This window comes from Ylistrum balloti, unplaced genomic scaffold, assembly GCF_031769215.1.
Source record: "Ylistrum balloti isolate Yb309-2 unplaced genomic scaffold, AGI_CSIRO_Ybal_v1 Utg370796, whole genome shotgun sequence".
In the NCBI taxonomy this organism is placed as follows: domain Eukaryota; kingdom Metazoa; phylum Mollusca; class Bivalvia; order Pectinida; family Pectinidae; genus Ylistrum; species Ylistrum balloti.
The window spans coordinates 83346-155434 of NW_026782464.1; the positions used below are offsets into that span (position 1 = coordinate 83346).

Here is a 72089-nt window from a genome sequence, read left to right on the forward strand (position 1 = left end):
TTAACTCGAAATTTCGAGTTAGTAATCCGAAATTTTGAGATAGCAACTCGAAATTTTGAGTTAGTAAGTTGTTATCTCGAAATTTCGGTTTCGACTTACTAACTCAAAATTCCGTATTACTAACTCAAAATTTCGAGTTGCTATCTCAAAATTCAAGTTGCTATCTCGAAATTTCGAGATAAAATAAAAGACAACGTGGCCGGAATACGCTTCAGTACGATTGTTTATGTTAGATCTAAATAACCATTAAATATGATCAGTGACTATAGTATAGAGGGATAAGAAACAGCTTATATCACATAGTAACGCTTTTGTGAAAAAAAATCTCGTTAACCTGCCTTGCTGTGTTTATAAACCATTTGTCTCCAAAAGTACACAACTAATCTTCTCAACAGAAACAGTATTAGAAAGCTTGATCATTTTTAATTGTGTTAAGTTTTATAAGAAGTAATTTCTGTCAACTTTTGATATTTTAAAAACAAAATACAGGTTTAAGCTATTTACGACTGAAATATCATCCTATATTGTATACCACTTTCTGTCCGAAATATGAAGAAAACCATTTTTAGACTGATGGCTTTAAATACTGAGTAATTTTCCGTTTGTGATATTTCACTTTTATCTATTAGTGTTACTTTTGTTACGAAAATGAACCTTACTTCTCACTGGCCATCAGTATGGCTCTGGTCTACTTGTCAGACCGGTGGGTGCAAAGTCCACAATAATTACTTAATACAGGCACAAATAAATAATGTTTCAATAACATGATTAAGAAGAGGGGACTTCACGGCTCCGTGAACAAATACAAAATGAACAAATACAAAAGCGAATGGAGAAATCACCACTAGGCCTAGTTTCTTATCCCTCTGTATTAAAGGTCCCTGTCATGATCGGATGGTTGGTTACAGGAATTTCATCTCCGTGACTCCCCCGTCTCAATCCCTGTCTTGATGTATATAAAGGTAAATCTATATAAAAGTCTTGCTCCCGCTGTGACTTCAACTAGCGATCTAGCTCTCCAACAAAGTGAAACAGAAAACGAAAACTAAAAAGGTTATGACCTTCACTTCCATGTTATTCTTAAACTTGTGATATTTTCAGCTTTGTAATTTAATGCAGTAATGTTAAATCTAAAACTATTACGTTTCTGAAGTTGGGATTCATAAAACTGTCTTGAAAACAAAGTTTTGCTGCTGCTGTTGCTGCTGCTGTGGTCCAGAAATGTTTGTCGTCAAAGGGTGTTGAAAACCGAATCCTTGCTGCTGGGGATAACATCATTTCCTAAGTAAGATGGCTGTCCTTTTGGATGTTTTTGTCTTATATGAAGTTTCAAATCATAGACCTATACATATTTTTATGAGGTATTTCTAAGAGATACCGTGGGTTACGTCCCCTTAACGCTTATGGAGTCGTAGGCACGAGAGCCCATAGGTAGGATGGATCCAGTCATGGATGAGTGATTTTATCAAATATTCGTCCATGTTCAAAATCACAACAAAAACACTTTCAATGATAATTATAAAAGTCAGAATGTTATAATCCAGTTCAACAGTATCTTTTGCATAAAAACTTAACAAATTCTTATATGAGTGCATATAGTCAGCTCTTTCGAAGGATGCGCAACTGAGAGCCCCTGTGGTTTACTGGACTGGTGTGAACTATAGCTATTTCTTTCGTGGACTCAGTGATTTCTCATCGTCTGACTCTGTGTCCTATATGATTTAACACATTAATACACTCAACATAAGAAGAAATAATCTGATTTGGTCAGGGTCGTATGATTAAGACACCCCTGGATTTGGTTAAACAAATTAAACTGCGAGAAGATGGCCATACTTCTATCCATTTCCAGTACATAGTGAAAAGAAAATCTTGAATTCATTGAACTCGTACATTTTATTTCTCATTAAGATTTATGACTTACATTTATAAACAGCAGTTAATAAATCAATTATTTTTTTGTGATCTATTTCCTTGGTTTTTACAAAAGCAATCCATGTTCTTAATTTTCAAGCAACAAGTCCGTGGTTTTTTTATTTTTGTTTTTGCAAGTCCAATGTAATGATTTACAATGTACAGAATGCGATACTAGCACACCAACATAATTAAATCTTATTTTAGTCAAGTCTTGTATGTCAACTATGTCAGGTAACTTCAGAAACGTGTAGAGGGGTTTAAGTCAAGTTTTTGTCAAGTGGTACATAGTCCATTTTTGGGGTGGCGTAGACAAACGTCTCAAATATGAGCTGTGCACAGATGATGGCAATATTTTGAGAAAATAATTACTATGCGTTCACTATGCTATATAAATACCCATGGTATACAATGCAGTGTTAATTTAGAATATTTTACTGGAGTTACTCAGTATTTTCCTGTATATTCATATGGGTATATCTACAATTGTGTGTGCACTTTACTATTAAAGTGGGATATGGAATAGATTTCGAATGAGAAGATGTTCTGTAAAACACTGTACAACAGTTGTCATTACGGCTATTACCCAAGGATCACTTCCTCTGGTTCTAAATAAATATTTGCTGGATCTTCCTCCCAGATTTTCTTAGGTTTATTATAAATTTAGAACTTGTAATATAAGATTAGTTGTAGAAATCGTCGGATGGAATAATGTACATCATGATACAGAGAATAGACTTTGTGACCTTTGTAATATTCACGAAACTGGAGATGAGTTTCATTATTTATTTAATTGTAGTGACCAACAAATATTAGTTAATAGAAAGAAAGAAATATAGATATTATTTCGAAAGACCCAGTACATTTAAATTTATCACTTTATTTAATTATGTTACTAATGATGAATTGATATCACGTAAAATTTATTAAGATAATTAATGATCGGCTAAACTCGGAAAAACTACATTTGTACTAATGTGATGTAGATGTGGTATTGCATATGTCCTAAATTACTTAAATTCTCTACACTATTCTGTTTACGAGAATAAATTCTTTGTCATTGTCATTGATATTTTATTGAAACGGGGCTGGTTATACAAATTAGTTATAGAAACATGGAGAGTGACTGTGGAACAATTGAAAAACAAACAAACCAAGTAGAAAACAAAGCATTAGCCGTGACTTGTACTTGGTCACGACTGTGCGGGGTTTTCCCTGAAAATCTAATAGCTCTTACATCTATCATTGTATGATATAGACGTCTTGCCACTACCTCCTTAAAATTCTCGGAAGTATATGAAAACATTCTGAACCCAGATAAAACGAAATAAATAATGCATGTCTGTGATATAATCATGGCCGCATCGTACACTTCTCGATAAAATGCTTATACATGCAAGTATCAACGTCAACATAGTATATACATTGTACATGTAAGTATCAACGTCAACATAGTATATACATTGTACATGTAAGTATCAACGTCAACATTTAAATAAACTCCAGTGATTGTCGATATTCACATACTGTGAACGTACTGTGAACTATGTTTTAGCTTTGTCGCTATGTGGATATGTGTTTATACTTTAACATTCCATTCCTTAATTACGTATGAAATCCATTATTTTGAAGATATCAAATATACTTTGATCTGAAAACAATGTAACTATTTAGTATATATAAACAACATTCCGTCTTAATTTCATCGATACACGTAACATAGATACCATATTTACCCGTACAGCTATGGGCCGTTGGAAATTTCCGCGACTGAAATTATGAATTCCATCTATATATATCTATGTTTATCAAACACCACTTAAAACAACGTAAAATACTCGTTCATTATTAATATAATGGATTAACCAGACATTTCCAAAACCAGGAGACAACAATAATTTCTTAACTTGGCAGCGCCAGTTACAGTTCCCGATATGGTTACATACAGCCATTTACTTGTAAATTGACTCCAGGACAAAACGATTACATCTAATTATTCTCTAACATTTAAAAAAAATCGACATTTCCTAATGGTGTGCAAAGGCTGGCGTCCAATTCCGAGTATACTATAAGCAATGGTGATTTTTTTTTTCTACAGCGTATTAAATGCACTCCCTTGATCTCGTGATAACAAATGTTACCAACCAATTTCAACAACAATAGACTTAGTATTGATTCAAATAACAAGTTTTGTGTTTTGTACTGTGTGCAAGACCCACCACCAAAAAGGAGATATTCATGGATATGGCACAACGAAGAGCGACTGGCTTACATAATTTTAGCACGAATTCTCGACCCAAAGTACTGACAATAATACATAATATATACAAACCGTGGACCGAAAATTAGTGCCAGCTCCACGTGGACTGGCTATATTTCTGATAAATATCAAAAGTTCAAATGTTAAGTTACATGTAGATTATCTGCATTGGCCCGGAGCCTAAACACAAATCTTTTAATGTTATCTTTGCTTCATTCATGCAAAAAAAATATCCAATATAAATATCTTTTTCTTACTTTCTATCCCATCTTCGTGACTCTAGTAAAATAAATGATATTTTCTTTTAAAAAATACCCGCCATACTCGTCAAAGTGTAGGGGATATCAGATAACGAAGGAGTAAGGACAATGTATATTCTTCAGGTAAACGAACTTTATTCCTTTTTCTAATTTCGTCAAAACATTGGAAATGCAAGTGGATGGTAAGTATTTAGAAAAAAAGTTTTTTTTTTTTTTTTTATTTCAAACAATCAAAATAAATTGAATACAGACATGAAACAAATGTTTCTCTAGAATCTTACCATGCGAGAACACAAATACATAGATCTTACATGACTTCCAGGGATGTGACGTGTATTTTATTAAACGAAACTATTTTTTTTTAATTTCAGCTAGCCTTTGGTGAGATGAGGAAAAAATGTGACTCATGAAAAATGGAAAGATATTTGATGTCACGTTATAGATTATTGATACAAATATTGTAGAAATCGAACATTTAAATACTAAACTGGAAGTCATTTCGGTCATAGCGTCACGCTACCCAAATTTAACATTGTTTAATGAAAATTGGTAAAATGTTCTACCAAGTGTTTGAATCCTGTATTTTTTCTTCGTATTTCACAAAAGATATCATTAGCTTTCTTTTTCTGATTTGGCTACACGTCAGCAGTGCGCTTGTCTATAAATAAAACGTAGTACGGCATGCCAGGTTTCGCAATGCGTTTCAGCAGATAGGGGTGCCCAAAATGGAACGCCTTTTATATTCTGTTTGTATACAGAAATAATTGATAAATATTGGATATCTTTTTCTGTAGTTTATAAAAGTTCATGGTCTTTCTCATTAATATCAGTCACTTTTCTATCAAAAATGTTGATTTCAACAATATCTTTCATTGCTTAAAAACGTGGTAGGTTATTTGTGTTGTCTCATAACATCATTTCTCGGGATTTTTCTTATTTTTTAAAGTAATTTCGTTTTTGAAATTTTAATGGAGCAACAATGAAAACATGGGCTGAAAAAAATCCCATTTTTTAAAAAATTTATTTTAACTTATTTTTTGACAAGTTTTTACATATTACACAATGCACAATATACAAGCGAAACCACACAAAAACATACACCCACACTTTCACACTTGTGTGCTCTTACTTGAATATGTCTTACACATATACATACATCATCATCATCATCATCATCATATTCATCATCATGCACATGTATCTACTACTTACTGCACACAAACTCACTCATCAACACTCACACCCATATATACTCACATAGCAAACTTACATGTACTTAACAAAATACACACACACACACACACACACACACACACATACAATATCATATCACTTACACTTATCAAAGATATTTTCTCACACACACATACTCACTCATGAATACATTTATATATATATAAAAAGAAACATTATACATCCTAAACAAAAAAAGAGAGAGGGAGAGAGGAGTAAGAGAGAGAGAGAGAGAGAGAGAGAGAGCGAGAGAGGGAAAGAGAGAGAGAAATGGGAGGGTTATAATCATTATCAAATAAAAATAGCACTAATTTTGTGGAAATTCGATAAATTTAAAGTCAGTTTGGTAAAGTCAAGGCCATGGCCATTGGGAACAGACTTGTTAGCATACATTCCAATTATTCTCAAAATTTGTTTTCATAATAGTGTTTTTGCTGGAAATGTTGTACTTTTGAACATGGAAATGATCCTTAATCTTATTTATAAGAGCATTTAAATTAAGAGATTTTTGTAGACATCTTGACATATAAACATAGTGTTTAATGAGAATTAAAATTTCGTTATCTACAGTGATAGCATTAGGATGGATAATTCCAAATAAATATGTTTCTTTGTTTATCCAAAAAGGAATCAGAAGAACATCAAGAAGAGATTCAAATCTCTCCAATAGAGTCTGTACCTCTATGCACTCACATAGACAGTAAACGATAGTTTCTCTTTCCATATTACATAGTGTACATAAAGGGCTAGGTATTATATTAATATTGAAAAGAAAGGAGTTCGTAACCAGAATGTGATGTATAATCCTTACTTGAAACCAATGTAGCTTAGAACATTTGTAATAGTAAACGGAATTATTAATATATATTTCCAATTCTGATCATCAAAGTCAAACTCATCACTCCATTTTCGAATACCAGGAGGGGTTGGAGCTGGCTTAATAATAGCATTGTAGAAGTCTTTGGCACCTTTTTGACCATAATACTGTAAATAGTTGGTATTGATTAAAAATTTATGAAGAAACTCATCAAAGGAGAAAAATGTCAAATGATCAGAATTTTTAATTAGGTCATTGATGGTATATATACCAGCATTAAACCATACTGGATAGAAGACATATCTATTGCACACTTGAATGTCATTATTGTACCATAAAGTGGTTTTTAAAATTGACTCGGGCATACTTTGGCCTCATAGGAAAGGAATTATTCAATCTAACCCATTTTTAAAAAACATCTTTCCAGAATCCAGTTTAACTATTTTTTTTGTCAAAATTCATTCTAGGAATCTCACTAAGGTTGACCGAAAATTCAATACCGAAAAAAGTAAACCTATTATTGGTTCAATTCTGGAAGGAAAGAGTCATCACTATATTTTTTGCTTGCTATCCAAATTACCTGTGTTTTATTTGTGTTAATATGTAAACCTGACATTCTAGCAAAAAAAGTTAGTTCAATAATTGATTCTTTGAGTGAGTTCTCTGAGCCATCAAGTATAAGACCAGTGTCATCTACATACTGTATATGATGAATAGATACATTATCAACTTGTATACCATGTATATTGTTATTTGTCCTGATTTTTGCTGCTAAAATTTCAACACACAAAATAAAAATGTACGGGGAGATAGGGTCGCCTTGACGACAACCGCGATGGATGTCAACAGAAGCAGAAATATTACCTCCTTGATTAATTGAGGAGTAAATATTAATATGAAAAATTTTAATACATTTCCTAATATCCCGCCCAAAATTGAAATAATCAAGAACTTTATCAATAAAATCCCATGAAAAAGAATCAAAAGCTTTTTCAAAATCGACCATAAGGAGCATTCCTGGAATATCTAAATCTTCAGCCTACGCCATTACGTCATGAAGAGTACGAATATAGCGCCCAGATAAGAAACTTGTCTGATCCTCATTTATAAGCTTTCCTAGAATTGATTTTATCCTATGAGAAATTATTCCAAAAGCTATTTTGTAGGAAATGTTTAATAAAGAGATAGGTCTCCAGTTTTTTAAGAAATGACGTGGTTTATCTCCCTTTGGAATACAGGTTATTATGCCATGTCTCTGAGTGATAGAAAGCTGAACAACAGAAAAACTATAATTTATTGAACGGACAACAAATACTCCTATAAATTTCCAAAAGGTCTTAAAAAATTCAGGGGTGAAACCGTCTGATCCAGGACTCTTATTATTGTTCATATCTTTCAAAACTTTACCTGCCTCTTCTATAGTGATCAAACCTTCCAGATTCTTAGACTCTTAATTTTGGTACTCCACAACCCTGAAGATGATAATTTAAATCGACAGCATCAACTTCTCTAAATCTGTATAAATTTTCATAGAATAATCTAACTTCATTTAAAATATCCCCCTGGTTTGTAATCACGTCACCATTATCTTTTTGTAATTTTGGAATTATTTTAGAAGTGAAATTTCGATTTTCCTAATTCAAGAAACAGGAAGTAGGCTTTTCCCCTTCTTCGATCCATTTTGCTCTTGATCTGATTAAACATCCCTTTACCTTTCTCAATCGTAAAGATTCTAGTCATAGCGGGAAATACTTGTCCTTTGAGATATATACAGAGTTACTGTTCTTGGCGAGTGAGCAGTTTCTTGTGCATGAAAGCCCGAGTTTGTTGAGTTTTCCGTCCGTTGTTCGCTATCGATGAAAAATTAACTCTATTACTTTCGGCGAATTATAGTTGAAGTATTCATGAAAATTTCTAATTCAAAAGCAAACGGAATTTCACCGTCAAAAAAGGTTATCGTGAAGTCAGGAGATAGTCCGTGACTGTATACCGAGAGTACGCCTTGCAGGGGTTCCCCTGGTTTCGCGTTTATAACTTTTCTTTTTCTCAGCCAATCGCATATTACTTTTAAAATGACGTAGGACGATTATCCATCATCTTATTATACCAACCAATGAAGTCGCTTGAATAAAGCAAATGTCGTCATTTCGATCTAATTTAGATTGGTTCGGGAAATTCCTAGCGGAGGCATTTAGATAAAAAATGACCTCTGGTAATTTCTTTGCCCCACCCGGTATTTGTCACGACAAATCCAGAGCTTTGCATGCTAAAATATGAGCGCATATGAGTTTTGAATAATTTCTTGATATAAAAACAGTACACTTACTTCACAATAAACGAGAAAGAACTTAGGAATAACATGAAACTTTGTCGATTGGTTCCGTCCGGGCGACGGGGCTAGCGGAGGCATTTAGATAAAAAATGACCTCTGTTACATTCACATGCTAAAATATGAGCGCATATGAGTTTTGAATAATTTCTTGATATAAAAACAGTACACTTACTTCACAATAAACGAGAAAGAACTTAGGAATAACATGAAACTTTGTCTCCGTCCGGGCGACGGGCTCCTATCATGCTTAGCGTTGTAGTCAAGAACGACAACTCAATACCGCTTCAAGTTCGCGGGAGTGTTAATATTTCACGATATGTCTTGTTTTCTATTATCTAATTCTTCCTGGTCTGGGTTTAAGCTAGCTTCTAGACTTTCTATCAACTTCTTTAAATATTCCTCTTGGCTATTCTGTTGTCTTTTTTATATGAAGCATAAGATATTGATTTGCCCCTAATTTTCATTAATAAAGTTTCCCAAAACAATTGATCATTAATCAGAAACTGAATCTCACTATCAGGAATATCTGTAATAGCACTAATATTATAGACAGGCAAACAATATTGTGACTTAACATTCTCTATACATTTTTTGACTACATCTAAATATTCAGGATCACACAACAAAGAATTATTAAGTTTCCATAGACCCCTCCCTCTTTGAAATTCATTTAACTGTAAAGCTGTAACTGTAGCTGAATGGTCAGATCTATAACTAGATTCAATAATTGATTTTTTAACACTAGATAACAGACACTCTGAAACAAGGAAGAAGTCCAGTCTGGCCTGTTTTACAGAATTATTTCTTCTCCATGTATATCTTTTGGTATCTGGGTGTAGTTCTGTATAAATATCAATAAGATTATATGTATCTTTAATTTCTAAAACACTATCCCTAGCAGCTGCATTGTTTATATTTCTATATGTATTATCGTAGTCTAAATCTGGACTCAATACCAAATTGAAATCACCACAAACTATTACTTTTTCATTTCTGAAACTGTCTATGGCATCTGAGACTTGATTATAAAAATCAGGATTATCGTGATTTGGTCCATAAATAGTAATTAAATTTCCATTTGAATCACGCTTTTCTTTGTAAACTTTGCTTTCGAAATTGTTATTTAAAAAAATTGCGACCCCACGTGAATTAGATGAAAAAGAACCGAAAAAAAACTATCATAACCCCACTCATTTCTGATACAATTTTCCTTTTATTATTCATGAATAGTTAATATTCACATTGTATTGCAAAAATAAAAAATCTGTATCAAATATTTGAAAAGTGTTCCATTTTGGGTAGCCTCGCGTTAGGTCTATTTCTGTGTTCTCAATAATAATGATGATAATAATTGGCATTTTTATTCTTGATGACATATTGAGCAGTATGCTAGTATTAAATATGGTCAAGAAGATAACATAAAATATTTCCTTTTTTTTTCGTCACAATACAAACTGCATTTCATCATCTAGACCTGGCGTCATAATGGACTAAGAATTACACTTATGTAATATGCCATAACATTACATCGGTATATTCACTAAATAAGAACGAAATTATTTGATCAACTAAATGTTTTCCAGAATAGAACAACTGATTATGGCCGGTGAAATGATGTCACGAATGCTGTAATGGATAAGTTAAAATCGTGCCCCCTTAACATTCTTTGTTAACCCTTACTAAATGGACTAGACACCTGGGCTTTATAAATAGTCTCATGTGTGCACTCCCGATAGTTTTTTTTTTTTTCGTAATAGTAAAGTGATTTATTTTTATTAATAATACTAGTTTCAATCATTGTAGGAAATTTTATAATTTCCTTGGTACGCGGTTTGGTATAAAATTACAACAAGGAAGAAAACAAAAATAAAATCTTTAATTTTAGTGAGCGGCGATTTTTCGCAGAGTTACACAGAAAAATAATTACTGGTCCCTATTGACCACATCTCGCACACTTCCGGTTTAACAACGAGATTTCGGCATTCCGAATAAACATGTCTGCCATTAAGTCACTGAATCCAAAAGCTGAAGTTGCTAGGGCTGCTCAGGCCTTAGCAGTAAACATTAGTGCCGCAAAGGGGCTTCAAGATGTGCTTAAAACGAATCTCGGTCCGAAAGGAACACTCAAAATGTAAGTATGACGGGAAAACAAATCTAACTGACATGCCTTGCACAGAAGTTTCTGGAACACGTGGGTATCATGCTTCTCAACGTTCGACATGTCGGAACAGAACTGTCTCGAATCTGATATAATGAAATATTACAACGGAAAAAAATATTGTAAGCGTTATTCATATACACATAGTATAGTTTTCATTCGTGTACAAACTAGATAATCTTACGAGCTCGGAACCAATTATCAATTTCTTGCATGCTTGGACCGAAAACTCCTGAACAACAGACACCCTAATAATCACCATGGCGTTGTAATGATAAATTCCGTATGTTTCATCAACGCTGTCCATCACTACGTGTGATACTGATGTACATGTAGATAATGACTTACAAAAAAAAAACGAAAATATTTTGAAAATATCAATATTTTCAGGGTTTTCCATAAGAGGCGGTCGCCGGCCAATTTGACCGGCTACTTTGATCATTTGGCCGCCTACACCAATCCAGTTCCATTATAATGTTCTGTACACGACTACACGTACACGGCAGGCCAGCCTCCTACTTTCACTACACAGCCTACTACTAACAAAATTATGGAAAACCCTGATTTTTATATTTAACGTTATTCATTTTTTAACAATCATGAAATAAACTATCAGTTTACATTGATAAGTAGATCCTTTTGGTCTGGATTGAATGTATGCAATCTGTGTTATTAAGTTTCTTTTTTAGGAAATCGGAGTTCCTTGATTTGACGACGGACATTTTTTCATGTCATTATCAGGCAGAATCAGAATTGTGCATTTTATACTGTCATGATAAGCTCACCTGGTCCAAATAACTGTTTAATGCTTAATAACATGAACTGAAGTTGTGCTTTAACATCTTGATTGATTTTCAGGTTGGTTTCTGGATCTGGTGATATCAAACTAACCAAGGATGGAAATGTTCTTCTCCATGAAATGGTAAAAATATCACTTAATATTAATAGTGGATCACAGTTCTAAATTTGATGAAACAAATTAAGTTGTTGAGTCACAAAACTGAAGTAGAATACTTTCAATTGGTTATTTTGTTGTTAAATCATGTTCGTGAAGTTGACAATTGTACATGATAAACCAGTTGGATAAAAAATGTATTATCAACATAGTAATTTGACTACAAAGGTGATGGATCAGATTTTATAACTTTGTTTCCCTATCAGCAATATATACTGTATTAAATGCTTTGAGGTATCACAATAAGTTAAGTAGACTGAATTTCATTAATCTTTTAAGTCAAGTAGTACAAGTTAGTAAGCTAGCCCTCACAAGCATTAGACAATACCAAATAATGACATCTTTTGAGACCAGAAAAGGTTCTTAAACTATTGCTGATGATAGAACGTTTTCCGGTTGATATTTATTTAGAAAATTTTCCTTTGTCAGAAAAATGGTAATGCCACCAAAACATATATTGTACCATCAAATTATTTCTTAAGTTATAAAGGAACTTTGAAAAACAAATAAAAGGAAGGTCAACTTAAAACTGTACATTATGCCAATAAGCTCTTGTTTGGGATTCCATTCTGGATAAAAAAAGTGTGCTCTCCAAATTTTTGAATCCAGGCGTTAGGTGTTAATTATGAATTCTTATGTATATCATTATTTCTTACTGTTTGGTTCTTTTTTGCAGCAAATCCAGCATCCAACAGCTTCCCTGATCGCTCGTGTGGCCACTGCTCAGGATGATATTACTGGTGATGGAACAACATCCAATGTTCTGATCATCGGAGAATTGTTGAAACAGGCAGATCTCTATGTGTCTGAGGTACATGCTAGTTCAGCATTCATGACTGGTCTAGATTTGGATATGAACATTAGTCTTGTTTTCAATTGTTTCTGTAGATAAGTTATTTTAGTGAGCAACAGTTTTGCAAAGGTTCATTAATTACATACATGTAGGTGTAGAGGTGACATGACAATGATGGGGAAAACGATAGAAATAGTTACTGTCTAATAACTTTCACTCATTATAATGTTGGTGTGCCAACATCATACCCTCTGTAGAAGGATAATCATGTCTTTTATTGCTAATCATTTCCCAATGTTCAAATTTATGGTCTGTCACATTGAACTGTTATGCTCAGATTCATTCCTATTTTGATCTGAAAGGCTAAAGGCATCTCCTATAGAACAATTCATTGTGATCAGTCACAATTTCCTCAAAGTTGCAGCTTATGTAATTTATACTATATATTACTATTTCTGTAGAGATCTCCTTGTAAATAATATGCTAAACAAGTTGAATCAAACTATTAATTCCTTGGAATTATACAAACCAAGTTGAATATTTGTTGATTTTATTTAGATAACATTGCACATAAAGAAGTTCAAGAGTTTTTGTATAGTATCAGAATAAACAAAGCAGAAGAACAAGAATTAAGATTACTAATGAAAACTTTTTTTTTTTTGTATTTTCTAGGGACTCCACCCAAGGATTATTGCAGAAGGATTTGAATTGGCAAGAGATAAGGCTCTTAAGGTTTGTATACAGAACAATAAAAGAATTATTTCAATTGGAAATTAAGTGGATAAATTGTTCTTTAAGTTGTCTATTTCTTTAAGAAATTCATCAGAAAAGACACTAGTAAAAAGTGATTTACTTATGTTATGGTTTCAGGTCCTAGATGACGTGAAGGTTAAACGGGAAGTTGATCGTGATATGCTGATACAGGTAGCACGGACTTCACTCCGTACCAAGGTGTATAATGACCTTGCTGACCTCCTAACAGAGGTAGGTTTGGCTTGTATTGTGATCATTATGGCCTTTTGATTAAGGAGAGCACAAAGGTTGGATTTACTGAACAATTTCCTGATGATTCTAAACTGGGAGAATTGTTTGGTCATGTCGTTGTCTATGAAAAATTGTTCTAAATTTAATCAGTTTTAATATCTGTTAAAATTGTGAAGACAAAAGTTCTTATCAGACTTTTTAATGACAATTTTTGAATCCAACAAAAATAAATTCTCTAAAGTTTAATACTGTTTAACTTATAAGATAATTGACTGTTCAAAACAATAACCGCAGATTTATACAGGATAGAGAATAAAACAGCCTTCCATATTGTACTAGCGTTGCTGACTATGACATGTTCATGTGCCATGATGCTGTTTTCTAGGAAACCATGTTTGTTTCACAGTCAGTTATCTGCTCTGTGCAGAAATGCACATTAGCCATTATATATCTGATGAATAAATCATTATAAATGACCTTGAATCCTTGATTAAATAAAATAATGCCATTGATCAAAATTTGTTTTATATCTTAATGACAAAGGTTGAATTGTCCTCAGCATTGCAAGTTTGATATCAAAATACTGTTCGTTTTTGATACATTTGAGGCACCTCTAGCATCATGGTTGTTGAATGTACACCACTGACTGAAATTTAATTCAATTGAAGATCAAAGTTTCATTATTAGGTCACGTATTGCAATCCCCTTTTGTCTTGCATCATTAATTTGTTTTAATTCAAACTTGGTTAGAAGCCTTAGCATGGGACAGTAGTTAATGTATGAACAATTTACATTTGCATTATGTGTACAATATGGTTTAAGTTATATTACGTTTTTATAATGAAATCATGTCTATGACATGTTAGAAGTGGCATTGTGATTTAGGTGACTGTTAAGACCCTTGGGTCTTTTATTATTGGTAGTTTGAAAAAATAACTGTCGAAATGACACTCTGATGTGGTGATAGGGCTTATTGCAAGATAAAGATTCCATGTGGATTTGTATCCAACAGACCTACTTCTGTCAGTAATCAAACATGTTATACCAACCTCTCACTTCAGCTTTAACAATATATTATTTTTGATGATTGCAGCATGTTGTGGATGCTGTTCTGGCTATCCAGAAACCCAACCAAGCCATCGACCTCCACATGGTTGAGATCATGGAGATGCAACATAAGACCGACATGGACACCACGTAAGGCATCTTTATTTCTGATTTAAAAATCAAAAACAGATAAAGAAAATGTCAGATTTGTTTTTGATTTGCTTTGGCATAACATTTAAATGTCTCCTAACTACAAACAAGAATGTTGTTCCAAAAAGAATCATTGAAGAAGTTAAGTCATCAAAAGTGTTTAAATGTATGTAAACAATGCAGTACTCACCTTTTAAGTGAATTTCAAAATTGAATCCCATATAAGATGTTATTTTTTAAATTAGATAAGTGTGAAAATTTGTGTGATTGGATCTTCAGGTTGGTGAGAGGTATTGTAATGGACCACGGTGCTCGACATCCAGACATGAAGAAACGCTCCGAGGATTGCTTCATCCTCACCTGTAATGTGTCATTGGAGTATGAAAAAACGTAAGTTATGAAGGAAATATGAAAGTGGAAGATCTGCTGTCAAGGACAAAATGTTTTACTAATGTCTCCATCATGATTAGGGGGACAAAATATGTTAGAATTAAATCACATCCATTTATCATTCTGACACATTTTCCATTTTAGAGACTTTTTTTCAGCCTATTTATTGCCACTTTTTGATAAAATATTTGGAAGTTACTTTAAAATTTTGGATTTTGACATTTTACTGTGGCTTCTGGTGATGTTCTACACAGTTAGTGACAACTCTTTTTTGTCTCCAGTGAAGTCAACTCAACATTCTTCTACAAAACTGCTGAAGAACGTGAGAAATTGGTAAAAGCTGAGAGGGAGTTCATTGATGAGAGAGTCCGCAAGATCATTGCTCTGAAAAAACAGGTCTGTGCAGAAAACAACTGTGGATTCATCGTAATCAACCAGAAGGTGTGTACATTTTTTATTTGTTTGTTATTTCTAAAAATTAATAACATTTTTTCTAAGATGAAAAGAAACACAGCTAGCATTTGATCATAACACTCATCTTGCTAATTGTTTACATATACTGTTAACCCAACATTTGCAAATTTATTTTCATGAATTATGCAATTAAAAAATGATTATAGAAAATTGCTGCAAATGAAAGCAGATGCGATAACAACTAGTTTAACATAGTAGAGACAATGTGGAAATTGTTCAAGTTAGTTAACAAGAAGAAAGTTGGTTTCCATTATTTGAACAGTAATTGAATTCTTGGACTGCTTCCAGGGTATTGATCCCTTGTCATTGGACATGATGGCTAAGGAAGGAATTGTCGGACTGAGGCGAGCGAAGAGGAGGAACATGGAACGGTGAGGTTTCTAAATATTTAGAACGACCACTATGAAGATGCTCATATGGTAAAAGTTCCATTTTGGGATCAAGAAGATCTAAATGTATTTTTTGAAAGAAAGTAAAATCTCATTACAACTAGACAGAATAATACTCAGAGATTTAACATTTTTATCCATACTCGTTTTCTATTTAGACCAAAGTGTAACACAGAGACATGCTAAAATGAAAGACAATCTGGAATTTGATTTAAGCTGATCACACTACAAATTACGTTTTTTCTGTAAAATTTTGTTTAAAAAATGTTTTAATGAAATAAACTGAAGTTAAAGTTCACCTTGTTACATTGCATTTTGCAATAATATATCAATGATTGACGAAGGTATGTAGATATGTGTGCAGTATATCATATTTGATGGATAGCTGTAATTCTGAGTAAAAGCTTCAAACATTCTCCGAACACACTGATTTTTACACATTCATATTGGAACAGACTTTCCCTGGCCTGTGGAGGTATTGCTATGAACTCTGTGGATGACTTAACACCAGATTGTCTTGGATACGCTGGTCTTGTTTATGAACAAGTCTTGGTAAGTGCAATGTTTTCAAGCTTCACATGATGTGACAGGGCTCTTGATCTGCCAGATTTGAGGCCAATATTCGGCCCCATTCCCAATGCAAAATAGTATCTTTTTTCCCAATTTAGACCCTAAGTTTTCCCAATTCTAAGGAAAACACCATTATTTTTCCCAATTCTAAGGGCCCCGGGCCCCAGTCCCAAAATGGGGTGTGAGAACCCTGTGTGATACCAATGCATTAAACTTGATAATGGAGAATCAGAGAAATTTCTTTGTAGCTTTCAGACTTTTCTCTAACTCTGACACCAGATCAGTGTTTGATATAGGACCAGGACAAACTGGTTTTCCTCAAATTTCTTCTAGCTTTGACACATGATCAGGTGGTTGATGTTTGGCCAGAGAACTCCGATTTTCCACTCAGAGTTATCTCCACCTGTGACTTGTGACCAGGTTTTTGATGTAAGGCAAAAGCACACTAAATTTCCAATCAGTTTCCTTCAAATCTGACACCTGACCAGGTATTTGATGTGGGGCAAGATCACACTGGTTTTCAGAGTCTCCTCCAACTCTGACACCTGATTCGATGATGTAGGGTCTGAGTACAGTTAATCTTACTTGAATAGATGTCATATATAAAGCTGAGATCATGTCTCCATTGCTGCATACAAGTCCAGTTGTCTGAGCTACCAAACTGTCTCAGTAAAACCAAGTAAGAACAAAACTGTACATAAAGGTGGAGTAAAACAGTATTTTTTCTACCAGAATGTCTGTTGCTGCTGATATTTCCACAGAATTGTGTGTCCTTCCATTGCTTTTGAAGTATTTGTTAACTTAGTTGATTGCTATTACAGGGAGAAGACAAATACACCTTTGTTGAAGAGTGCAAGAATCCGTCTTCTGTGACTTTGGTCCTTAAAGGACCTAATAAACACACTTTGACCCAGATCAAGGATGCTGTCAGAGACGGGCTCCGGGCTGTCAAAAATGCCATTGAGGATGGTTAGTTATGTTTGACATAACAGAAATTTTCAAGATGTATCTTTTTCGTAATACATCCAGAGAAATTTTGAGCTTCTAAGCAAAAGAGGTCTTCTGTTTAGCTTGATCGGTAGAGTGCAAGACTAGTAAGCCTGAAGTCTCATAATCATGTTGCATGATGTACTATACAGCAATAGGTTGTCAGTGCTTCTGATGTTACTACATTGATTGTGTTTCTATGTTAACAGCTTGTGTAATCCCAGGAGCAGGAGCCTTTGAGATTGCAGCTTACCAGGAATTGATGAAGTACAAGAGTGAAGTGAAGGGACGAGCTCGTTTAGGTATTACATAACTACTAGCAGTCATGATTATCAAAAGTCAAGGATATTCGATTATTTGTTACATCTAGTGTTTAAGTTCATTTAAACTACATGCAAATGTCTGAAGGTCAGATAGTCCAGTGGTCATATGGCAATCATGAATACCTAAAATAAAATATGTAATGATCAGTTTCACTTACTCTTCAGTCCAGTGTCACCTGCTAGTAAGATGAATCTTCAATAATAAATCATTTTCAGCTTATTTAAGCCAAATAAGGCCGAACTTATTCTTAAGTGGATTTAAATAATGATGGGTCATGTTCTGTCATATTTGATCATTTCTGTGCACTTCATATTTAGTATACAATGTTATTGCTATTCAAGATTAAGATATGTGGAAGTTTGAAAACTTGATAATATTATGGATAATGAAAGGGAAGATCTCAAACTCCCTCCCTTCCCTCTTGTGTATATTTACTCCAAAGTTAAATTTTTTCTTTCAGATAATTTTTTTATAAAAGTGAATATGCTTTTAATCTGCAATACATTGTTTTTTAACAGGTGTTCAAGCCTTTGCTGATGCTCTTCTGATCATTGTAAAAGTCTTGGCAGTCAACTCAGGCCTTGACCCTCAGGAGTCTATTGTTAAACTTCAGGAGGAATATACTGACCCAAGTCAGGCTGTAGGACTGGACATAAAAACAGGTATAAATGATATATTGAAGCTATTAAACGTCCATTAAAACAGGTATTAATGATAAATGTGCACCATCTTTAATGTAATTTTTCTATTTTTGAAACGGGAATTGTTCACAAGCAGAATTCCTATTATAAAAATTTGGAGGCTTGAATTAGAATTTGAGAAATTTTCAGCAGTCCAATATTGAGATTTTTATTTGTATAATTTACATGATATTGGTGTTTTCATTATTTGTAGGTGAAGCCTTGATACCAATGGACTCTGGTATTGTCGACAACTACAGAGTAAAGAAACAGCTCCTACACTCCTGGTGAGATTTAAAACATTTACCTCTTCATTTTATTTATCTCAAAATCAATATTGTGACTCAAAGATAGGGAGAAGATTATTTAGTATGCACTAGAAAATGGCATTTGTTTGGAATAATAATTGTGTCTAATAAATGTTATTTCAGCTCCAAAATTTTGACCCTATGTAAATAAATTTTCCATTGGGAAGAAATAAAACTTTATTCATTCGACTGTATTCATCTACAATGTACTTACCAACCAAAATAGATAAGTCGATGATCTATAATGCAAATTTACAGCCACCTTGACTTTAGTTTTTATTTATCATGTCCTTCAAATGCTATTCAAATCTCTCGCAAATTTTTGTACATAAATCTTGTTGACATTCTTGTTATTCCATAGTTCACTTACTTTTACTTCTGTTTACACACATTTTTAATTTATACATAACTTATCAAAAACAAATCTTCTAGGCATATATTTCTTTCAGATTCAAACCTCTTCAGAACTCTATACATTTAAACGACATCCCCTGATTGCCGACTGTAGAAGTTCACATAATTGTTTCATTTAAATGTACAGCTTTGGGTTAGAGGTCAACCAGGTGTGCCACACCGGATATGATTATAAATCCCTAATGCTATGTTTGAGTTTGAAAGGTGTTAAAATATTTACAATAACATTCCTAGTCATATGACTTCCATAAGCAAAATGGTGGCTATCGGTTGCTGACATAGAGAGCTTTGTCCTTATCTCTGATAGCTCATCATTTGCGAATTTGAAGTAATTCGTCCAATTATTTATACACGAATATGTCTGCAGAGATGAATTTGAGAAATCTAGAATTTGAGAAATCTCAGAGATTTACAGTAGCAGGAATCCAGGACCAGGAAAAAATGTAACCCATAAGTCATTGTCACATGCATTGGTTGTTAGTAAGGTCCCTCTGGTTTGGCTTCCTCTCTCTTCCTCAAAAACAAAACCAAAACAAACAAATCCAACAGAAAAAAAGTTCCAGCCAAACTTTAAAAGTTATATTTGATTTTGAATGATCATATATATGTGTCATCATAATTAATGATGTTTATTATTTTATGGTATTATTTTGTTTTGCAGTACTGTGATAGCAACCAACCTGTTATTGGTGGATGAGATCATGAGAGCAGGCATGACATCATTAAAGGGATCTTAGCACTAGTCATCTACATCATCCTCTTTTTCTGTGTGCCCACCTGTGTTTGTCTCATATGCTTCTTAATTTATATAACCAAATAAAGATATTGTCAAAGATTCTGATTTAAAATGACTTGAAATATAGATTTATGACTGTAACAACTAGAAATGTTCCAGGTTTAGACAACATAAATTAAAACATGTCTTGGTAAGCTACCTTTTATCTGAAATAGTAAAAATAATGTTTTAAAAAATGCCTGTTTAAGATCAACAAAAAGGATGTCTAATAGACTAGTCTGAAGAAATATTAAAGAAATGTTTTCGATAGGTGTTTTTTTCCCCAAACAATCCTTTTTTTTTTTCAAATAATCCAATAGGTTAACTGATAACAAAAATGAAATTATCGATTTTGGAATTCTCCTGTGCAGATCTGTCAACATATGAACAAATAGTAACTATTTAAAAGAAATCCTTCTTGTGTTGAAGTGCTTAATATTGAACAAAGGTATTGAATATTATTAACCTTATATAAAAGGTATTGAACAATATAAAGAAGCAATATCACCTTGATGCTGTCATGTGTGTTTGTAATAAAACATTTGCTTTCATTTATATACTTTTTGTCTCTTGTTTGACACCACTAAATTACATATTGTATTTATCCTTGTATAAGCCCCTCCCCTAATATTAAAGTTTACAATTTAAATTTGAGCTTATTTGTAACTTAATTTGAGCTTACTATTTAAGAAGAGGGCTAATTTGTGGAGGAATACTGTATATAACAAACTTCGGCATGAGAGAGTTTCCATTAACCTTTTCAAACAGAAATGTTTTTTTTTTTAATTGTAATTCTTGCCTGGAAAGTCTTGGGGATATGGCAACAATGTCATGAAACGGCTCCCAATTTAAATGTCTAGTTTTCAAGATGAATACAAAAGTGGAAGTTTTTCATAAAGTGTTCCTAAAAACGTCTCCGGAGTGTGCTGACGAAATTATGATCTTTGTTTTCTTTGACACTACAAACAATATACGGGCGTAGCTAGCCCAGTAGAAATGTGTAAGCCTAGGCGAGGGGTCTGGGGGTTGCCAAGGCCCCCAGCTTGTCCAGGGCAGAGCCCTGGTAGGGGGATCAGGGGGGCGAAGGCCTCGAACGGAAAATAAATTTTGTGATTTCAAAGATGTTTTGAATCGTTTTCTGAGACAGTTTTTTAAAATTTATTTAACAACAAACTTCAACTTACAAAATAAAAGCAAACTTTCTGTTCTTTTGATTCGCGAAAATGTCCATGACAATTTCCGTATCTTGGTTATATGTACCTTCGGTCTTTTGTCACTTTTAGTGTGGTCACTCGATTCGACTTTATTTTATTTTAAAAAATTGTCGATCGACGTCTGTAATCCAGAAGCCTTCTTCAGTTTGAAAATTTGCACTTTAACAACATTTTAATTGGAAACGTTGAAATGATAGTAAGAAGTAGAATAGTATGACGTGTATAAAGTTCCGGAAAGCAATGCAATAGGCCTAGTTATTTAACAATTTTCTATTTATATTTTTTTATTTATCAAAAATATTAGATATTTATTTTCAACCTTAGTTTTGTAATTTGTCCGACATACTCTATACACGGATTTTTTGTATGTGTAGGCCCGGGCTTTATCTTTCTATGGAAGCTACGCCCCTGATATATAAGGTAATGCATTGGACGTACCTGAAATTTTCTCATTTAGAGGAAACAAAACTTAAAAATCTGCGGGAGATGTTCACCTTAGACACCTCTGTGACAACCAGAGTAAACAGTTGGTATATTGAAGTCTAACTTATCATCGAATCATTTGCCAAATTAATTGTGTTTGACATAACTGTCTTATACTATTGTATATTCCTTTTCTAAAAAGCTCAGCAGGCTGCTTTGCCAGCACGAGTTTTCAATCAAATTCGGTGAAGCAACTTCGCCAATTTACATTTAGTTCGCCAAACTTCATTTTCTGCGTAACTGTGTGCAGGCATTAGAACATAGTCGAGACCTTGCGTGCACAACATATAAACAATTTGGCAAGGTACCTTGCCAATTAATGACAGATACCAGTGGCGAGTTAAGTGCCAGTATAGGTATATTACATTTCTTAATAACAATCGCACAAAATGGCAGGTGAGGATAATCCTATGCCGAAAATATATAAAACAGACGGCGCATTAATTAGCGATGCTTTGCGACAGGTGCGATAAAAGAAGGATCCAACTACAGGTTCCTGGAAGGATACGGGCGGACATTGTTCAAATCTACAACATTATGAGCTGTATCGATATTGTGGAGAAATTGTTCAGTATAGCTCCTGTTTAACTTTACCGTGGGACATTTGAGAAAAAAAAAAATAGCGGACCACGGTCAAGGCTAAGTACCACAATGAACATATTTAATAACATAAATGTAAATATTTGGAACAGTCTACCGGAAGAAGTGATATCTGCAAAAAATCAAAGCTCCTTCAAATCGCAGCTAAACAAACACTTGAAGTTTTCACCTACATTTTAAATTGTTACCCAATCTGACAAGGGTACATCCCAGAAGCCTAAATGACTTATACTGGTGTTCATATGACGTAATTGACATAATTAGAACATGAACACTGTTCAGTCCACAAAAGCTGATAACACCGTCTTTGGCTTTCACATGATCAGAACTATGCTCCGGCATTTCCTTATGATGCACTAATAGGAAGAACTCCATAAGTAACAAGTGTGTAAATAGATATAAGCGATTAACGAACTAAGTTTCCCAAGGAAAGGAAATTTTTGTTCTCTCAAAAGATATAAGGGTGCTATAATGTAATTCAGTCATATGGAATGTACAATTTAAATTAGAAAGTTCTAATGAGTACTATTTTTGTGGATTTCAAGCATTTAGAACTTGGAAGTTTGGAATTGGATTGAAATTTCGTGTGTACCTTCCATGTCCAAAGATGTTCAATATCAAACGTAGATTTTCCACTCATTCAAGTTAATTGGATGAATTTCCTTGCTTAAAAAGAAGGCATGCAATATTTGTGTAAAGAGGAAAGCATTGCTGCAGCAATGTTGGATGCATTGGCAGGTAAGTTGGTGAAAAGTTGAGAACATGATTATTTGATCTTTGTTTACCCCTCATCCTCATCATGGCAAGATGGTCCACCCAATACAATGTAAAAACTTGAACTTGTTGGATTTTCGAAATATTTTCAATAAGATCTTTAACCTATTTAACTTGCAGGTCAATGACATGGAGTTAAAATACCCTTCATAATGTCAAACTGATTTTGCATCCCAAATAGTGGACGAGGATGGCCTGAAAAAGGTCTCCCCAAGGGCAATGCCTTGAACTAAATTCCAAAACTATTTTTAAAAAGCAAAATTTAACAAAAACCAAAATCATGACCACTTCTCTTTAAAAAAAAAAAAGCCCTGTTTCCGTGCAATGCTGCGATTTTAAGGTCTTGTGTATGATATTTGCGAGTTGAGTACGCAAATTACATCCCTCAAATTTCAACTGCCAAGTTACGAAAAACTTTAATCCTTGCAGGAATAAAGGCAACGACAATTGATTAAACAGCATTGATTATAATCCATTCCAACTATAATGTTCATCCTGGTTAAAATGGAACGGCTCATTATCTCGTGATTTCTAATGTGAACAAACATTTCGGTTTAATTAGCTGTAAAATTATATCTGTTTTGTCATTCAAACTTTATTGTAAAATCTTTGAGACTTATAAAACCATCAACTTGAAATATTTCGAAGTATTTCATTTTTCGTCTCGATACTCTTTCGCTCTCCGCATTCATTGACACATTTTTTTATGTCAAAATTTAAGGTTCCGTATGCGCCACCTTGCGGACAAGACGAGAAAACCAGTTTGAGCTTTTGATGTACATCAAACGACTCTCGAGGTCGCATAACGGTATATTGTGACTTTGAAGTTGGGTATAGCTCCTTTAAGCGTGTATCAGTCCCTGATTCGTATTTTTTCCTTCTCTCTCCTCATCACAAAAGTATATTGTCACACGCTCGTGTGCAGTTAATGGCGGCCATATCAGACCGTACGGAGCATATGTGTTTCTGATCACTTCAAGAACATTAATTATTTCAATGAACTGTTCACCGATGGCACTATGGACCTTAAAAGCTGAAAATGATTTTACTCGATTTCGATCAAGTATTTTTCAATACATGTACATGAATTTTTAACCGCTGTTGGCACGGAGAAAATGGACGGGGTTTAGTTTTCTGTCAACGCCTCTTGTGAATGGCTGTTAGTATGGACTAATGCGACGTCGAAATCATGTTGAACGTAGCTTACACAAGGTAAATGCCTGTATCTATCTCTTTTAATGATTTTATTGTAAATATATAGTAAATAAAAGCATAAACAAATTCTTTTGAGATCATTTACCCAATGGACCACGAGATTAACCAAATAAAAGGTTTTTCACCGTGACAGAAAAAATCCATTGTGACGTCAACCAAATTGTGACGTCACACTTGGTGATATGTCGCTGAGTGGTAGGAATACTTTTGTGTCTTACATATTTGAAATAGCATACGTGGTACATAACACACAAGATCGCCTCGCACTGTGTGGCTCCATCGGAGAGCTTGGTCTTTGGCAGCTTGAAGATGCGGTACTCGCCAGGGAAATGCCGCCAAAATCAGGAACGTGGTTTGCTGCCGTGGAACTTCCGCCAAAGTCGGAGTTCAGTTGGAAATGGGTTGTTTTGAATGACCAGAAACATGCGGTACGCTGGGAAGAGAGGCCACCAAGAAACCACAGGACAGGGGTTTATCACGGAAGGCTGCACACGTGTTGGAATGGCGGAGAGACTCTGTCCATTTCACAGAAACAAAAATTTAAACATATTGGTAATTATCTACTATTGGGATCACGTGAAATTATAACGCCGATAACTGCTGGTCTATGATACTGTGGTGCGCTACTTTTTAAAAAAAACTTTCAGTAGGTTTTGTTTCTGTTTCGATAGTTATAGAATTATAGACAGCGTCAATTACTTTTACTGATAAATTGTTGCCGTAAATTGTGTATGGAATTTTCTTCGTCAGGTTTCAATCATTGCGACACTCTTTGTTCTATCCGAAGTGACAAAACGTTTCCGAGCTACTACGGGAGACGTCAGTTTGAAATGTTTGCAGGAAATGATACATAATGTTAATCCCCCCACCCCGTCGAATTAAAAATTATTCCCCCTCCAACAGATGAGTCCACATCCTCGATACTCCAGGGGTTACGATCACTTTCGCTCTCTGCACCTCTTGAATATGTCATGACACAAATTGAAGGCACAAGCGAAGTAATTTGATTGGTTCCAGGACAAAAAGGCTGACCAATCACAGACTGAAACGTCCCTTTTGAACATTACGAATGACCCAAGTTCAGAGTCATTACAATATACCGTTATGCAACCTCGAGATTCGTTTGATGTACATCAAAAGATCAAACTAGTCTTTTCGTCTTGTCAACAAGGTGTCACACATGGAACTTTCAATCTTGCCATGACATCTAGAGGTGCAGAGAGCGGAAGTGATCGTAATTTCCGGAGTATTGAGGATGCCTACATCCGGTGCTTTCGCAGCCGTAGGCCAAACCTTTTTCAGCTGCGCATTCATATTAGATTTTATTGCGAATTCACTTTTGGCGCTTGAGTGAAAAGCGTTTTCTGTATAAAAATTTTGTTCCTTTTCCTTTAGGAATAGATGATGCTGGCGATGAAAATGAAGAAGAAAGCAGCACAATATCTTCGTTGAATACGGTAAAATTGTGGACGGCAGACGAAGATATTTTTGCCCCTAGATATTCTCTTCCGTCTATTGTCAGTACCCATGATATCAAACCGAATCATGATGAAGTGTCAGCTCAGGAAGTAATTCGCCGACAAACTTTATTGGAAAAGTCAAGCACGAAAAGAATAGAAACCCCGGAGTTTCCAAAACTGTCAAATTTCTTTGAAAATCAAAGACGGAGACTCTCCGAATGGGTCGTTCGCGTCCAACATTTTATGTACACTCTTATTGAAATAAATTACAGTTAGATATTTTTAAGGTTGTAAATTTGACTGGGAAAGATTCTTAATTTATTACTATGACATTCTTAAATATGCCGCATTATTAGGTTCATGGCAGCCGTATGTAGGTAGCCCCGTCGGAAAGTTTTTCAGAAGACGGAGCTATTATCGTAGACAACAAACTAACAGCCATATTGAAAATGATAGAATGATGCATTGTGTAAATTTATCGATATTTTAGGCACCAAAATCAATTGACAAAGAAAGACATGTTTTAACTTGTACCCTCTCCGGGCCTTGAACTCACGACCTATGACACTTAGTAACAAGTAAAGAAATTTAAAATGTCGTCACAGAATTGGGATAGGGAACATTTCCAGGTACCAAGGGGAACTCCTGAAAAATTTGAGAAAGATGCAGAAATTACTTCGCAAGAAATAGTGTTAACCAACTTTTACTGTTGGAAATAAAGATGGCCGTTGTCGGTCATTTTGTCTTTTTCTGATCAGCCTATCAGTGATCAGTCAGTCAGGGCCTGACCTACAGTGAGAGGTTGAAGAAACTGAAGCTTCCAACACTGGCATTCAGGAGAATAAGGGGAGATATGATAAAACTGTATAAAATAAGTCAATTTATGATAATGAATGTTTTAATGCTATTGCGTTATGGAGAGGTGCCTCGGATCGCCATAGTCACAGAGGTCATTCAAAAAGTTTCCTAAACGATCCACAACTATTCTAAGAAAAAAAAATTTCAAACTGAACAGTAAAAATTTGGAATGAACTACCAGAAAATGTTGTATCTGCTGGGAATGTTTATTTATTTAAAAACAGACTAGATGATCACTGGAAAAACCAAGCACTTTTCTTTAATTATAAAGCATCAATCCAGAATTAGGTATCAAGTCCAGTACCGGATATATGTATTTTGTTATGTATTCATACTGTATTGTAATGAGTCTGGTATAGAGAACTAAGACAAGTCCCGAATTAGAAATAAACTTATCTTAAAATGATACTGGTACAAGTAGAAAACAAGAGGAATCTACATACATGTATGAAATCTGAGAAAGATCCATCCGGTACTTCTCAAGAAATAGGGATAACAGACTTTCATTGTCAAAATCCAAAATGGGCACTTTTCGGCCATTTTCGTTTATTTCACCAGTCCCAAAATTAAACTGGTACACCAAGAGACCAAGAAGAACCTACATGTGAAATTTGAGAGAGGTCAACCCTGTAGTTCTTATCAAATGGCTATTACAAAAATGATGGCTGCAGGCCATTGATGCAGGGCCAGTTGATTAAACCATCATTTGATGATGGCAGAGATGTATATATCACATGTATGTGTTATATATGTCTCTGATAATGGTGAGCTAAAAAGTTAAGTGTAAAACGGACATAAAAAAAAATCAAGCAATAACAAAGAATTATTCAAATATATTTATTATCACCTTCATTTCATTTATATAAACAATAAACATTATTACAAACAATTTCATATTTCAAAGTTTGAATGTATATCAATTGTAAATTCTCGATCAAGAATTTAGAAAGACTTGGAAATACTCAACCTTTGAGTAATTTATTCTAAACAACAAGATGAACAATTAACAGATAGGACTACTATATATATATATCTCTACTACCGTACATCAACTTATTTTATGGGGATACCATTTTCTTCATTAGTAGAAAAAATTTCATTAAATTATTTTTGTCTACAAGGAAAATTTACAAACTCTTATAAAGTGATATATTTTACTTGATAGCTTCTTTTAATTCTGACCTATAAAATCCCTCCCTGCTCAAAGAATGATAGCACTGATGATTCAACATATAATCAATAATTAAGGGAAATGATAATGATTCATAAGTATATATTTATACTTTTATGAAAAGATTCATCATTTTCTTATGAAAAAACATGGATTGCACAGATCACCAATTGCTGTTACGCAATCAAGATATTTTTTTTTCAAATTTCAGTTTTTGAAAACAAAATGGAGCCATTTTTCATGGTAAATATTGAATATTTTGGCTGGAGAGTGGTCAAAGGAAAGGTAAACTGCTTGTATATAAAGTTGAATTCATTCCAACCTTGTAACGGATGGTTTGTCTTATTGCTTTTACAAAATCACAGTGACAAGTCAATCACAGACAGATTGCATGAATTTAACTATCAAAGAATTTCATAAGCACTGCCCTACCCCTCCACCTCATCCCTCTACAAGCATGGTTTTCACATTACTTCCTATTACATGCATTTCATGTTTAGTAGTTAGTTTGTGTTGAGAATATGTTTTAAAATATCTTAGTCAAAATGCATTTTCTAATAATACATAAATACTGTTGCAATGTCAGTATTTTACTTTTTGACTTTTAGTTCCTTGCTTAAAAGTTAAAAATCAAATAAAAAGTACTATTAGGTTTGTTTCTTTTCTTAGTGAAACTCTTATTTTTAAGTTTGTTTGAACTATTTTGGTAAAAAGGCATATAATACACATATCCTTAAAAGATAAGTAAGTGCCCAGTTACTTTTTGTATGATATTTTCAGGAAAGTCTGTAACACTAGTGGGTTCTCCAAACTTGAGTAAATTCTACAGGAAAAGTCCAGGACTCTCCCGAAACCCAAAAATCACTGAGTGGTTATTGTCTAAATACTGCTAACAGGACAATAAAGTTATACTTACAGATAAGAACTTAAAATTAACTCTTAAAAAATTCTAACTTAAAAGTTAAAAAAATGTAAAACAATGAATTGGATCTATATTCTACTTTAACAAGACCAAACAATTTAAACAGAAGTCTATTGAAAACTCTCATGCAAATCTTGTACATTGTACATGCCATTATTAATTGTACAAATGCACAGTGTGATTTATATCATAGTGATAATACAAAGATTTCTGCAATCTAAATCTCATTTATAATGTAATTTTTACTTATGAGTTTAGCTTTAAAAAAAAAACAAGAAAACATACAAATTAATGAAAAGTCACAGCACAATTTTCCAGTACTTAAAACCACTCATAGCTCATAATTACTTTAAAATACCAAAGTGTAACCCAGAAGAGTCTATTTACCTGAAGGCTATGTCAGATTTGTATGACCGGGTAATTATGGCTGAATCAATATTCCATGAAGATCATATATAATTGATATAATGCTATTGGGTAGCAAAACGCAAAAACAAATTCCAGAGAAATTCACAAAAACTGAAGGAATGGCTTTTTGGACATGATATTCTCGAAATGTGATCAATGTGTGTAATTTATTACAACACAGTATGACAAGTTCAAGGCAACTGAGGTATGACAATTTATCATGGTGAGGGACAGTGTAGATGACAAGGTCAGAGGAGCAAAGGTAGCAACAAGGACACGAAGGAAATGGAACGCCAAGCAGACACTAGACATGACAGTGGTCAGACTTCAGCATGCTGACAAAGAATTATGGCATCAGATTGTCTTGGGCTGGGAGCTATTCCAAGACCACTACTAACAAGCAGGAACACAGAGATATGACTCAGGCAGATATCAAGTGAGAACTGCTCTCATGAGACAGCAAAGGAGCTGGATGTGTTGTGTGGGTGTTAAACAGCAGAAAGTATCCTGGAGTGACATCAGGAACATGGAAGGGTACAGGCTTAGTTTCCTCTTACAATGTTCTGCCAAGTCCTTCAAACTTATTTTCCTGAAAAAATTAAGGACAATGATGTGCACACTGTGCAGTTGACCAACTAACTTGACTAATGTTCTTACATCATGTCAGGTTGAATTGACTGATGGCAAATATATGTGGTGACAGAACCAAGTCCTTCAAAAGAGAGCAGAAAGCTTTGCTGTGCCAGACAAAAGAAGAAACCAATTTCAAAAGGGCTAAAATTTGTGGGCAGACATCCAGAAGAGGTTGAGTCTCCTGATTCCACTTTCAGATTCCCTGTGGTTTCATCACCACTCTGCCCAGACATTGTGCTTTGATCTTACAGTTACAAGTAGTTAGCAATGGCAGAACTAACTTTGCTATGGGAAGAGAGAAGGAAGAGGCAAATGAAAGGAAATGACAGAAGTACAACAGTTGGTGTATGAGTGTCAATAGCAGGGATGGAGAACTTGGTGTCTGCTTGTTGGGGTTGACTGCAGGAGGTTCACTGTCCAGTGACTTTGGAGAGCCTTACTAATGCTAGGGGTTGGGAGCAGACTGGAAGAAACTGGTGGGAGCAGCAAGCAGACAGGCAGAGGTTGCTTCAAGCTGGATATAGAGGAAGAAGGTGGAAGGGTCACCAGACAAAGTGCTAGGCAACTGGTGAAGGGTGAAAGGTAGGCATTACTGCCTGTAGTGATGCAGTAGGATAAGCAAAGAGGGTACAAAACCATCTTGGGTACCAGGCTGTAACAACATGCAGCTGGCCAGTCCCTGGTTGGGCCTGGTCAACTGTACCAGCACACCTCTGGAGGATACCTTGGAAATCACCAAAACATTTAAAGAGGATCCAGCTGATGACCGGAATGGCATGCATTGGACTGTTACAGTGTTTGCAAGGTAGAGTGTCAGAAAGATAATACTTGCATGTCTGTTTATGAATTTAGAAACACTATTTTTAGGTGTTTCAATGGGGAAGATATTTGTAGTCAAAATTTCAAACCTAAAAAATTCAAGATATATTGGTAGAGCTATGCAGAACATGAAAAGAAGTCAACCAGAAAAAAAATTGCATACATGTTCTTTAAATAGATTAACTGATTTTCTGAAGTTATCAGTTAGTTTTACATTCTTTTGTCATACGCTATGATCTTGTAGGTCATTAAACATAAAATATTAACATAAAAAAACAAATATTCTCTCTTCATTTCTCTTCTGCATAGTACTTTTCAATAGCTATAAATATATATAAATAAGCATATAAAATGGGTTTTCTAAAATTAAAATAAATTATAACTACATTGGTCTTTTTAAGCATCAAACTGTTTTCAGTAGACATTCCTTGGCAATATGAATGCCAATTAGATAAAGGCACATTACAATTCCATGATTTGTGATAAAAGATATAGGATTTTTTTTAGACTAAAAACCATTTTCTGAAGGTTCACAAAACACATGTTGATAGGAACTGGTTTGTAACTACAGGATAACATCTTTTTCTGGATATTACAGACAATTTTCTTTTGCATATCAAGGTTTTTTGAGTCAGAAATTACACAACTTAGAATCGGGCATAGCAACCTTGTTGATTTGTTGTCTTGCTGTGAAAAATACCTACTTTGATTACTTTCTTGTATTAGTGCCACTGTATTGTCATTATCACATGATAAAGATGACTGCAATTACATTACATCCGAGCTGTAATTTTAATGTTGGCTATGTAAATATTCATACTTGTTGTTATGACGGCTAGCCTAGCTTGCTTAATATAAAACCACTGAATCCTGATGTTGATGCTCCATCTTCTATGTCATTTGTATTTCCTTGTATTGAGAATTTTTTGTATCAAGTAAAACCATTCAGAAATAGGCTTACGAGATAAAGATGTGATATGAATTTTAAAAATTTTAATTAAGGAAAAAGAATGGCAAAAAAATTTGAAAATTGAAATATACATGTAAATATATATGGTAATACAATTTGATGATTCTCCACCTATCATGCATGAATACAGATACAGCAACTTGGCATTTAATTTTTCGTTTCGTTTGCTGATATTGGTTACATAATTTTTTCGTCAGTAGGCCACTTAAAAAATGGGTGTGGTTCAAATCGTGATATAAATAACCAATGATGTTTCATCTTATGTGCTGACCAAAGAAAAGCTTATGTTATCTGGTTTATATTTTATGATCACAGTCTTAGGGTCAGTTCTTATCACTAATCATCTTTGATTTCGAGGCAATATGTTGGCTTCCCTTAGCTCTTTGCAGGATAAATATGGATGCAGGAGAGGATTTACGGATTGTAATATGGTACAAATCGTTCAACGCGTGCTCTACACACTGGGCATTGAAGCGGGGTAGGCAGCATATCAGCGCAGTCCAAGCACAGACATATATGGCCACAGTTAATGAGCACGACCTCTCGCGGATTGGTCAGACAAACTACGCACATGTCTCGATATTCGTCTCTTTCTTCACCATTTTGTCCATCTCTATCAGCTTGACCTCCTTCCTGATTCCGTTGGGCATTCCGTGCTCTCTGCTCTGCAGCTTCCCTTCTTACTCTTCTGTTCTCCTCTCGTATAATCTGTAATTGTTGCCTTTGCTGGTATCTGTCTTGTACTTTCTTAAACCATCGATATAACATAAATGTCAATAAACAAGCTCCTATCACAATAGATGTTTTGAAGAAGAATTTTGCCATTTTTGATCGAGATTTAAATTTGTTGATCAATTCTTCTTTACTCATAGCAGTTACAATGTATCGTTTACCATCACTAGGGGGACGTAGCTTAACCTTTCCTGCCTCTAACGTAAGTTCTCCAATACCCAGTAACTGTGTGCCTACAAGTAGCATGCGCTCCATCTCATGAAATCCCTTGCTAACCTCACCAGATATAATATCCATGCCATGCTTAAAGATTGAGGAATTTTCCTTTTTTTCAAACTTGTCATAAGTCATCATCAGATTTTCTGTCAAATATTCAGCCATCCGAGGCTCAGCAATGTATATCTTATGGTCTGGTTGGTCATTAGCATGGATTAGGAATGGTATGAACTCTGATGTATCTCGTATTGTATGTTTTGTGTCTGCCCTGTAACAAATAGAAAACACAATTATGTTAATGATGTTATCTTTGTACATGTAGGGGGAACTAATCAGCTTTAGCCTTGATGCTGCAAGAAAAATGGAACATCAAATTGCATAATGACAGTATTCTACTTTACACCTTATATAAATATCTTTACTTGGAATGTAAAGTTTCTAAATTACTGACACTTTTCCTGTTTTCTTTGAAGAATAAGACAAACCTGATAGTCTTCAAAACAAATGCGACATTGATTTTTAGAATACATACCATGAGTTCCCTATGATTCGTTTTGATTTGTGTTCTATTAAGGAGGTTGTTTGAACCACACCCTCTTTGTCACTATGCCGACTAATCATGGGATTGCCTACAGGTGCTACAAGCCCTTCTACCCAAACATATGGAATTGTTTTTTCAGTACATTTCTCTAACTGCTTCTTGAGTCCTTCATCTAGTTGAACAGGTTTTGCTCCCTGAAAAAGGATATATCAATTATGATCAGAATAAATTTAAGTTTCATTATTGATAATCGAATACACATACATTAATAAAACAGTTTGAGCTGTCAACTGCATTGAAAACTTTGCAACACTTTGATATCAATATTTCTCAAAGCTTTGAATCTGGTACAATTGATAAAGATCTAATATTGAGTACCACTGATATTAGTCTTTCAAGACTGCAAGTTGTTAAATAACATCTAAATAAACAACTTCACTTGATGAATTACACTTGCTCCAGGTGTTTCAGATCTCTGATAATACAATTCTTAAACTCTACCAGTTACCCAGGTAATTGTCTTTGCAAGTAAAGAATTAAGGTATTGATTTATTGGTTTTATTTCCTTAATTTATCACTAAAAATCAATATACATTTGCAGAAAAAATACATTTTTAGAAGCAATCCTTTGAAGACTGATTGTGCTTTTTACTTTTTAGGCTTGAAAATGCTTAATTACTTAAATTTTCTTCAGAACACCTTTTTTTTTTTTTACCATACTTGTCTTGTAAATGTACACATATATCAATGGACTCAAATATAATAATCTAGGTCCATGATATGTACAATATACATTATATTGCAAATCATATATGAATAGACACTCATATTATCTTGACTTGTACAATATGTTACATACAAGTACTTATGTGAATTCTAATCAATGATATTAAATTATAATTTCTTTTTATGATAATTATATCTTCTCCAAGAGTTAGCTAGCTGTTTATGAGAAAACAAAACAATTATTTGAAGTGTTTCTGAGGAAAATGAACCATTCATTAAAATGATTCGTTTCTATATTTGTATTTACAAGGCATTTCATTTGGTCAGATTGACATTTCCCACGCAACACTTCTTTTATATGACGCAATGGTACGTGTAGTTCATGGGAATATTACTAGTTCTAAATAGAACATTTCATCTTTCTTATCGAGTCTTTTTTTCTTTCTTTCATAGAAACATGAAAGTCATTTGTGACGGTAACCTTCAATAGAATCCTGATTATAACTTGAATGGAAGAAATCCAAACGCCCCCAAAAGTTCTGATACTTTTGACCCAACTAAGCTAGTATACGTAATGTCTGACTCCAGACTTCACCTACCTGAATATCTGCTACATAGCGATTACCGAACGTATACATTTTATACATACAATAGCCAAAAGCAAAATCAGTGGCTATTCCTGTAATCAGACTCCAATCAAGAGGATGGAGTACCATTTTCACTTTGATTTCTCCAGAGGGGTCTGTTGTCACCCTTGACGCGGTTACACTACTTACAGCCCGGCACTTCCCGGGCAACAATAACCTATATTGACCGCTCGGGCTTTTATTTGCACCTGTGTCAAGTTGAAATTGTTTTACATGCAAAGCTATTAACGACATCAATGTAACATAGTGCAAAATTATGAGAAATTGTCAAAGTTGTGAGTATTAGAAATCAGTAATATCGCAACCATAAATCTTGTTATTTGCGATACCGGGACCACCCGGGTTCATTTTTTTCTTGCTCGCACCAGGGACGTATAATAGTATTATACGTCCTTGCTCGCACCGTTTAATCTGCTTTATATACAATTATCCAGAAATGATGGAAGAATATTTAGAAAGTAATAAACTTGTCAGTTTTTGATATTTTGATTATTTCTGGATTAAGATGTTCATATTATTCGCATGAAAAGCTAATGCAGATGTAACGATATGTAAATTGCAATAAAAGCCCGGGCGAACGCATTGTTGCGATATCGATGATTTCAAAAGGTAATTAATTTGGTAATTTCAAAATATTTTTTTTTCATTATTTCTGGATTATGATAATACATATTTAACGATATGTGAGTCTTGGTCATGAAGCTGACGCCTTGGAATAATGTCCAACACACTCCGGACAGACTCTGATACTCTGAAAAATAAAAGCTCGGACGGTCCAGGTAATGAAAATAACAAGATGCGAGTGCATTGTTGCGATGTCGGGGATTTCAAATGGTAATAATTCGACATTTGAAAAATATTTCCCATTATTTATGGACTATGAGGTTTATTTTCTTCACATTAACGTATATTTATACAGATTTAACCGTACATAAATAAAAATCGCAAATGACACGACCCAAACTCATTGTTGCGATATCACTTATTTCAAATAGCGGTAAATCCGGAAAATTTGGAGAAGTTTTTACCATTTTTGACTGAAATATTGGTTTTGACAATATATTTACATTTGAGTCAGTCTGAACGCTTCAAATCAGAAATTAAAAACCCGGACGATCAATATATAGTTCCTGGGCGGTGTCGGACCGTCCGGGCGGTACTGGGCTGTAATTATTGTCACCCGTGGTAGACACGTGAAAGTGAAAGAAGAAAATGGACACACTCCATAGCAAAGAGTTTATATCAGCAATCTGTCTGGGCGTAGGAGTTGGATTCTGTATAGGATGGATCAGTCGTGGTCGAGTCTTAGGAAGACGGAGACAATCCTCAGGACAAGGGGAACTCGACGACGTGAGTAACCAATCCCATATGCCAGTATTGTCACTCCGGTCAGCTGCTCATCAAAGTCAATAAATAATATACAGTACACGTAGAAAAAATATTGCTGTATTTTCCCCCTATGAATTTAAAGCCGTGTTATAACTTATTACATACATATAACGAATATTGTGATATAACAGATTGGTACTGGTCATGTCTGATAATGATTATGAAGAATTGCCAGAATGTAACCTATTTTGACGGATGACGAACTTATTGTATTGTACAAATAAATTGCTTGTACTGTTGACATGTACGTGTACCTTCAGCTTGCTACCGTTTGCTAGTGAAATACAATTTCCCTGTCGCCTGTAGGTCGCTTACTGTATATATTCCTGTACAAATGTACATGCAATAGTTGGTTCATGTAAATTAATGACACATGGGTACATGTATGCTACATTGGGAAACTACGATTGCATTTGTACAAAATGGATAGCAGCCTACCGTGTGAATAGACGGTTTGAATGAGCCTAATGGCTTGTTCTCTCTGGCTCTGTCCTTCACATTTTGACAAACATATTTAGTCCTGATTTGTACTGAAGTGCACCTTGTGCAGAAAATGAAGTGCTATTCCAAATTTGTCCAAATGAACAAGCTAAATTCACGAAAAGTTTGTAAGATTATAGTGTAATATAATTCAAAATATCACAATGAAGAACATGTTTCATAATGTAGGTGCATCATTTTTTTTATTCAGTATGTTGTTCATTGTATATCATGAAAAGTTGATCATGAGTTATGCAGGTCTGTTAGGTTTCTGACTGTAAAAGTTAAATTCGTCTCAACAGATGTGTATCAGAAAATTCAAGTTCAAGTTCTTTATTACTTTAATCCATCTGGCTCATCAGTAGACAGTTGAATATTTACAATGTATAGACGTCACTTAATACTTTCACATCACACCCACACACACACAAAAATCTAACATATAGTGTAGAGAATTACCTTAATACAAATAAAACATATTCTAGCTATAAACGATTTCCTGTTATCAATCTCGTCATAGCACCATCTTACAATGATTACAAGTTGAAATAACAAGCATACTTTATGCACAGAACTATTGATATACCATGTAACGAACATAGGAAAAAGGATTGTAATGAAAAAAACCCTACAGATTTCAAATGTTATCAAAATGATTCACACTGTGTGCAAGTTCTAAGAAAAATAGCCTTTACTTATTGCATACCTTCTAGTCTTCTCTTGTTTGCAAGTTTTTAAAATTTTGCTAGATTTGAGATGTACTTTCCATTTTTAGCAGACAAGAGCCCTATCAATTTGAACATACTGGCATTTCTATAGTAATAAGGTTTAATAAATTTCTTACGTAGTGTACAAAGTAAGCACAGTCTTCGGTTTCGTTCTATATTATCATATCTCCCAGTTTCTACAAGTAAATCATGTGAAGACAATCTAATTCTACTTAATTCTCTTAGGCTAAGACTATCAAGTGACTTTCTCAGATATTCTTGTTAACAAAATTCCATTCGTTGCAGAAGAAACTACACAGACTACCTTTTGGGGAAGAACTTATTTTATCATTACAGTCTTGACAAAACATATCAATTATTCACTGTTTAAAAATAGCGTACATATTAATGTCTGGATGTCGAGATTCCCATATGTAGCCCAGTCCTAATCTATATAGCTCATTCCTAATACCAGTTATCCAAATATCATTATTTTTGACCATCTCCCTGTAACATGCTTGTAAAATACAATTTTCTGTGTTTTTAAGTTTTAACCAATATTTTATTATTCTACATTTACGTGTGATATATCAAGGATATCTACCAAGTTCAAAATAAACCATACAATTAGGGGTACTTTTACGAACTTTCAGTAATCTTTTGCAAAAATGTAAATGTACCTTTTCTACGTCGGGTACTTTATGCAGTCCCGAGATTTTAGCTCCATAAGTGAGTATACTATTTACGTAAGTATCAAAAACCGAGATTTGTGTTTCAGGATTGAAAAAATTATTACGACATACTTTCATTATTGCAAACCACGCTTTCTTTCCTTGTTCTGCTATTTTTCCCTCTAATTCATGTTATTCAAATGGTTTGTTTCAGCTTAGTGGAAATAACATGCTGTCTGATACAGGCGAATACAAATTAATAGTGGTAGTACGGACAGATCTAAAGATGGGAAAAGGGAAGATAGCTGCACAGGTAGGTTGGTCATTGCTCAAGGTATTATTCCTTTATAGGAACCATTGTAGCTTTTAAAAATGTGAGAATGATAAATATATAATAATATCAACATTTAGTATGTAGCACATTTTTTTTATTCGCAGAATACCTCTTTATGCTTGATAGGTTGCCCATGCTGCAGTGCAAGCCTACAACTCCTGTGCTAAATATTACCCTGATATGTTGAGGGAGTGGAAATATTCTGGCCAGCCCAAAGTGGTTGTGAAAGTGGACAGCGAGACATCACTGTGAGTATATGGATATTTCATACAATGCAAGGCCTGAACTTAAGACAGCAGCACAACTTTGTTTTAGAATTTGTTCAGTAAGAATTCTGACTCTGAATTCCCAAATTGAAATTACCGGTAGAAATATTTTCAAATATTGAGACGCCATATGCATGTGGCAACAGCTGTCCAAAGAAGTGATAGTGAGATTATATGTATACATCAAGTATTAAATGTTACATATTAGATATGCATATATAATGTGTAATTGTGTATCTGACTGTTCAGGTCTAAAACATTTCATACATTAAATTGTTGGTGTTAAATACAAAGGTATGAAAGGTTGATACAATTATTTATGTATCATATATCTGTGTCCATCATAGGTTGGCTCTGGCATCAAAGGCAAAAACACTAGGACTGAATGCAAGTGTAATCAGAGATGCTGGGAGGACACAGATACCTGGAGGTTCAGTTACTGTCTGTGGAGTGGGTCCAGGTAGGTCCACTTAGGTTTCATATGAGGGTTTGTCACTGTGTAGAGGAGGTCCATTTAGGTCTCCTGCTTTCCCATGAGTGTTGGTCACTGTCTGGGAACTTGGTACAGGTAGGCCCACTTTGATTTCTTATGAGGGTTTGTCACTGTGTGTAGAGGGGTCCAGGTAGGTCTCCTATGGTTTCTTATAAGAGTCAGTCACTGACATATTCTATTGATTATGTTGTGAATTTCAGGTCCCAGTGACTTGGTGAGCCCTTTGATTTAATATTAGCTATTGATTTTGTATTTGTTGTGAATTTCAGGTCCCAGTGACTTGGTGAGCTCGGTAACTGGACATCTAAAATTGTTATGATCTGGAGATCACATAGATACTTATCTCAGGAGTGAAGATAATTATTTTATTTGTTGTTATTAGTAAAACTAAGATATTGAAAAGACATCATCAAAACACCAAGGTTTAGTTAACTGATCAGTTATCTAATCTATATCTGAATGTAAACAGTTGTGAGGCCTGGAAGTTATAGTATGTCAGAGGAAGTGTATTCTGGTATGACTGTGATACACTACCAAGTAATTGTGTTAGCTCGCCGATAAGAGAGGAAACTTTTGTTAAGATGAAGATGAAATGGAATGTATGTTTGTGGAATAAAAAGTGAAAAGATTTATATGAAATGAAGAGTGATGCTATCATAATTTATTTTTCATGATTTAATTAGTATGTACATGTGATGTGTCATACAGGTTCTATTGTAAAACATTTGTAACGTAGTAGACATTAATTATACTCCCCGCAACAGCCACCAACCCACCCACCCACCCATGCAGATAATTGAGGTATATAGTTATCATTTCCATGTCTGTGTGTAAAATGTTTTTTGTGTTTACAAGAAGATATCTTATGAACACTTGAACAAATTTAGTTCACATTCACATCAAAGAATCACACCATCAAGTTCTACACCTGCTTTGATTTTGATACCAAGCTAAAAGGCCAAAGGTCATACTGGGCAAACCACTTTTGCAACAAAAAGCTTTTGTACAGGACACCTCTTGTATTTAACAGAAATCATTCGTACTTGTTCCAAATTTTAACAACATCAAATTCTACTCCTGAGAATATTTTTATGCTCAATAATCAAAGTTATAGAGCTGATGGTTTCACATAACAATTTTTGAAATAAAAAACTTGTGTACAAAATATGTAAGTTCCTCAACAGATTAATATGAAATAAAAAGATCAGGGAGTTTATAGATAAATAAGTTATTTTCTGAATGCAATTGCCTGCGACTTACATTGATTTATCAGAAGGGCATCAACGACGATTATATTCAGAAGACACTGTTTATTTATATTCACATTACTAAAAATATGCTTTTTAGCATATAGGCTAAATGAGCTTATATTGTAGTGTAACATCCATTGTGTGTGCATTTTTATGACATTCACATTTTTCCTTCTGATGATGAACTAAAAGGCACAGAATCGTGATATTTGGCCGGTCAAGTTTGATAACTCTGTCAAACAAATTCTGATGATTATCCAATAAACTTAGAATCTCGACAAAAGAAGTGATCTTGACTGATAATGTGTCAAATTTGTCAAAACCTTCAAACAACTTCTGATGATAAAAGAAAAGGTCTAGAATTACGAAACGTAGTAATAGGCTTGAAAGATGAAGCCTGACATACTTGGTGAAAAGAAATCACCATGATCCGTATTTAAGGTAAGAGAAGTTAACTTGTTGAAACTTTCAAATTCTTCTCATTGACCAAAACTTTCACTATCAATGATGTGAAATGTTGTTGTATTTGTGAAAAGCATTGAATATATGGTGAGCAATACAGAGCCAATGGGCCTTTTGTTATTTTTATACTCTATATACAAATTAGACCTTATCCTAGTTTTTAAAGCATGAAACACTAATTGTTGTGTACAGTCCTTTTTTCTTACTTTAAAGAATATCAGGTTTATTTTAGTTACCATACAGTTAAATCTATGCCAATGAATGTTTTGGTAAAAACATTCACAAACCTGGTATTCAGCCTGTGTCCATTTTCTCACTACAACATAACTTATTAAATTTATTACATGAAGTGTTTTTGAATCAGTGTGAGAAATGAAAGAGAGAACAAAAAGTACAAATAAAGGTTACATGTAAGTCAGCCATTTTTGTTTGTTCTTATCAGTCCCCAAAATCAATAACTGGTGACCACGAGGAACCTACATTTGAAATTGGAGAAAGTTCAATCCAGTACTTTATGAGAAAGAGTGATTACAAACTTTCCTTGTCAAAATACAAGATGGCTTACTTTCAGCAATTTCATTTTTCTGATCAGTCACAAAATCATATAGGATTATCTGCAGACCAAGGGGAACATGCGTATGAAATTTTAGAAAGATTAATCCATCCATTAATTTTCAAGAAATGGTGATAGCAATCTATGATGCCTGCCAGTCCTGTCAGACATTTTGATTCTCTGATCAGCCTCAAAATTATACAGGCACAACTAGGGATCAATGGGAATCCACAATATGAAATCTGGGAAATATGCATTTAATACTTGTTAATGAATCATGTGATAATCAATCTTGGATAGTCAAAATCCAAGTTAGCCACCTGTCAACTATTTTCATTTCTGATCAGTCCCAAAATCAAAAGAGCTTAACTAGAAATCGAGGAAAACCTGTATATGGACTTTGAGATGATTTGTTTAGTACTTCTCAAGAAATAGTAATAATAAGCTTTAAAAGTCAAAATCCAAGATGGCTGTCTGTCGGCCATTTTGTTTTTCTGATCAGTTCTAAAATCAAAATATGGATTTTATATATGAAATTTTAGAAAGATCAATACAGTGCTTTTCAAGATATAGTAATAACAAGAATTGTTTATGGACCATGGATGTTGGGCAATTAGAATAACCCACCATCTGATGATGGTGGTCTAATAACGAAGGATACTGAATCCTTCTTTGCTGGAACTCCGCACTTAAAGTGTATATACTCTCCTAAACTGTATATTCTGGGCAGTTTTGAAGTTTTATAGCCCAGCACCATCATGAAGATTAAAGGCTATAAGATAAAGGTGTTGACAATTAAATACTACATGTATGTCTGCAGGACTTCAGTGGTTAGTTGGCTGTTAAGGTAATACAACACAATAGCGAAGCAAAGTGAAACAAATTTGATGTTTTAGTAAGTTGGTACCTGCAGACCAAAGAAAATAATAAAATATGAATGGCATGTTAATTTAACAGTATTTTCTCTTTGTTTGATGAAAAACTTCCTATAGAAAACAAAGAGAATATTTTCTATAGGTAATGTCCCTGCTATTTCAGTCTGTTGCATCCCATTCCTAATTAATGTCATATCTTGAGAGCCTCTCAGAAGTTTTGGATCATATTTACTCCAAAGTGTCATAACATCATATCAAGCTCTGCACCTCATTATGTAAAGGTGGTCATCTATCAAGGTTACAAGGTCAAAGTTCATTACTTATGTAAATTCATTACACAATCATAGCTTATATGCAAGAGAGCATGGTCATTATTCATGACTTTTTCTAGTTCAGTTCATTAATGGAAATGAATTATATAGGTTGGTGATGACAAAGTCCAGGATCAGTGTCTTCAGTCTGGACACAGGCATGAGTCGTCCAATTTACAATAGACATAAACAGGTGTCTTACAGAATCAAACACAGAAAAATGTACATTACTAGACTGTTTCTGTCCTGCACTACTATACTTATCTGTTACCAGGGCTGTTTGTAAAGTATCATTTACGGTCACAGAAAAAATGTTCTTCAAAAACTGTTGCCTTGAAATGACTGCATCAAACCATTAATCGCTGTGTTGTAAGATTGACTACTATCTCTGAAGGTTTTGATTAATACCCAGCAACATCTGTCTACTAATTTATCTCCATGTGACGTGAAGATTAGGGCAGAATCAGATGTGTCTATACAATCAGAATGATCTTTTTTTTTTGATGAATTAAATATTCGAAAGACAGATGTCAAGATTTTTGAACAAGAGTGAGTTTAATACCTATCATTTTCCATGTTATACTTACTCATTTCTAAATGACCAACTTTCTATCTGTATTTCAAATCTATAATATCCACTTCTTTTCTCATCCATCTTTATGACAATGCAGTGTTAGAAAATTGAAACTCAAATACAGAGTGGTATAACATTTATTATAACAAATATATGAAAATAATATTTAAAAGATTTCATGATTATTTCTTCAAAAATATCACAAGAAAGACCAATGGCTTCATCACCTGTTGCTGTTAATGGCACGTTTTTCCAAAAAATGGAAGTTTAGCACAAGGGTTTTCTGGGGCTACTGTTGTGTCTGTTAAACCTTTTAACACAATTGTAATATTTCTATCCTTGGCCATCTCGGTCAAAGTTTCTACTCCTTCTGCCGACACCTTGTGGTCATATATATCCAAGTGTTCAAGTTTCGGACAATTCTTCACTAGACTTATTATTGCACTTTCTGATATAGTTTTTATCCAAGAAAGGTTAAGTTCCTTCAAGTTTTTAGCTGAACGCCATAAAGCACTCATAGATCGGTCTGTTAAATGTTTGCAGGCACACAAGTTTAAAGATTCCAAATGGGGAAGTTTCTGTAACGAAACAGAGAGAAATACTGAATTTACTTTCATTTTACATAATCAAATTATGGCATATTGTATAAAACAACATTTGCTTTGTGTCTCAAGCAATTTCAGATACTAACACATTTATTGGCAGTTAACATGTGCCTTGTAAATAAGCCCATCAATATAACCTAAGTTTCAGTAGAGATACAGACAAATGATATGTCATTGTTGTTCTGTACTAAGCTCACTTCCATACTTTGAGCAAAACATATGCATGCTTCTTTTGAGGTGTCTTTGCTTTGATGTTCAATACTGAATTTTTTGAAAGTCCATACAATTTTGCAGAATATATTTAAACTAATGTTTTCATTAAGATTTATTGTTGATGATCAGCATTCTGAATTCAGTAACCAAATACTGAAAAATATCTATTTGTAACATTATCATCAACAACATAACAAATATGTTTACCTTAGCAAGTTGTTCCATTAAATTATCTGTCATTAAGTATCCACAATCTTTGAGGCTGAGAATGCGGAGATGTGGACACGACTTCCAGACACTTCTTAGTGTTCCTTCGGTGAGGTAAATATTATCCAGATTAAGATGATGTAAAGTTGGAACAAGCAGCTGACGAAATGCTGCATTGTTTAATTTCTTTTTTTTCTTCAGTCTATGGATCATGTTACTGTTAAAAAGTAAAAACAGCCTCATAAGCATACTCACTCTGTAATCTTATAACAATCAGATTCAATTTCAATGATTTTAAGCCAACCCTCTGTGATAATAGCTTTATCTGGATAAATGGTACTAGTTTAATTTATCAACAGATAACAATGTTGAATTACTTTTAATATTTGATTGTTGACTTCTGTACGACTACACTATACTATGTTTAAGAAATTGCCAGTTATATACTTACTTTATTAAATACTCATCTGGGAAGTCTTCCAGGTCAAATAACTCCAGGTTATCCGACACATAGTCTAAACATGTGGACAGAAGTGTTGTAACATTGGTACCACTGTGACATGGGTTCTACAATACAACAAGTGATGGTAATTGTCAATATCTGTACAACTAGACTTACTATAAATATTAATTTCAGTTATTCAAATATCTTTTTGCATAAATCAATAATAGTTCTAATCATTTTCCAATATACTTACCACTTCGAAGTTTACACAGAAGCAAGCTCTGACCAAGGTTTTGCCGTTTTCCTCTTTGCGTTCAAATCGCTTGGCTCCTCTAGTGGAGAGGGACGAGTCCACTTCTGCCAGTATTTCTTCCCTGGTATCATGCCTCATCAGATTCAGTTCCACCACCTGGTCCATGTCTACATATCCTACAAAATACACCACATTTTGGTAGAGATCATACATGTATTTGCTGGCAGCCTGATCATAACCATCACGTTAATCCAAATTTACATCCTGGTGAGCGATTTCCATATAATATCGCTTGGTCTGTGTCTCGAAAAATATACCCCTGATTTGAACACTGATTTAATGGGTGAAAATACATCTGTAAAACCGATTCTGAATAAGAATACATATAACATACATTTAGATTGCTAAACGATACAAACCTCCCTCGTACACGTCCAGACCCTCTTTCACAGCGCCGTACCGAAGGAGGTAACACAGCCGCTTTGCCAAACGAGTATCTTCATTATCTTCAGAATTCATCTTTTTTTGCTTGCCAGTTTTTGTTGAACTCGACATCTGTTGGCTAGGTTATTTTAAAAATAAAAATTGGTGACAGTTCTATATTATCGTTTGCTGAAACATATAGATAGATTAATGGTACTTTTCTTCATCCAAACGACACTTCATATATGCATAACTTTTGCCAGAATATTTATACGTCTAGAGCATTTCACAACAGTATAACACCACCGGAAGTAGTGAGGCCAGATGAAACTATTATTTATGTTGTGCAATAGACCAACTTGAATTTAGGTAATTATACATTCCCCTAAACATCCAAACATATAATCATTTAGGGAGTCAATATCCGTCAGTGTGTCCAATTGTCATCATTATTTATCGCGTTATTCAAATACATGTATGATATATTGTGTGATGTGACAGATATTCAGGCAAACAAGGCCGATAACTCCCACCGACTTCAAATTCACGATTGCGCAATCATGTGCATGTGTTCAAAAGACCCGGTCGCAAGAGAAAAGAATCATTTGAAGTTAAGATTTTTCGCATTTAAATAAATAAACGAATCTATATATCCTCAAATGGATATTTCTTTATGCAGGAAACATTTACATATACAAATTAATACGTATATGACACAAACAAAGAATAGAACGCATGCACAATGCATTTTCATATACACACGATGGACGATAATTTTGTTATGCAGACCACTCGCATTGCTAGAACTTCTGTTATGATTGGAAGGGTAATTGGTCCTATTTATAGTCTTTTCATAAACAAATAAGCAGAAATAAACATATTTGGAACGGCGCGTTTAAGATTTTCCCTTTGTATATATAAAATACAAAAGGCGAGTCCACATCAAGTCTTCAAAACAAAGCCAAGTGTGAATTCCCTGGAAAGCCTTCATTGTCACATGAACAAAGCTCCCTGACATGTGTTCTCTTTCTCTCCTTCTCTCTTTTTCTAATCCCATATACTGTTACGGTATACTGTTTTTATTTGCAATAAGGGTTCCTTGTGAACGCAGGTTGACCGTGTTCCTATTGTTTGTCATTTATTTACGATTTTCCGTTATTTTCTGTGCGTGAGATTAAGCGATTCCAACAGGGACCGTTTGTTAATACGTTTATTTATTTTTTATTAACTACTGTTAATTGCATTTGTTTTCGGCTAACATACAAAGGTTTTTCGGACAGTGGAAGAAAGTCAGGTGCGGAGCTAGTAAAAATAAATTAACTAAAAAATTAAAAAGATATTTTGTAGAGATGGAAAGACGGAAGGGGATAATGGCTGGTAGGTGTGGTATTACAAACATGTGCGCTTAAGCACGACGATCATGTAAGAGACTGGAAGCTGATGTAATGAAAATTACAACTTTATGAATGCATTATTTTATCTGTGCATACTGTAGGTAATATATATATAACAATTTATATATTTGATTGACTTTTGTCCCATTTTCTTCTATTTTAACGCATTTAACAGGAAGTGTCTCTCCTTTACTATCATTCTGAGCTTCGTGATGAATAAGGATTTAACATCTAGATTAATTAATTAATATTAAGTAAATATGCTTTTATATACAGAATAACCTGATTGTCAACTTTATCTCGTCTGCTGAAAGGTCATTACATCGGACATTACACCTGTTAAATAAGTGAATAAATAAACGGATAATTAAATAAAGTCAATTATATATATTGAAATGTTGTTATTACTGATCTTACCAAAATGTATTTTTGTTTATTTAATGAAAAAAATGTATGAATAAATCTTTCGACAACATATCTACATTTTGAATTGGATTTTGAAATAGATCACATTTTCAAAATAGATGTACAATAGTTTCCTTTTCTGTGTTAAAGAGGTTGTAGAGAGGTTGCAGGAGTTTTTAATCTCCGCAGATAAACACGCGTAGTATATCTGTACCATCAAAACTATCTTACCGGCTAGTGGTTAGGATACTATCCGAAGGCCTCAGATTTGTTGTGTTCGTTTCTAGAAAAACAATTCGGTACATTAGCGCAAGTCAGAGACAGATACAGGGATACAATGCTTCTCTCACAAAGCATTTCAAGCATAATTTGACTTTGTCTCGTCGACTTAGAAGCCTATATTCAGACCTCCACATATTATTGCAGTATCATTTTTGATATATCTTATCATAAGTTACGTTAGTTGAAGACAGTAAAACCCCTATGCTTTTAATGTTTGTAAGAATTGACTTTAACAACAATGTTCTCTCTCACGAGGATACAAACCCAACTGGAGCTTCTTCAAGACATATTACAATTTCCGCTATACCTGTGAGCTTTAACTTTAAAATCGCTGTGCTTTTGATTTAACACAAAGGGAATTAGTTATATTTCATCAGTGTTCACATAACATACATATGTCTGACTTGTCCAATACCTTTTCATGTAAGTCTTTCTATACATTACCATTCCTCTTTCCCCGACATTCCAAGCTGATATATGCAGCAAACACATCAAAAATGAAAGACACAAAACTGTCTGGAAATAGATAACAATCATCAACGATAACTAGACAAAGAATCGTGTTTGGTCAAAATACCTAGCGTGTTAAATATGGATTCCAGACTCGCCAGACTTCTGACAAAAAGTCGTCTTTCTTTTCCATTCTGCCATAGTCACAACTGCCAATGTTTAACTTCAATGTACTACCAGGAAAAAGGATATTTGCGTAGTACTTTAAGATGAGAAACAGTTACCCCTATTTAATTATATCTTTTGACATCACTTGTAATAATTTTTATTGATTGTTAGTTTCCACGGAATACCAAAGTATTTTATTCTGTTTGTTAAGTTTCTGATGCCTTTTTGCTGTGGTTGTGGTGATAAGACCATTTTACACATATCCGTAGTAAGGCACTGTTCTTACTTGATGCGATGTTGTCACTTCCGGTTGCGGCAGATGTTGGCTATGGGTTGTCAGTAGTAGGCATCTTCATATGACTTGTGCCCAATCCATTTGTCTTGTTTTTTTGGCAATAAAATATGTTTAAACTAAACTAAGTAGGCATTACCATATTGTCTTCAGTCTCTTCAAATGCGTTCTCGCAGAAAGTGGGTATTACACTGGGTGCTCCATTCCCCATAGTTATCTATGTGGACCTTGATCCCGGTCACTACTCAATCGATTAATTGAACTTGTTGTTAGAAGCTTATCTGACGAGTTAGTGTACGATAAGTAGTGATATGATTCGTGACATTACCTGTTTCATAAGTTCGTTAATTTCCTTCTCTTGGCTTTTCAGAAAACTGTTGCTTGATTTTCAAATATGTGGCCCATGGTTATTTCCAAATGATTTATAAGGAACCTTCTGTAGACCCAGCAATTTATCTTTCAAACGGTCAGATTTATTTTTTTGAAAATCTACACAAACATCCTTTCACCGCTGTAACCATACCTATCACACCTTTTATTATTATCGAAATATCATCTATCGTCCCTGTGATGCTTCCACTCCAGACTTAAACGAAACACAAGCCATATCATCCCTGTGGTGTTCCTACCCCAGTTACCTACGAATTATCAGCCGTACCGTCCCGGCGGTGTTCTCACAGCCCAGCTATCAACGAAAAATCAGCCTTATCATCCCTGTGGTGTTCTCACCTCAGCTATTAACAAAATATCAACCTTATCATCCCTGTGGTGTTCTCACCTCAGCTATTAACAAAATATCAGCCTTATCATCCCTGTGGTGTTCTCACCTCAGCTATTAACAAAATATCAGCCTTATCATCCCTGTGGTGTTCTCACCTCAGCTATTAACAAAATATCAGCCTTATCATCCCTGTGGTGTTTTCACCTCAGCTATTAACAAAATATCAGCCTTATCATCCCTGTGGTGTTCTCACCTCAGCTATTAACAAAATATCAGCCTTATCATCCCTGTGGTGTTCTCACCTCAGCTATTAACAAAATATCAGCCTTATCATCCCTGTGGTGTTCTCACCTCAGCTATTAACAAAATATCAGCCTTATCATCCCTGTGGTGTTCTCACCTCAGCTATTAACAAAATATCAGCCTTATCATCCCTGTGGTGTTCTCACCTCAGCTATTAACAAAATATCAGCCTTATCATCCCTGTGGTGTTCTCACCTCAGCTATTAACAAAATATCAGCCTTATCATCCCTGTGGTGTTCTCACCTCAGCTATTAACAAAATATCAGCCTTATCATCCCTGTGGTGTTCTCATCTCAGCTATTAACAAAATATCAGCCTTATCATCCCTGTGGTGTTCTCACCTCAGCTATTAACAAAATATCAGCCTTATCATCCCTGTGGTGTTCCTACTCCAGTTACCAACGATTTATCAACCTATTATGTGGTTTTCCCATTTTAGCCACAAACCATCCCTGTGGTGTTCTCACCCCGTTATCAACGAATTATCAAACTATCATGTAGTTTCTCCGTCTCAGCTACAAATGAACAATCAACTATACCATTTGATATATAAAGTATTGTACAAAAGAAACACACAAGCTTAGCACATTGTAATACAAATTCAGAATTATATACAAGCTGACAGCTTAACAATGAAGTGAACTGCAGTATACGCTTGGTTCGTGATTCTTGTACTTGTAAAAGATACAGATATTGAGTCGCAGGATGAATTTTATGAAACCTATAAGACACAAGAGGCTTTCCAGCAAGGACATGAAAACACAATTCAGTGTAAGTGGATATCGAATAATGCGGAAATATTAACCTCCTATTTTTTAAATATTTGAAAATCTGAAAGAGGAAGATTCTTGAGTAACAGCCATCAACTTTATTTGTTTAGGGGTACTTTAAGTATTGCTAAATGATAAGGTAACTAGATAAATATTTCTGACGATGAAATTCAAATACGAATAAATCTTAAGGAACTATTTATTACGCAAAGATAAATTGTCCAAATTATTACACATACACAAATTGCTCGATTACATGAATACAATACATAGACATACTTTCTTTATCCCTCATACTAAAGATTTTACAGGTACAATTTTATGTTGTCAATCTTTTTATTTTACAATTTGATTCAGTTATTAATTTCTCTTTATTATGTACATGATTTGCAATGCTTAGCATCAGAGTCGACCAACACTTTTATCAAGGGTTATATCGCTTTTGTAATCGAGAATAAAGTTAGATTTTTTAATGGTCTGTTCAATTGGCAAAGAAAACATATTCGTGAACATCTAAGAATTAACGAGACAATCTAATAATTTGTCCTGATTGATAGATAGACCTGGGCACTGAACAAGAAAGTGAAAGGTTATGTGATTAGTGCGCTTTTCACACAATTTACATTTCGATAGGACAACTTTATAAGCTCTCCTATCTCATCTCTAATGCATTGCTTGCTGAGTAGTTTGTTCCAAAACATGAGCTTCATCAATTCAGCTTCACCGCAGATGTCAGTTAGTCTGATCACTCGTATAGTAACTAATGTCGGGGATCTTTTCACGAAACCTTGACATCTTCCAGCTGCATGTCTTTGAGTAATACGGAGTTCTTCCAACGAGCGAGTAATGGGAGGTCCCCAGAGCTCGTCACCATAAAGAATTCCTGATTGAACAACCGACTCCACAAGTTAACCACTAATAAGAGGGCTCATTCCTTCATCATGTACCATGTTCAATTACACTAATAACATAGACACATTGTCCACATTGATAAACATTGACAAATTGTCCAATCACATCGATATGGGTAGATGAAATATCCATTAACATTACAAAAACTAATTTAAAGTTGTAACTGTGGCGGGAAGCATTCTGGTATATCAAGAATTGACAAATCTGAACAAAATATCGTACATATTTTATCTAAGTCCCTAAATGAATAAAACACAACATCGTTACTCTTCAAAGAAGATAAAATACATGTAAAAGAAAAAAAAATGTTTTTAGGCATTGTATTTTCCGAAGGTTGCATAATATTCCAAAAAAGATGTGAATCTAAAGAAGACAGACACGGGGAGAAAAATTTCATACACAACATTTAGTAAGTCTTTGGAAAAATCATCATGTTCCAGTATCCGATTGACTGGAAACTCAGTTATAAGAAAGCTGTCGTTGAACCAGAACATAAAGTTGCTTATCATTGTAAATATCAGAACTGATTCAAGCAAATTGATGTTTGACCGAGGGTCACATTTCTTACATCGGTTAGCATGCAAAAGAAAGACAACCTGGAGATAGTCCTGGAATATGCTGATGATGCTTGTGGACATGAGCATTTTTGCTGAAATATCTGAAGATACGTCACCGCCTATACATTCGCAGATATGCATCATAAATAATCCAAACGCCGACAGTAAATAGACGTGCTCCCATGTCTTCAGACCTTGCGAAGATCTGTCAGGACTACAGTACTGAACTAAACAAAAGAAACCAATGAAGATTGCGAGAACAATCATAGCCTTTAACACTAATTCATACACTTCAGAGACATATCTCATACTGTTTACGTCTCCTATATCCATCGCCATGACAACATAACAAACAACTTGCCCAAGTCCCAATGCAATACTTATAATCAGGGTAATTAACTGACATGCCGTTCGTCTGCCTTCATTTCTCGAGTGTTCCGTCGTTGTTTCAGATGACAGAAGTGACGATCTCTCTGAATCATTTATGTCGCTTATTTCTATGTACGGCACTTCACCATTAGGATGTTGTACTTTTGTGGGAGACCAAATTTCCAGAAGAATCGTACAGGACAGCAAAACGAACTCTGTAAAATTTGGTCGTAGAATCGAGCTTGATTTTTCAAGAAGTAAAATCATGGTGCTGTTGTTTTTTAAACAGCGTGCTATATCATTGTCAGGGTCGATATCTATAATTGTAGATAGAGTATTGCCCATAATGTTGACGTACACAAAAATGGAAACATTTCCAGCTAGCAGCATAGACATTGTACAATTAACTAGATCAGTTGGTTCCAGTTCGTATGGTGAAAAGTACGTTATGAAAATCATCTGTATGAAAAGACATATGATCAATAAAGTGTTGAAGAAGAGCACTATGTTCCAGAAATATCCTCCAGATATGTATATGGAACATTCAATTTGCTTGGCCAGGAGGAAACCACAATAAAAAACTGTTGCTAAGCCAAACATCCAGAGGAATATTACCTGTAATTTGGGAGTGCTTGTGTTTCGTTTTGCTGCAACAATGGACTGCAGGCCATGTTTATTAACCAAGTATCCAAGGACAAAGATACACGTCATAGCGGTAATCATGAGTAATGTGAGGAGAAGAAGAACAAATCCCAAACGAATTTGTGTGTGTGAAGGTATCCGTTTGCTGGCGGTGAACACTATCACTATAGCAAAGACGACCAAGAACAAAACACGTGAAGAGATAAGACAGTCATAATACCGGGATCCATTCCGTCGTGTTCGGCAATTTCCGGCCATGAAGGGCAGGACCACCACGGACGTCAGCAGCTTCCCACACCAGGAGTCCATTGTACAGAGTCTGTAATAAAAATGTGAGTTAAGTAGACCTTTCCATACCGAAGTAGCGATTAGCTTCTGGCTATGATCGTCTCTTTATCCATAATGACAAAAGGAAAATACATACCGATTATTAAAGTGTAACTTACTATATACTATTTATATTTACTATAAATACACACACACACACACACACATATATATATATATATATATATATATATATATATATGTGTGTGTGTGTGTGTGTGTGTGTGTGTGTGTGTGTGTGTGTGTGTGTGTGTGTATTTATCTTGGTAACTGACTGTTTAAAATATACAAGTAGATGCACGATTGTCCAGTTGTTGGTCCAAACGCTGTTTCAATACAACAAACAGGATGGTGTGTGAGAGACTGGTTTTAAGTTACGATAAGGACAAACAGACCAGGAAGTTTTTGTGGGGATTTCCATCTTCCTTTTTCCTTCGTCACGCTGAGCAAGTATGTTATTATAGAGTGCATGTTTTAAGATATGCTTTCAATCTAGAATGGTGATATAAACGCATATAAATTAAAATGATGAAGTCGTTATATAAACACTTACACGTGTACATCACTATCAGGCAGTCAGAAAATGTAATAATAACATGAACAGTAGTAAATGATGCCAAGCTGCGTTAGAGATATGGATAGTATATTAATACATTTACGTTTCAGAATTTTAAAATGAATTTGATGAATAGGAAAGAATTCTCCTTTAAAAACCTATTGTGATACTGACTTAATCTTTCCTTGTATATGTTTGAGATTTACATCAGTCGAGGGCTGGCATTCTGCAGCAAAATTTGATTCGATCTAAGATATGTAGAATATCAAACTGAGTCACATATATCCGTCAGTTGTGTGTACATGTAATAGACGTTTTGTCGAACAAGTTTGTGGCAAACATTTCCAAATTCTTCGATTCGACTGAATCTTCTTGTTTTCTGGCTCTGTCAGCAATTCCGTTGGGTATGACATCACTTTGTCAATGACCTCAATTGTCCCCAGATAATACCATCTCAATAATTGGCATTTTTTAGCTTTATAATAAATGGTGGATTACCTGAACGCCAACTCTGCTTAAAAACATATTTACACATGTGGTCAGTTGTAATGATAGTGAGTTATATTGCAGAAATGACGTAAAGGTTATCTGTAAAGGTAAATTGTACTGGTAAATCAGATTCTGATAACTAAGTAAATAATAAATAGCTGCAAGTATTTTGCAGTTTTCATTGACACGTTTTACCACTGAAATATATATGCTATTATTTATGTAATGATGGCATTTGTACAATATATACACCTCATCAAGCATTTTTTTTATTGTGAAAAGATAATCAGCATTAGTATAATGGAAAGTAACTGCCAAATATATATTTCAGTTTAAGAATAAATCTGGATATACTTCTGTTACGATGTCTCATTAGTCAACATTGGCTGGATATCAATCTGTATTCTATCATCATCAGTGTTATAAGAATAAACAATGTTGAATATTTTACAAGATAAACACAAGTGAATAACACTTTTTCAATACAAAGTTTTAGAGTAAGATACATATATTGTATATATGTATATATTGTGTTTGCTCCGTTTCTTCTTCTTCTTAGTTTTATCATTATTATTATTTCTTCCACTTTCTTCCATCGGCGAGGTTTCCGACGCGTTTCTCAAAAACTATTGCATGGAATTTAACAAAACTTTACACATATATTCATACATGCGAGGCGGAGTGCAGGCCACTTGAATTTTTCCAATCCATCACTTGAGCGTATTAGGTGACACTAGGAGCAAAATGGAGTAGTCCATTTTTCATTCGGCCATCGATCGGTCATCTGAGCGGTCAGCTGTGGTCAAAATTTGGCCAAATTTTATATATTGTCCGATTTTCGTGAAAATTGGTATCCATGTATTATGTGGCACTATAGGAACAAAATGGTGTAGTCCATTTTTTATTCGGCCGTCGATCGGTCATCTGAACGTTCAGCTGTGGTCAAAATTTGCCCAAATTTTAGATATTTTCCGATTTTCGTGAAAATTGGTATCTATGTATTATGTGGCACTAGGAGCAAAATGGAGTAGTCCATTTTTCATTCGGCCATCAATTGGTTATCTGATCGATCAGCTGTGGTCAAAATTTGCCAAATTTTAGATATTGTCTGATTTTCGTGAAAACTCTTTAGTGGTGCTAAGAACATATGGTGGTCGGGTGGCGCAGTGGTAACGCACTCGCCTTTCACCTAGTCGACCGGGGTTCAATTTCCGGAACGGACGTGAAAAGGTAAGGGGGTCACCTGCCCGACCACGTGGGTTTTCCCCGGGTACTCCGGTTTCCTCCCACAATAAGACCCCTCGCACACTTACATCCGGGCCAACAAGAGTGATTAGTATAAGTTGACATAACTTGTTTCGCAATTGTTGTAAAATAAATAAAGTTTATATTTATATTTATAAGCCTAAGAGGCGGTTGAATAAAAATCTAAAGTGATCGAAAGAAATGTCTGTATCTAGATGTGGAGGTGCGCTAGCCATATAATTCAATAAACATATTTTTATGTATCTGATGACAAGGGCATCTGTTTTGTTAAACTTGAACTTGCTGATAATTGCATAATAATGATAATAATAATAATCTATATTTAGAACGCTTTTCAGAATTTTTTTTTTCAGTTTTCTGTTGATAATCATATTTATTGCTATACATATATAGAAGTTAAATCTGTATTTTCCTTATCTTCGTAAAAAAAGAATTTGTTTTTGTTCCAGATAACCTTTCACTTTTTCAAATTTGAGTGAATATCAATAACTTCTCGCTTATACCCCCTGAATGATATACTAGATGGCGCTCTAGTTGTTACGGTCCTGGTGTTTTGCTCACGTGAAGAGTAGATATACTATATCTAGACCTGTCGATATGCCGAAAACGTGTTGTTGTGTTCCCCACTGCCATAAGGGAGGGGGCCATTCATTCCCAAGTGAAGATAAGCTGAAAGGTTATGGGTATCTGTCATCAGACGAAATTCTTTGGTGAGAAAATATGAGCGATGGACTCCCTCAAAAACAAGTGTCGTCTGCAGTGCCCATTTTCTCAAGACTAACTACAAAACTGAGACAACTTACGATAATAATGCAATGTTGTTGGATTACTTCTGTTTGTTGTTTCTTTCTCATTAGGTTTGTAATGAATAATTACTCGTTTTGATTTTCTGTATTACAAAATTCTAATGACTATATGTATTTTGGAAACAACAGGGATGGGACCGGGATGTTGGGAGGGGGAGGGGTCATGTACAGCAGGATTCCTTTCACGTTGCAAGAGTTGCACACTCAAATATGAAAAGAAACACGTTAAAACAGAAGATTATTTTAGCATCTGTAGCTTCTAAAAAATCACCGATCGCTTTGTGTATGTTAAAGATAAACAGTCTCCGATTAGTCACAACTTAAATATGTACATTCACAGGGGCTCGGTTTCGGGGCTTGTTATAATACTGAATAACTCATAAAGATGCTTCTGATCAATCTTATCACCTTAAGGGTAACCAGTTAACATTTTTAACTTGTAAATTACTGGTAATTTTCATAGAATGTCAGTTAACAACATCAACAACATTAAAATACTCAATATATATATCCACCTGAACATTAACAGCATCTAAAATGTCATTGTGTGTATTCAGTATTTTAATGTTATTGTTATAACTGATATTATTATGAAAAAATAAGTGTGTTGCCACTAATAAAAAGTAGGGTAGGTAGGTCGGAAGTATTTATTTTTTCTTTACTTCCCCCCCCCCCCTATTTTAAGTCAATACTAGAACATACCTTATATACCTAATAAGAGGGCTCATTCCTTCATCATGCATCCCTAATTGTTCAATTACACTAATAACATAGACACATTGTCTACATTGATAAATATTGCAAATTGTCTCATCACACCAATATGTGTGAATAAGATACCCATTAACATTACAAAAACTAATTTAAAATGGTAACTGTGGCGGGAAGCATTCTGGTATATCAAGAATTGACAAATCTGAACAAAATATCGTACATATTTTATCTAGATAATCATTAAATGAATAAAATACAACATCGTTACTCTTCAATGAAAATAAAATACATGTAAAAGAAAAAAGAAATTGTGTTTAGGTATTGTATTTTCCGAAGGTTGCATAATATTCCAAAAAAGATGTGAATCTAAAGAAGACAGACACGGGGAGTAAAATTTCATACACAACATTTAGTAAGTCTTTGGAAAAATCATTATGTTCCAGTATCCGATTGACTGGAAACTCAGTTTTAAGAAAGCTGTCGTTGAACCAGAACATAAAGTTGCTTATCATTGTAAATATCAGAACTGATTCAAGCAAATCGATGTTTGACCGAGGGTCACATTTCTTACATCGGTTAGCATGCAAAAGAAAGACAACCTGGAGATAGTCCTGGAATATGCTGATGATGCTTGTGGACATGAGCATTTTTGCTGAAATATCTGAAGATACGTCACCGCCTATACATTCGCAGATATGCATCATAAATAATCCAAACGCCGACAGTAAATAGACGTGCTCCCATGTCTTCAGACCTTGCGAAGATTTGTCAGGACTACAGTACTGAACTAAACAAAAGAAACCAATGAAGATTGCGAGAACAATCATAGCCTTTAACACTAATTCATACACTTCAGAGACATATCTCATACTGTTTACGTCTCCTATATCCATCGCCATGGCAACATAACAAACAACTTGCCCAAGTCCCAATGCAATACTTATAATCAGGGTAATTAACTGACATGCCGTTCGTCTGCCTTCATTTCTCGAGTGTTCCGTCGTTGTTTCAGATGACAGAAGTGACGATCTCTCTGAATCATTTATGTCGCTTATTTCTATGTACGGCACTTCACCATTAGGATGTTGTACTTTTGTGGGAGACCAAATTTCCAGAAGAATCGTACAGGACAGCAAAACAAACTCTGTAAAATTTGGTCGCAGAATCGAGCTTGATTTTTCAAGAAGAACGATCATGGTGTTGTTGTTTTTTAAACAGCGTGCTATATCATTGTCAGGGTCGATATCTATAATTGTAGATAGAGTATTGCCCATAATGTTGACGTACACAAAAATGGAAACATTTCCTGCTAGCAGCATAGACATTGTACAATTAACTAGATCAGTTGGTTCCAGTTCGTATAGTGAAAAGTACGTTATGAAAATCATCTGTGTGAAAAGACATATGATCAATAAAGTGTTGAAGAAGAGCACTATGTTCCAGAAATATCCTCCAGATATGTATATGGAACATTCAATTTGCTTGGCCAGGAGGAAACCACAATAAAAAACTGTTGCTAAGCCAAACATCCAGAGGAATATTACCTGTAATTTGGGAGTGCTTGTGTTTCGTTTTGCTGCAACAATGGACTGCAGGCCATGTTTATTAACCAGGTATCCAAGGACAAAGATACACGTCATAGCGGTAATCATGAGTAATGTGAGGAGAAGAAGAACAAATCCCAAACGAATTTGTGTGTGTGAAGGTATCCGTTTGCTGGCGGTGAACACTATCACTATAGCAAAGACGACCAAGAACAAAACACGTGAAGAGATAATACAGTCATAATACCGGGATCCATTCCGTCGTGTTCGGCAATTTCCGGCCATGAAGGGCAGGACCACTACGGACGTCAGCAGCTTCCCACACCAGGAGTCCATTGTACAGAGTCTGGAATAAAAATGTGAGTTAAGTAGACCTTTCCATACCGAAGTAGCGATTAGCATTTGGCTATGATCGCCTCTTTATCCTTAATAACAAAAGGAAAATACATGTGTGTGTGTGTGTGTGTGTGTGTATTTATCTTGGTACCTGGTACTGTTTAAAATATACAAGTAGATGTGGTAACAATCTAATGAGATATCCTGATATGTCACTCAGTACGATTGTCCAGTTGTTGGTCCAAACGCTGTTTCTTATTGCAATAAAACAAACAGGATGGTGTATAATAGACTGGTATTAACTTTAAATAAGGACAAACAGACCAGGAAGTTTTTGTGTGGATTTCCATCTTATTTCCTTCCTCCCGCTGAACAATTATGTCATTACAGTGCATGTTTTAAGATATGCATTCAGACTAGAATGGTGATATATACGCATATAAATTAAAATGATGAAGTCGTTATATAAACACTTACACGTGTACATCACTATCAGGCAGTCAGAAAATGTAATAATAACATGAACAGTAGTAAATGATGCCAAGCTGCGTTAGAGATATGGATAGTATATTCATACATTTACGTTTCAGAATTTTAAAATGAATTTGATGAATAGGGAGGAATTCTCCGTTTAAAACCTATTGTGATACTGACTTAATCTTTCCTATGTTTGATATTTATGGCAGTCGAGGGCTGGCATTCTGCAACACAAATGTGATTCGATCTAAGATATGAAGAATTTCAAACTGAGTCGCATATAAATATCCGTCAGTTGTGTGTACATGTAATGCACTTTTTGTCGAACAAGTTTGTGTCAAACATTTCCAAATTCTTCGATTCGACTGAATGCTCTTGTTTTCTGGCTCTGTCAGCAATTCTGTTGGGTATGACATAACTTTGTCAATGACCTCAATTGTCCCCAGATAATACCTTTTCATTTTTGTTTCAGTTTTGTAATAATAATAATCTATATTTAGAAAACTTTTCAGAATCACACAGATTTGTTATTACAATTGAATTCCCAGCTGATAAATGGGTGATGTATAAAACAGTAGCAGATCTTAAAGAATTGTCATATTGTGCTCTGTACTTTGAAGCAACACCTTTTTAATCAGTAAATTTTAATTTTTTATTCAGAATTTGTAATTGGTTAAGTTAAAATTTTACTATTTTGAATTTGTGTGAACAACAACATAAACTGTTAGATATAGGATGACCTTGTACTTCGTACTTATTTTTTCAGATTTCTGTTGATAATCATATATCTATTGCTATAAATATATAGTAGTTAAACCTTAACTTATCTTAGTAAAAAAAGAATTTTGCTCTCAGAATTGATCTTCGTTCTAGACAACCTTTCACTTTTTTCAAATTTGAGTGATTTATTTTGTACTCAAGTTTACATATTGGTTAAATGTGTACTGTTTTCTAATTTGAGTAAATCAACATAAAATTGTTGTCATACATATATATTACATTGTAGTTGTATATCTAAATTTTTGTGTATTCTCTATACTCACTGTCATACATTACTTAAACATTTTATTGTTGGCATAAAAATCATTGTGTCTGAGAATTGTTTTCCCTATAGATATCTATATCTAATGATTCTTTCCTATTACTTACATTTAGCTCGGTTTTAAATGTGTATTAAATTATATGTAGGAATAGCAACTTTCATAGATTTTATTATTGATTTGGTATCATGTCTACAAAATGAGTGGACATTCTTTGTTGAAACAAACGATTTACTATATAAACACATTCCTTGCTTCTTTTGCAGAGTTTAAGCCACAATCCAACAATTGGTTACTTTATACTGACAAATGACCAACATTGATGAATACGGTATATATTGTGATGTCGACAAAAAATAACAAGACTTAGCTGTGGAGTGTACGTTTGGGATTGGTGTGTTGTTTATATTCTCTCCATCATCATACAGCCCTGAGTAATGGGACAAAAGTTTTATACAAAGCGGTAGTAAAACCAGGAAACCACAAAAAATCGTTTCTAGGTCTCTTTAACATGTGTCACATTTTATCCATTTTGTTCACAACTTCAACAACTGTAATGCGATAGCCATGAAAAAAAATCCGGATAGTAAATCATGCTTTCACAATCACGACAGGAAATTATCTCTTCAATCTATCTAACAAAGACATACATGTAGCAATGTACATATTACCGCTTATTAAGGAAGAAGGGAAATTAATGTAAAAACATCCCTGTATGAACTTTAAGCATACTATTCGTTTTGGTTCAGATATATGTGTGTAAAAGGAAAGGAAATATTAAAGAATACACGAGTACACGGTAGAACGGGTATTCATTCTAGCCTCCGACCAGGAAGGGTACCTGGATACACGAGTGTGGTAGAACGGGTATTCATTCTAGCAGCGGGCTATCTAGGGTACCTAGATACACGAGTGCGGTAGAACGGGTATTCATTCTAGTCGCCGACCAGGAAGGGTACCTGGATACACGAGTGTGACAGAACGTTCATTCATTCTAGCTGCGGACCAGGAAGGGTACCTGGATACACGAGTGTGGTAGAACGGGTATTCATTCTAGCAGCGGGCTATCTAGGGTACCTGGATACACGACTGTGGTAAAACGGGTATTCATTCTAGCAGCGGGATATCTAGGGTACCAGGATACTCGTGTGTGGTAGAGCGGGTATTCATTCTCTCCGCGGGCAATATAGGGTACCAGGATACACGAGTGTGATAGAACGGGTATTCATTCTAGCAGCGGATTAGCTAAGGTACTGGGATACACGAGTGTGATAGACCGGGTGTTCATTCTAGCCGCGCACCAGGTAGGGTACTGTAACACACAAGTGTGATAGAACGGGTATTCATTCTAGCCGCGGACAAGGTAGGGTACCAGGATACTCGAGTGTGAAACAACGGTATTCATTCTAGCCGCGGACAATCTAAGGTACTATAACACACGAGTGTTAAAAGATTCTTTGTTGAATAGTGGAAAGATTAAGCCCAGACGCTGTGCGGGTTGTCATGCCTTCAGGAACCTATACATAATGATTAATTTCACGGTAGTATTTATATTAAAATGTCGCGGAACAAAGTGATATTAAACATTAGGTAACAGGCTAACAAACATTGAGTAGTTAACATAGACTTATACGTGGAAATTATCGTAAATAAAGTTGTTTTCAACAATGTAAGTATACACTGACCTTCTTACGAACTGTGTAGATAGGACTCAGGTAATTACTTACATAATCAGGGAATGAATTTTAAAAAATGGTCATATATAGTAGACAGAGTAACAAAAGTATGCCTCTGGCTGCTGGTCAATACATAATTGCCCACTGGTCTATAGATGTCAGTATTTAGCTGGTCTCGTTCTGGCATTTACATTATGATAAAAAATCTGACAGATGCCTAACAGAACACAAATTTTGAATAATTTACTAAATTCACATATCAACTTTTAATACTTCAGTGTCATAGATCAAGTATTCATTCATACTGCGGAATTGTTAAGGTACCGGGATATACAAGTGAGATAGATCGGGTATTCATTCTAGCCGCGGACGTTAACTGACACATTTTCCGATTGATATGAATATTAATTGACTATTTTAGGAGTATGTGATTATAGTATGCAGTATGCTATATTAAATAAATTATGTAATTGTTTTGTAATTATCAGATATGCAGGTACAAATAGTAGTCTACAGCAGATGCCTATATATCCATTGCTGCACGGGTCTCCGAGCTCAAGTCTGATAAATCACTCATCAATGACTGGCCTACGATTCGACTAGCGCTACGGGAACGTAACCCATGGTTACCAGTAGAAATAAATATAGTTGCAAATGAACCAAATGGCTTCAAGAGCTCATGATATTTCAGCTTTTTCATGAAAATATTGCTTCATAATTTGTTATTTTAAACATAAATACCTCTTAACAGGTGTTATATTAGTTGCATTGAAGTTTTAAATGAAACTGTGTACCATGTATGCAAATGAGTTTATACTAACACAGACGACATTACGGAACTTATATGAGAAATCGACAAAAAGGTTGATGGTGGGTGTGTATACTTCAAAAGGAAATCTTCAAGCGTTACGTTTAGAGTCACGTGAAAATCAGGTACACAATCGGAAGGAGGTACCTTGCTCATATGTATATATTTAATTGATTATGAGTTTTTTGAAATGGTATACATAGATTAAAACTGTTAATATCACAGTATTTCATTATTTGTGTGACACTGCATGACCGTTACACTACAAATGTTAGGCCTTCATCCCAACCTATGTAGTAACTATTAGTAGTCAGGCTGTTTCACACGTGTTACATGGACATCACAACTAATGATGCTATCTTTTTACACATTGTCCTTTTACTTATTATGCGAATAAAGATCTAGATCCTACAATTTTAACGAAGTGTTGATTTAATGTTTTAAGGTTCAATCTTCGTTCAGTCTTACAACACAATATGACGGCATCAATTCATGGAGTTCTGTTGTGTCAGCAATAACGAAATGCATTTGTAATCGGTCAGCATTTCAAGACTCAATGTACCGTAATGGCATATCTTATTCACGATAACTGTGAAATAATTTATTAGGAAATGGTATTGACCACAAGTATGTCAGAACAGGTACTGGAACAAGTGAACTAACTGGTGTGTGAAGGTTCGCCGTACAGATTTTATGTGACTTGTTGCTCTTAAATAAATAAATACAAATAAGCAAATGAATTTAGGGTCGGCAACAAAATGAAATTTATTACATGTCTGGTCATTTTACATACATGTAGCCATTGATCTTAGTTTCAAGACACAAAATGGAGTGTTTTACGTCCACTATTACGGTCTTTCGGCCATCCAGAGTATCAAGAATCTATACATACCATTCTCGGTCCGCCTCTAGTAGATCAAAATTTACCAACCAATGGAATGCACGGATACCGCTAGGCAACGCCTTTTCAGTGTTGTGATTGACAAAGCTGACAGAAGCACTCAAGGTTTACGAGTTGCGAAATACAAAATAAGGCCAATTTTAACGGACGCAACATGATATGTACAGTATGAAAATGATTATGAACACTATGGTCTGGGAGTATCTAACTTAATGCTTCAAACATCATTGGACGTAAAACACAATAAAATATCATAATACATATATGATACGTGCAGATATTTCTTACAAGTAACCGAAATAACGTGGAATTTTCCTACGTTATGTTGTCATAGGGTTTAATGATGTGTAATTTGGATGTACATATATTTTCCTTAATCCGTGACAAATCAGGATATAAAATGAAATATGTAAAAAACAAGATATATGTACCTAAATGACGGTCTTTAAACTAACCATGGAGATACGCAAAATAGACGTATGCATATATATATATATATACGTATATTTGTAATAATTTCATCTAATTTATAAATTAGTATGTCACTGAAGCCAGATCATAGTCTCTGATAAAGCAGAACTCGTCATTTCATTTAAGGAAAGAGTGTTACGTAGTACATTGCATATTCATCGGAAACACATGGTATTCGCTAAATTTGGAACATTTTGCTTCTATTTCCATGTCCCTTTTTGTGTTCTGTAAACAACAGATCTTCATTTCAATTGATGCTCTGAAAGATGTAACTTTAGACTTCACAATAAGCAAGTTTTTAGCGCATTCTGCGTGTTTCTCCTCGTTTCGTTTTCATTTCTTTTACGGTTGAAGACAGTGTCTTTCAGGGAGTACACAAACACTTTGCTGAATATAACAATCACATTATATCGAGTGTACAGACGACATCATGTGACCTTCATTCCAACTTATTTGTATGGAATAAGGAAGTGCTGGTGAGTCCTGCTGACGCCTCTGGATCCTCCGTATTCCGATCGCAGAGGTTTATCACAGTTCAATAGGTCATCCCAAACATCGGCTTTCATCGCGAATCTTGAAGTTCGCCGATCATTGCGATGATTCGGGTTTTTTTTCTGAATTACTGTGACGAGTACTGTAGATATCCCAGGCATTATTTTAGTACCTCATCTTACTCCCTACAACGGTTTTCAGGTGAGGTGGCTCACTTGATTTCCATATTTGGCGAGCTTTACGAGACTTAAAATACATATGTCTAGGTGAGGCGGGAGAGTTGTATTAAAAATCATACTCGGCAAAGAAAAGAAATTATATTGAACTTCAGTCCTATTGTCCGCTCGGGTCATATATACATAGTGAGGTTGTGCTATTTTAAAGATATGGTATAGTTAAGTTAACATTAGTGAAAATGTGCATGATTCGTCAACAAAAAAGAAATTAATCGGACACATGAAATCAAAATCAAGAAGATGACTACATGTCATAATCTTAACTCAGAAACAAATTGGTGAATAAGGACAAAATGGGAAAAAAAGGAAGACGGAGACCCTTGGAAAAAGACACAAGGAGAATAAGACCAGGTGTTCCAGATGGTTAAGTGTCTTTTGCTTCATCGACAATATCGCCATAGAAATTGTAATAAATTCAAGTGAGTATAATGTTCCCGAATGAAAACCATGTTTATCACAACAAATCAAGCCACTATGTATCCTGACGGTAAACAAACACAAAACGAGTCATATCGTACATGGGAAAAAATGTCCTTGAATGAGATCATGACGGCGACCAATCATTTCCATATCGCCAACATTCATCTTTTAATACCATTCTATATTTATATCAGGCATCTTTTATTAAATATTGAAAATATTGATGAACCGCGTAGGTTTGAGAAGCAGACTAACATTGGAATATTCACATAAGTGAAATTAATATAAATCATTCTTATGTTACCGCTCAGTAGGAGGCTGTCCGTGTCAGTTACCTTGTCAGTAAAGACCGATGTAAGCAGCTTATACAGATGCATAATAATTTCTCTTGTCTTCTTTTTAAGTTTCCTGGTGGATCTTTAACAGGAGGAGCCACTTGATGGCATGGACGGTAGCCATATTAGACTGGAGCCAATTTTGGTGTTATTTTAAGAGGGACATGGTCAGTAAAAGACTGGAGACAATTTTGGTGTTATTTTAAGAGGGACATGGTCAGTAATAGACTGGAGACAATTTTGGTGTTATTTTAAGAGGGACAATTTTGATGGTTTTGTACTATGGACAGGTCAGTAATGGAGGGATACAAATTGTGGCCTTTCTGCGTCCACTCAGTGGGGAAAATGTTTTAAAGTCAGCGGCAGGTTTATTTTCTGCTCCTAGAAAATTCAGTATTGAAAAAGGAAAATTAAAAGTTCTTACAACGTCATTGTTTTGAGTGAACGTTATTCTTATTGTTTTTATGCTAAATAACAATACATTTGAAAGAATGCAGTTGAAAACAATTGCCAATAAGTGAATGAGTAGGTCACTGTCACATTAAGGTATGACAGCTTCAAAATGTTGACACTTACCATCACTGACCAAGAAGGACTAAACAGCTGTATGATGAAGTTTATATGATGTTTGGATCTACTGTCTCTAACTCTAAATGTCAATTAACAAGTGATATTCATTTGTGTGTCTTTTGTGCAATCTTCACACCAAATAGGTTTTAAAATTACCTTGCATCGCTTCATTTTACATATGGAATTACAGGGATTTAAACGCAGTGATTCCGACTGGCGTAATGTACATTGTGAAGCATCTGTATCTAGCCCTGCAAAAGATTATTTCTAGCAATTAGAAATGATAGCCGAATCAACCAATATGACACATGTCGCTCGAAATCTCGCAAAAAATGCCGTTTACAGAACCAAAAGTAAACGAAACCATGTTAAAGGTTGAAATTGTACAGAAGGCACATATGTTTAGATTAACATTTGATACAAATTTAGAATTAGATACAGTATGTTTGAAATGATAAAATTATTTTGTTACAGTTGTTTCGTCCTTCTAGGACTCTTCAGTGATACTAAAGGACCTAAATGATTAAATCCAGAAGGTGACTGAGGAACATCCAAGCGAAAAAAAACCCCATAATTTGTTGTGTACTGATCATTGCATTTCTTAGGTTTATCGCAGCCTGTGTTAGGGAACAGCCAACCAATTGAAAAATCAGACTTTTGAAATTTGAAAAGGCCTCTGTAAAGTTGAGCCCTAGAAAAAAGTTTGGCCGTCACTGATTGGAAATTATGAAGTTCCAAAACAGATATATGTCCTGATAGGAAATTATTCATTGATAATGTTGATACAAATTTGGTAAGTCTGGTTTGAGCTTTTGTTCGAAATTCTAGTTTTGATGATAAAACCCAGAACACTAACCCTGAAGTCTATGTAAAATCATTTAGTTGGTTGGTCTCTGTTAGATGTTTTATCACGTAGGTTATCGCCATAACATGACAGTGGACAGCTATATAAAGTGTAGTCAAACCCAACATATTGGACAACTATTTCTACATAAAATTTACTTTTGGGTATTCCAGGTATTTTTTAAGGTAGCTATTTTTTGTTGTGTATATTTAATTTTGAAAGCGTCTATTTTTTGTGTACATATTTTAGATGAATCTATTCTTTTGGATATGTTGCTTTCAGATGTGTCTTTTTAACTGGATACCTCTATTTTTTTGAATGCATGTATTTGTTTTTATATATAGTTTGCGGATGTATCTATGTTCGCGATTTTAATTAATCCATACTAGAAAATAAGGAAAAATAGAAATAAAGCCCCTCAAAAATAACGACCTTGACAGTAATTCAAATCAGAACTTAACACCAAATATAGAAAGCAAATTTTTCTTTATTATCCAAAAATCATATTCTTTAACCAACCACAGCATTAGATATGTAAATTATCCACGAATTAAACAGAGCGAGACCCTATTAGTAGGTGTAATTTTATCTATCTGAATCTAGATATCATGAAATATATCATAATTCTACAATCAAATTCTTCAGTAGAAATTCTACAAACCAAGCTTTGTTCAGTGAGAATATCCATATTTCAGAGTTATGTGATTAAAAAATCTTAAATTTGTTTTCGTATGAGATTATTTAATATTTCTCGCCAAGGATCGCAAAATACTACCAAAAACTTCTACGATTTATTTAATGAAAAAATCTCATACGAAATGAAAACTCCTTTAAGATCCCATATAGTCACGTCCCATTACAAAAACTCTTATCGTAAACAATATAAAGAGAAAGAAAATATTCTTATCAAGTTCTATATTCAACACAATTTCTTCAAAGGAAATACTGTATCCTTAGTGTTTAGTTCACTGAAACATGAGAACGGACATTCAGGACATCACCACACACTGCACAATCTTATTGAAAACCCTGTTAAGCACCAATTCATAGTGAACACCGAAACTGAATTCATTTACATACAATTTCAGACAGAAAAAATAAAGAAAAACAATTAAGATGATTATTATGCTGTTAAATAAATGTCACGTGAAAAGTGACCACCACAACCAATTACATATACTTACGTAACTATAGTTACATGGTGATGTAGATTGAAGGTATCGGTATATCGTCACATCTGTTCACCCTTTGACTGACTGTAAGTAATAACCGTTTTCCAATAGCGAAAAAATCTATGACTGAGAAATTCTAGAACACTTTAGATAAAATATCAACCCTAATTTCTTCCATGTAAATAATGATTTGTGTTGTATCCAACTCATATCTACGTTGGTGACCATCGTTTAAAACATGACGAATATAATTATTCTCTCATTCAGCTGCGTCAGTTTCTTGCCGATCCTCTATTTTTGAATTCTCTGTACTAAATGATAAAAACCTTCTATACTACAAAAGACAAGTGTTATCTAAATTACAGACACCATTCAGAGCTGATCAACCACACTAAACGCTTTTTAATTGGCGACGTAATTTGAGTTCAAGCTGGCGGAAAATTAAATCACAAACATAAGTAGTTTGCTTTTGTTATTGTTATAATTTTTCATCTGTATTTACATCAATTTATTACTTTGCCTACTTGTTAGAATTTATATTAAAAATATATTTACATCATTATCTGAAATTGTTAATTTTGCATATTGAACGTCGGCTTTTGATTATCATCGGAATAGCTCTGTTATTGTGGTAGAAACAGGTCATAAAAACTCGTGATCTTACTATATGATACTTTCTATCGCTCTCGTTGGTTATTTCTTAAAAGTAAAGAAAAAAGGGAAATTTTTTACATTCGAAAAACTAACTTGAATAAAAGAAATACCAGAACAACGTGTTGTGCGATTTCTACGTTATCTGCTTGTGTTGATTCTTTCGCACATTATACTAAATCATAACTTCACAGTTAGAAAGTAGGGCTGAAAATTTGTTGATAATAATTACAGAGATACAATTGCTGGAGAGTCGGCTTCCCTCTTCCTTAGAGATACAATTGCTGGAGACTCAGCTTCTCTCTTCCTCACAGATACAATTGCTGGAGACTCGGCTTCCCTCTTTTTCAGAGATACAATTGCTGGAGACTCGGCTTCCCTCTTCCTCACAGATACAATTGCTGGAGACTCGGCTTCCCTTTTCCTCACAGATACAATTGCTGGAGACTCGGCTTCCCTCTTCCTCACAGATACAATTGCTGGAGAGTCGACTTCCCTCTTCCTAAGAGATACAATTGCCGGAGACTCCGCTTCCCTCTTCTTCAGAGACACAATTGCTGGAGACTCGGCTTCCCTCTTTTTCAGAGATACAATTGCTGGAGAGTCGGCTTCCCTCTTCCTTAGAGATACAATTGCTGGAGACTCGGCTTCCCTCTTCCTCACAGATACAATTGCTGGAGACTCGGCTTCCCTCTTCTTCAGAGACACAATTGCCGGAGACTCCGCTTCCCTCTTCTTCAGAGACACAATTGCTGGAGAGTCGGCTTCCCTCTTCCTCACAGATACAATTGCCGGAGAGTCGGCTTCCCTCTTCCTTACAGATACAATTGCCGGAGAGTCGGCTTCCCTCTTCCTTAGAGATACAATTGCTGGAGAGTCGGCTTCCCTCTTTCTCACAGATACAATTGCTGGAGAGTCGGCTTCCCTCTTCTTCACAGATACAATTGCTGGAGAGTCGGCTTCCCTCTTCCTCACAGATACAATTGCTGGAGAGTCGGCTTCCCTCTTCTTCACAGATACAATTGCTGGAGAGTCGGCTTCCCTCTTCTTCACCGATACAATTGCTGGAGACTCCGCTTCCCTCTTCTTCAGAGACACAATTGCTGGAGACTCGGCTTCCCTCTTCTTCAGAGACACAATTGCTGGAGACTCGGCTTCCCTCTTCTTCAGAGATACAATTGCTTCTCTTTTCTTCAGAGACACAATTGCTGGAGACTCGGCTTCCCTCTTCTTCAGAGATACAATTGCTGGAGAGTCGGCTTCCCTCTTCTTCACCGATACAATTGCTGGAGACCCGGCTTCCCTCTTCTTCAGAGACACAATTGCTGGAGACTCGGCTTCCCTTTTCTTCAGAGACACAATTGCTGGAGACTCGGCTTCCCTCTTCTTCAGAGATACAATTGCTGGAGAGTCGGCTTCCCTCTTCTTCACAGATACAATTGCTGGAGAGTCGGCTTCCCTCTTCCTCACAGATACAATTGCTGGAGAGTCGGCTTCCCTCTTCTTCAGAGATACAATTGCTGGAGAGTCGGCTTCCCTCTTCCTCACCGATACAATTGCCGGAGACTCCGCTTCCCTCTTCCTCACCGATACAATTGCCGGAGACTCCGCTTCCCTCTTCTTCAGAGACACAATTGCTGGAGAGTCGGCTTCCCTCTTCTTCAGAGACACAATTGCCGGAGACTCCGCTTCCCTCTTCTTCAGAGACACAATTGCTGGAGACTCGGCTTCCCTTTTCTTCAGAGACACAATTGCCGGAGAGTCGGCTTCCCTCTTCCTCAAAGACACAATTGCCGGAGACTCCGCTTCCCTCTTCTTCAGAGACACAATTGCCGGAGACTCCGCTTCCCTCTTCTTCAGAGACACAATTGCTGGAGAGTCTGCTTCCCTCTTCCTCAAAGATACAATTGCCGGAGAGTCGGCTTCCCTCTTCCTTAGAGATACAATTGCCGGAGACTCCGCTTCCCTCTTCTTCAGAGACACAATTGCTGGAGAGTCGGCTTCCCTCTTCTTCAGAGACACAATTGCCGGAGACTCCGCTTCCCTCTTCTTCAGAGACACAATTGCTGGAGAGTCGGCTTCCCTCTTCCTCAAAGACACAATTGCCGGAGACTCCGCTTCCCTCTTCTTCAGAGACACAATTGCTGGAGAGTCGGCTTCCCTCTTCCTCAAAGACACAATTGCCGGAGACTCCGCTTCCCTTTTCTTCAGAGACACAATTGCCGGAGAGTCGGCTTCCCTCTTCTTCAGAGATACAATTGCCGGAGACTCCGCTTCCCTCTTCTTCAGAGACACAATTGCTGGAGACTCGGCTTCCCTTTTCTTCAGAGATACAATTGCCGGAGAGTCGGCTTCCCTCTTCCTCAAAGACACAATTGCCGGAGACTCCGCTTCCCTCTTCTTCAGAGATACAATTGCTGGAGACTCGGCTTCCCTCTTCCTCAAAGATACAATTGCTGGAGACTCGGCTTCCCTTTTCTTCAGAGACACAATTGCTGGAGACTCGGCCTCTCGCTTCTTCAGAGATGCACCCTGAGGGGCTGTTAACGCTATTGAAAATAAATCACAGACTGTAATTTCATTGCAATTAAAATATGTTTCAAACTTGATCAGACAATAATTAAATTGAATGATTGAATTATTTGGCTCTATCAGACTGACATTATGTTAAATAAGAATGTAAGAGTAAGCTTACCTAGATTAATCAAACACAGCATGACCACTATTGAAATCCACTGTCTCATATTTGATGTTTCTGAAACAATACAAAACCTAATGATATATCACGTGTTGGAATTATGATTATACTACATCATCAGTGCACAATCAAACAATAATATGAATTTATACAACCTGACAATGCGTTAGATAACAGACTGGTAATGCCCAACGTGACCCCGTTTTCTGCTTGTCCAACCCAACCCCACGTGGTCTCATACATAATACTTAATACCGTCTCGTTTTACACCATATTTAAGTGTATGATTCACTACAGTTTTGACGTTTTCTAATCATAAGAGATATTCGGCTATGAAAACAAATCCTATTTACATGTGAAAAACACTCGTTTACTGTTACACAACATCATGAAGTAAATAGAATTCACGACGATGATTTGTTAAGATGATAGCTACTATATCTTATAAAGTGCATGTTGTCATTGCTATCATGTTGCTGATGTACTATTTTACAGTTGTTACATGAGTTTTTCTTTTCGCCTGGTCTAATGACATATGTCTGTAGCTATGAGATTTAGTCGATCTTGTATTCTTTCCTATAGAATTAAAGCTATTTGAAAGGTTAAATGAATGCCTCATATTCGAGGAAACATTCATCTATGCCCACGAAATAATAATAATATGCATTATCCATATAGAGCTCTATACTGCTAAAATGTCACCTATAAAAAAAACTCTTTACGAGCCATGTTTAAAAAAAACTTATTTCTACTATAAAATATACAAAAGTCATCACGTATACATCTATGGTAATACAAAGAAGTATCGAATAAATTTCGGAAGAGTCAAATACTAGCACAAACTAATTAAAACACAGTTAAAACACTGTCTAGATCACAT

General features: G+C 35.0%; 7 protein-coding genes across 7 annotated transcripts; 3 read left to right on the forward strand and 4 right to left on the reverse strand.

Annotated features, from left to right (window-relative positions):
• The first annotated feature begins 10798 nt into the window (after positions 1–10798).
• Positions 10799–20769, forward strand: LOC132558554 (T-complex protein 1 subunit zeta-like). The gene is made up of 15 exons (XM_060223139.1): positions 10799–10947; positions 11833–11896; positions 12606–12740; positions 13395–13454; positions 13593–13706; positions 14800–14903; positions 15183–15293; positions 15575–15734; positions 16056–16138; positions 16612–16708; positions 17548–17695; positions 17923–18015; positions 18556–18699; positions 18932–19004; positions 20101–20769. Exons 1-15 carry the CDS (start codon positions 10811–10813, stop codon positions 20174–20176), a joined length of 1599 nt encoding a protein of 532 aa, XP_060079122.1. The 5' UTR covers positions 10799–10810; the 3' UTR covers positions 20177–20769.
• Positions 20770–24682: 3913 nt separating this feature from the next.
• Positions 24683–26236, forward strand: LOC132558555 (uncharacterized). Its single transcript, XM_060223141.1, has 2 exons — positions 24683–25052; positions 25896–26236. The coding sequence occupies exons 1-2, from the start codon at positions 24683–24685 to the stop codon at positions 26234–26236; spliced, it is 711 nt and encodes a 236-aa protein (XP_060079124.1).
• Positions 26237–31752: 5516 nt separating this feature from the next.
• Positions 31753–34672, reverse strand: LOC132558566 (mitochondrial ubiquitin ligase activator of NFKB 1-like). The gene is made up of 3 exons (XM_060223151.1): positions 34556–34672; positions 33222–33424; positions 31753–32957 (listed from the first exon to the last, which is right to left on the reverse strand). Exons 1-3 carry the CDS (start codon positions 34670–34672, stop codon positions 32156–32158), a joined length of 1122 nt encoding a protein of 373 aa, XP_060079134.1. The 3' UTR covers positions 31753–32155.
• A 1143-nt stretch (positions 34673–35815) lies between these two features.
• On the forward strand, positions 35816–40184 carry LOC132558567 (peptidyl-tRNA hydrolase 2, mitochondrial-like). The gene is made up of 5 exons (XM_060223152.1): positions 35816–35953; positions 38065–38163; positions 38311–38432; positions 38798–38910; positions 39213–40184. Exons 1-5 carry the CDS (start codon positions 35816–35818, stop codon positions 39260–39262), a joined length of 522 nt encoding a protein of 173 aa, XP_060079135.1. The 3' UTR covers positions 39263–40184.
• Positions 40185–43089: 2905 nt separating this feature from the next.
• On the reverse strand, positions 43090–45529 carry LOC132558572 (uncharacterized). The gene is made up of 5 exons (XM_060223158.1): positions 45111–45529; positions 44692–44867; positions 44445–44560; positions 43994–44210; positions 43090–43546 (listed from the first exon to the last, which is right to left on the reverse strand). Exons 1-5 carry the CDS (start codon positions 45244–45246, stop codon positions 43205–43207), a joined length of 987 nt encoding a protein of 328 aa, XP_060079141.1. The 5' UTR covers positions 45247–45529; the 3' UTR covers positions 43090–43204.
• Positions 45530–51055: 5526 nt separating this feature from the next.
• Positions 51056–58197, reverse strand: LOC132558568 (uncharacterized). The gene is made up of 2 exons (XM_060223153.1): positions 58083–58197; positions 51056–52699 (listed from the first exon to the last, which is right to left on the reverse strand). The coding sequence occupies exons 1-2, from the start codon at positions 58136–58138 to the stop codon at positions 51124–51126; spliced, it is 1632 nt and encodes a 543-aa protein (XP_060079136.1). The 5' UTR covers positions 58139–58197; the 3' UTR covers positions 51056–51123.
• A 10542-nt stretch (positions 58198–68739) lies between these two features.
• LOC132558556 (polycystin-1-like protein 3) lies at positions 68740–71938 on the reverse strand. Its single transcript, XM_060223142.1, has 2 exons — positions 71932–71938; positions 68740–71060 (listed from the first exon to the last, which is right to left on the reverse strand). Exons 1-2 carry the CDS (start codon positions 71936–71938, stop codon positions 68740–68742), a joined length of 2328 nt encoding a protein of 775 aa, XP_060079125.1.
• Between the last annotated feature and the right edge of the window lie 151 nt (positions 71939–72089).

Coding starts and splice junctions, on each gene's coding strand:
- LOC132558554 (XM_060223139.1), top strand. CDS start 10,811: ATGTCTGCCATTAAGTCACTGAATCCAAAAGCTGAAGTTGCTAGGGCT. Junction 11,897..12,605: donor ATGTTCTTCTCCATGAAATG/GTAAAAATATCA, acceptor TCTTTTTTGCAG/CAAATCCAGCATCCAACAGC. Junction 13,455..13,592: donor CAAGAGATAAGGCTCTTAAG/GTTTGTATACAG, acceptor TTATGGTTTCAG/GTCCTAGATGACGTGAAGGT.
- LOC132558555 (XM_060223141.1), top strand. CDS start 24,683: ATGTCGCTGAGTGGTAGGAATACTTTTGTGTCTTACATATTTGAAATA. Junction 25,053..25,895: donor ACAAAAATTTAAACATATTG/GTAATTATCTAC, acceptor CTTTTCCTTTAG/GAATAGATGATGCTGGCGAT.
- LOC132558566 (XM_060223151.1), bottom strand. CDS start 34,672: ATGGTACTCCATCCTCTTGATTGGAGTCTGATTACAGGAATAGCCACT. Junction 33,425..34,555: donor GCTATGTAGCAGATATTCAG/GTAGGTGAAGTC, acceptor ATCCTTTTTCAG/GGAGCAAAACCTGTTCAACT. Junction 32,958..33,221: donor CGAATCATAGGGAACTCATG/GTATGTATTCTA, acceptor TATTTGTTACAG/GGCAGACACAAAACATACAA.
- LOC132558567 (XM_060223152.1), top strand. CDS start 35,816: ATGGACACACTCCATAGCAAAGAGTTTATATCAGCAATCTGTCTGGGC. Junction 38,164..38,310: donor AAGGGAAGATAGCTGCACAG/GTAGGTTGGTCA, acceptor TATGCTTGATAG/GTTGCCCATGCTGCAGTGCA. Junction 38,911..39,212: donor TGTCTGTGGAGTGGGTCCAG/GTAGGTCCACTT, acceptor TGTGAATTTCAG/GTCCCAGTGACTTGGTGAGC.
- LOC132558572 (XM_060223158.1), bottom strand. CDS start 45,246: ATGTCGAGTTCAACAAAAACTGGCAAGCAAAAAAAGATGAATTCTGAA. Junction 44,868..45,110: donor TCTGGACGTGTACGAGGGAG/GTTTGTATCGTT, acceptor TGTATTTTGTAG/GATATGTAGACATGGACCAG. Junction 44,561..44,691: donor TCTGTGTAAACTTCGAAGTG/GTAAGTATATTG, acceptor GTTGTATTGTAG/AACCCATGTCACAGTGGTAC.
- LOC132558568 (XM_060223153.1), bottom strand. CDS start 58,138: ATGGCCTGCAGTCCATTGTTGCAGCAAAACGAAACACAAGCACTCCCA. Junction 52,700..58,082: donor CAAGCACTCCCAAATTACAG/GTAATATTCCTC, acceptor TTTTTATTACAG/ACTCTGTACAATGGACTCCT.